The sequence below is a fragment of the Hypanus sabinus genome, unplaced genomic scaffold (assembly GCF_030144855.1).
Source record: "Hypanus sabinus isolate sHypSab1 unplaced genomic scaffold, sHypSab1.hap1 scaffold_501, whole genome shotgun sequence".
Lineage (NCBI taxonomy): Eukaryota > Metazoa > Chordata > Chondrichthyes > Myliobatiformes > Dasyatidae > Hypanus > Hypanus sabinus.
In genome coordinates, this window is record NW_026781368.1 from 274,973 (window position 1) to 347,061 (window position 72,089).

The 72,089-nt window shown below is 48.9% G+C and overlaps 1 protein-coding gene across 1 annotated transcript; it reads left to right on the plus strand.

The window, feature by feature from the left end:
- Positions 1 to 13,020: 13,020 nt before the first annotated feature.
- On the plus strand, positions 13,021 to 38,723 carry LOC132389208 (NACHT, LRR and PYD domains-containing protein 3-like). Its single transcript, XM_059961671.1, has 10 exons — positions 13,021 to 13,304; positions 15,061 to 15,157; positions 17,123 to 17,735; positions 18,312 to 18,478; positions 20,053 to 20,224; positions 20,326 to 20,391; positions 24,624 to 26,358; positions 37,341 to 37,427; positions 37,583 to 37,753; positions 38,049 to 38,723. The coding sequence occupies exons 1-10, from the start codon at positions 13,021 to 13,023 to the stop codon at positions 38,134 to 38,136; spliced, it is 3,480 nt and encodes a 1,159-aa protein (XP_059817654.1). The 3' UTR covers positions 38,137 to 38,723.
- Positions 38,724 to 72,089: the final 33,366 nt, after the last annotated feature.

The following is a 72,089-nucleotide window of genomic DNA, read 5'->3' on the forward strand; positions in this document are numbered from 1 at the left end:
TGCAAACTTAAAGCACACGTTTAGGGGGTATGCTATTGATGTGCATAGAGAATTGGTTGGCAGACAGGAGGCAAAGTGTGGGAGTAAACGGGACCTTTTCAGAATGGCAGGCAGTGACTAGTGGGGTACCGCAAGGCTCAGTGCTGGGACCCCAGTTGTTTACAATATATATCTTAATGATTTAGATGAGGGAATTAAATGCAGCATCTCCAAATTTGCGGATGACAAGAAGCTGGACGGCGGTCTTAGCTGTGAGGAGGAGGCTAAGAGGATGCAGGGTGACTTGAATTGGTTAGGTGAGTGGGCAAGTTCATGGCAGATGCAATTTAATGTTGGTAAATGTGAGGTTATCCACTTTGGTTGCAAGAACAGGAAAACAGATTATTATCTGAACGGTGGCTGATTAGGAAAATAGGAGGTGCAACGAGACCTGGGTGTCATTGTACACCAGTCATTGAAAGTGGGCATGCAGGTACAGCAGGCGGTGAAAAAGGCAAATGGCATGTTGGCATTCATAGCAAAAGGATTTGAGTACAGGATCAGGGTTGTTCAACTGCAGTTGTACAAGGCCTTGGTGAGACAGCACCTAGAGTATTGCGTGCAGTTTTGGTCCCCTAATCTGAGGAAAGACATTCTTACCATCGAGGGAGAACAGAGAAGATTCTGCAGATTGATTCCTGGGATGGCAGGACTTTCATATGAAGAAAGACTGGATCGAGTTGGCTTATACTCACAGGAATTTAGAAGATTGAGTGGGGATATTATTGAAACGTATAAAATTCTAAAGGGATTGGACAGGCTAGATGCAGGATGATAGTTTCCGATGTTGGGGAAGTCCAGAACGAGGTTTCAAAGTTTATGGATGAAGAGGAAGCCTTTTAGGACCGAGATGAGGAAAAACTTCATCACACAGAGAGTGGTGAATCTGTGGAATTCTCTGCCACAGGAAACAGTTGAGGCCGGTTCATTGACTATATTTAAGAGGAAGTTAGATGTGGCCCTTGTGGCTAAAGGGATCGGGGGTATGGAGAGAAAGCAGATACAGGGTTCTGAGTTGGATGTTCAGCCATGATCTTACTGAATGGCGGTGCTGCAGGCTCGAAGGACCGAACGGCCGACTCCTGCACATATTTTCTATGTTTCTAATTCACTGAACAAATCCACAGTGAGGTTACGGTTCCCTGTCTCGCGATTCCACCTGGGGAGTTTTGCGCACACTGTTCCCCGTCTCCATCCCCGAGCAGGTGTTTTACCATGCACGGTTCCCAATCTCCGTAGCCCACATGCGGACTATTACCAGACACAATTCCCAGTCTCTCTATCTCGTTAAGCGCCATTATCAATCACCATATCCCAATCCCGGAGCTTTACCGTGCATGATTCACAATCATCATATCCAACACCGGGCGTTTTGCTGTGCAGGGTTCCCGGTCTCCCTGTCAAACTCCATGCCAAGCCCATTGACCTGCTCTCCATCCCCTACCAACCATGTATTTATCCAGGTTTCTCAAACAGATGTTGTTAGGATCACAGACAAAGTCAGGAATCACAGGTTCACCACGGTACGACTGATGTTCCGAGCTGCGTACATTTCAGTGCCAGAAGCATTGAAGGAAAGGCAGATGTGCTCAGGGCATGGATCAACACGTGGAATGGTGACATTGTAGCCATTCGTGAGGCTTGGTTGCAGGAGCGGCAGGAATGGCTGCTCTGGGTTTCCATTGTTTTAAATGCGACAGTGCATGTGGAATTAAATGCGGGAGGGGTGACGGGAAAATGTCCAGGCAGTGCACAGTCAGGAAAGACTGAAGAACTCCTCTGGGCAGAACTGAGGAATAAGAAAGACACGACCACATTAATGGGGCGATATTACAGGCAACCCCACAGTCTGTGGGATTTATTGGAGCAGATTCGCTGAGAGATTGCAGTCTGTTGTAGAAACATACTTTGTGGTGTTAGGTGAATTTAACTTTTCGCATATGCACTGGAACGCCCATATTGTAAACGGACTTGATGTAATAGATGGACCCCATACAGATTAGAGAGGAGGAATTATTTGCTGTCTTAAAGCACATTAGGGACGATTAATCTCCAGGACCTGTCCAGGTCCTCCCCTGCATGGTCTGGAGGCAAGTGCAGAAATTGCAGTGCCCGAGCAGAGATCTTTAAATCATCCATTGCGACATGTGAGGGCGCGGAGGACTGGTTCCACTGCTTCAGAAAACCTCCAAATATAAGCCAGGAAATTCGAGGCCGGGAATCCTGATTAAGTAGTGGGAAAGTTGTTGAAAGCTATTTTAAGGGACCAGATCTGTGATTATTTGGGTAGACTTTGGCTGATTCGGGATGGTCAGCATGGCGTTGAGCCTGGTAGGTCGGGCCTCAGCGTTCTTATAAAAGACAAGACAGTGGATGTTACCTACGTGGGCTTTAGCAAAGGCATTTGCAAAGGTTCCACTTGGGAGCTTAGTCAAAAAGTTTCGGTTGCTGGACACTCAAAATAAGGCGGTAAATTGAACGAGACAGTGGTTTGGTGGGAGAAGCTGCAATGTGGTTGTAGATGGTCGCCTTTCTGACTGGGGGCCTGTGAACAACGGAGTGCTGCAGGGATCAGCTCCGGCTCGGCTGTTCTTTGTCATCAAAACCAACAATCTGGATGATAATGTGGTCAACTGGACCAGCAGATTTACAGATAACGCCAAGACTGGGGATGTAGTGATCAGCATCTATGGAACTGGGTCATGTCGATGCTTCAAGCAGACACCCATCAGTGAAATTGGAAACGGAGGGGGAAGGGGACAGATTATGGATTGATTTGAAGGTTCGGGTTGTTGTTCTGTGAAACTCAGTGCTCAGGGCCTGTGTGTGAGCTGCTGCCTGTTCACGCACATTCCTCAGAACAGGGAGCGGCTCCCCTCCAGAAATCAAATGCAACCGGGTCTGAAAAAAAAAACGCCCTCAGGCAGACGCAAAGAAAGTCACTTCAATATCGTACTTAACCCTTTCTGCTGCAGGGAAGAGCGAGATGATCTCTGACATGATTTACCCAGGGTCCCGAAGAACGCGCAACATTAGCAGTTACAGTTGTTGCCCTGGTTGCCGCGAGTTTCCAGCACCTTATATATATCTCAAAATCGAACCATCTGCAGTTGACTAGAAAATATTCTTCAGCGATTTTTTTTTAAGACCTTTCCCGGGAAAACCTCTGATTTGCCGGAAACCAATTCCACAAGTATTAACGGCGGGGTGTGAACCAACAAACATTGCTTGTGAAAAAGAGACACGCTGTTAACTGTGGGCGAGGGGGTTTCTTGTAAAAATAGTTGTCCGGATGGAACTGCAATAATCTCTACTGTTAGAGTTAATCAATTCCCCTGAATCGAGAGGCGCTGAGGAAATCTTTGACCAGATTTGTTACAGTTGAGTGTGAATATATATAGTCGGAGGTGTTTGGATTAATTTCAGCAGAAAGGCGGCTCCCCGCACCTCAACAGGTGAGTGACGTTGGAGCTGAAACTACCTACACCGGGCAGTCCTGTTTACACACAGGGGGCGGAAGCTCAGACCCTCCCAGAACCCGGGCTGGATCAAATTTTTAGCCTGGGACTGGCTGTGTTAAACAGAGAAACTCTGTCCCACTGGTTGCGATGAAAGAAAAAGGAGCGATCTACACGGTAATCCGACAGAAAGTTTAACGCAGCCTGTTTGTTTCCCTCTTTAGGGTTGCTACATTGACCCCACTCCCGCCTCCTCCCGCAGTCAGACCCGTCCTGACCCGGTGTGAGTTCGTGCGACCCGGACCGCGACAGTCCCGCTCTACCCCGGCTCACCCGGCCCCGTCCATCGGTTCACAGCCGAGCGGCCTCGGGAGCAGCAGCATCGACTGAACTCTCCGGACAGGGAGAACAAACTGGTTCCAGGCCCATTGACGTCACACCCGGATATCGGACTGTTTTCCCGGGACCACACTGATCACCAACCGGTTACGATATCAGAGGTAAGAGTTGTCTATGATTCTGCACAGCTATTCAGCGAGGCTCGGCTCTGTTCGGGATCGGGAGTGGATTTAGTGGGAGAAGGGAGTCCTGACGTGTTCGTGCTAACGAGTCCATTGTCCAGATGGATGAAGAGACGCGAGCTGGGTACGACTGAGTGCGAGCAGAAGGAATCTTTCACCCTGGTAGAAACATATAAAATATCCCCCGGGACGGCGACCCGTCACCGATCTCTCTCGAACAAGAGAAATCAGCAGATGCTGGAAATCCGAGCAACACACACACAATGCTGGAGGAATTCTGCAGGCCAGGCAGCATCTGTGGAGAGACAGTCCGGTCACCTTGGAGGCCCCAGGTCGTGTTCTTTACTTCGCGCCATTGGTTCCACCGCTCTTCCCTGGAGCAGAAAGGGTTAAATACAATATTAAACTGCCTTCACATCTGAACCACAGTGTCTTGTCGTACCGGTTGTATTGGATTTCAGCGGAACGGCCGCTCCCTGTTCTGAGGAACGTGCTCTGACGGGCAGCCGCGTACACACAGACCCTGAGCACCGAGTCTCACAGGACAACAAGCCCCACCTTCCAAATCAGTCAATCATCTGCCCTCTTACCCTTTCCACTCCAGTCCTGATTAAGGGTCTGTTTACACCTATCCAGAGATGCTGCCTGACCTGCTGAGTTCCTTCCAGCATTCTGTGTGTTGCCATGGTTACGAAAGTTCCGTGTGCGGCGGTGGGCGGCGCTATTTCTAAGAAACGGCCCACAGTACCCACATTGTTAGAATCTTCTTGGGCAATTAAGCAAAGAATAATTCAACTTCTGATATTCTTTTTCGTATTTATTTCCAACTAACTAGTTATCTGTGCTTTGGATCAGCGAACAAGGAGATATTTGTGTTTTTTTTTAGCTACTTCTGCTGCTGGTGCTCTTTGTGTTCCTACTGTTTTCTGTGACATTTTCCACAGGTCAGGTGAAGTTTAACATCAGCGCCCAACAGTTTCAAAGCAAGGGAGCGAGATGCAAACTGCAAGCACCGTCTCTGTTTCCGGAATTTCCTATTTCAGAACAATACATCTATTGTTCCTGTGTCGATTAAGGGTGTTTTGAACTCTTCTCCACAATGGCCAGTGGAAGCAAAGACGGTTTTGAAGTGATGCAGGGATCCATAAGGGGGAATACGTATTGAAATTTTAAATCAGTTCAGCCGTGATCTCATTATCTGCACAGCGTTTTCGAGGGGACGGGTGGTCCAATTATGGGTTTTGTTGCGTTGACTGGAAAAACTCTGACAATTCAATTAATGTGAGCTTACTAATATGTGAAGGGAGATATTATTTTATTTATATAGTTGAACTGAGCACAAGCGGTTTGCTTGATTTAATGATTTGCGTTCAGCTTTGTGTGTTAAACGTGTGCCCAGCTGTGTTAAGGTGTCGAACTTCTGACTCATTCAGTGAGCGAGCCAGCACAGTACGGGACCGAGGGACGCGCTCCCCGTTCCCCATCCCTGACTCTGCAGCCTCCACATCTGCCGCGCGCACCAGCTCACCGCCCCGCCCACTGCCCTCGCGCGCACCATCTCACCGCCCCGCCCACTGCCCTCGCGCGCACCGGCCCACCGCCCCGCCCACTGCCCTCGCGCGCTCCAGCTCACCGCCCCGCCCACTGCCCTCGCGCGCACCAGCTCACCGCCCCGCCCACTGCCCTCGCGCGCACCAGCTCACCGCCCCTCCCACTGCCCTCGCGCGCTCCAGCTCACCGCCCCTCCCACTGCCCTCGCGCGCTCCAGCTCACCGCCCCGCCCACTGCCCTCGCGCGCACCAGATCACCGCCCCGCCCACTGCCCTCGCGCGCACCAGCTCACCGCCCCTCCCACTGCCCTCGCGCGCTCCAGCTCACCGCCCCGCCCACTGCCCTCGCGCGCACCAGATCAGCGCCCCGCCCACTGCCCTCGCGCGCACCAGCTCACCGCCCCGCCCACTGCTCTCGCGCGCACCAACTCAACGCCCCGCCCACTGTCCTCGCGCGCACCAGCTCACCGCCCCGCCCACTGCCCTCGCGAGCACCAGCTCACCGCCCCGCCCACTGCCCTCGCGCGCACCAGCTCAGCGCCCCGCCCACTGCCCTCGCGCGCACCAGCTCACCGCCTCGCCCACAGCCCTCGCGCGCACCAGCTCAGCGCCCCGCCCACTGCCCTCGCGCGCACCAGCTCACCGCCTCGCCCACTGTCCTCGCGCGCACCAGCTCACCGCCCCGCCCACTGCCCTCGCGCGCACCAGCTCACCGCCCCGCCCACTGCCCTCGCGCGCACCAGCTCACCGCCTCGCCCACAGCCCTCGCGCGCACCATCTCACCGCCCCGGCCACTGTCCTCGCGCGCACCAGCTCACCGCCCCGCCCACTGCGCTCGCGCGCACCATCTCACCGCCCCGCCCACTGTCCTCGCGCGCACCAGCTCACCGCCCCGCCCACAGCCCTCGCGCGCACCATCTCACCGCCCCGCCCACTGTCCTCGCGCGCACTATCTCACCGCCCCGCCCACAGCCCTCGCGCGCACCAGCTCACCGCCCCGCCCACTGTCCTCGCGCGCACCAGCTCACCGCCCCGCCCCGCCCACTGTCCACTTACTAATATGTGAAGGGAGATATTATTTTATTTATATAGTTGAACTGAGCACAAGCGGTTTGCTTGATTTAATGATTTGCGTTCAGCTTTGTGTGTTAAACGTGTGCCCAGCTGTGTTAAGGTGTCGAACTTCTGACTCATTCAGTGAGCTGGCCAGCACAGTACGGGACCGAGGGACGCGCTCCCCGTTCCCCATCCCTGACTCTGCAGCCTCCACATCTGCCGCGCGCACCAGCTCACCGCCCCGCCCACTGTCCTCGCGCGCACCAGCTCACGGCCCCGCCCACTGCCTTCGCGCGCACCAGCTCACCGCCCCACCCACTGTCCTCGCGCGCACCAGCTCACGGCCCCGCCCACTGCCTTCGCGCGCACCAGCTCACCGCCCCGCCCACTGCCTTCGCGCGCACCAGCTCACCGCCCCGCCCACTGCCCTCGCGCGCACCAGCTCACCGCCCCGCCCACTGCCCTCGCGCGCACCGCACGTGGCCAACTCATTTGGGCTTTTCAAGCCTCCTCGTCAGCTGTCTGGCTCCACTTCTTCAAGTATTGGCTTGTCCGATCTTCTTGCTGTCGGATGCACTCTTAACTCTTCAGCATCCAGTTTCAATGTCGTCGATTATTTTGTAATCAGCCTCACTAACAGTCCAGCTCTCACAGCCATACATCGCAACTGGAAATACCATAGACCCGACTCTCCGATTCTTCGTAGACGATGTTATGTCTCTGCGCTTCAGAATTTTATCTAAATTTCCCATTGCTGCCCTGTCCAGAAACAAGAGCTATTTAATTTCGTGGCTGCAGTTACCATCTATAGAAAGCTTTGTTACTGTGTCCACTTCCTTTCCATTTATTACCATGAAGTTGATAGGGCTGGCCGGTGAACTTAATATTGAGGAACAAGTCAACTTTCCCACTTCCTTCTTCCATGCTCATCAGAAGCTTCCGCAGATCCTTCTCACTTTCAGCAATTGGAGTCGCATCATCCGCATGTCTGAGGCTGTTAATGTTTCATCCGGCAGTTTTACAATTCCTCCCTCGGAGTGTCAGGCACCCTGAGCCAATAGGCTGGTCCTGGACTGATCCCACTTTTTCCAATTACTGTTATTCAATTATTTATGGTTTTATATTGATATATTTCTGCACTATTCTCGGTTGGTGCGACTGCAATGAAACCCAATTTCCCTCTGGGTCAGTAAAGTATGTCTGTCTGTCTGTCTGTCTGTCTGTCTGTCTGTCTGTCTGTCTGTCTGTCTGTCTGTCTGTCTGTCTGTCTGTCTGTCTGCCTGTCTGTCTGTCTGTCTGTCTATCTGTCTGTCTGTCTGTCCTTCTGTCTGTCTCTCTGTCTGTCTGTCCTTCTGTCTGTCTCTCTGCCTGTCTGTCTGTCTGTCTGTCCTTCTGTCTGTCTCTCTGTCTGCCTGTCTGTCTGTCTGCCTGTCTGTCTGTCTGTCTGTCTATCTGTCTGTCTGTCTGTCCTTCTGTCTGTCTCTCTGTCTGCCTGTCTGTCTGTCTGCCTGTCTCTCTGCCTGTCTGTCTGTCTGTCTGTCCTTCTGTCTGTCTGTCTGTCTGTCTGTCTGGCTGTCTGTCTGTCTGTCTGTCCTTCTGTCTGTCTGTCTGTCCTTCTGTCTGGCTGTCTGTCTGTCTGTCTGGCTGTCTGTCTGTCTGGCTGGCTGTTGATTCCAACACTTCGAGTCCTCGATGCCAGCATTCCTCATGATGTGTTCAGGAATAAAACAAGCAGGGTGGCCGTATGCAGCCTTATCGCACTCGTATCCCAATCCTGAACCAGTTTGTTGTTCCGTGGTCAGTTCTAACTGTTGCTTCTCGATCTTCGTACAAGATTCTCATAAGGGAGATCAGATGTCCAGGTATCCCCTTTTCTTTAAGGATTTGCCACAGTTTATATGGTACACACTGTTGAAGGCTTAAAAATAGCCAATAAAACACAGATAAATACTTTTCTAGAATTCTCTGTTATCCAGTGTAAGTTATTGCAGGAGGCTTGCTTGCATGATCTTCAACAATACCTTGCTAGCATGTGAAATTAGTCAAATTGTTCGGTAATATGGCATTCCTTTACATTTCCCTTCTTGGGAATTGGGATATAAACTTTTTTTTCCAGTCTAAAGGCTATTTTCAGGTTTACCAGATTGCATGCAAATTGCATGCAGCACTTTCACAGCATAACTTTTATAAAGTTTTAAAAAATTAAACTGGACTCCTGTTTCATCCTGCAGCATTATTGTTGGCAAATTTTTCAATTCGACTTCACTTTCCAGAATATCTGGCTCCAGATCGACGAGAAAGTCACTGCAGGTGTATTTGCTATTGGGATATTTCCAGTATAATTCTTCTATGTACTCCTGCCATTTTTTTTTTTTGATGTATTTGCTTCGATATAGTCCTTCCTTTTTTGTGACTTTTCCTATACTCATTCTTGCACGAAATGTTCCTTTAACTTCCAAAATCTTCTTGAATAGATCGCATGTCATTTTTTCTCTAATGTTGGTTCCTTTAGCTACTTTACATCGCTCCTTTAAGGAGGTGTCCGCATGTTTCCCTGATATCTTCTTGAACTTCGTGTACAGTTGGAGGTATTTGTTTCAATCTCAATTGGCCTTCACTTCTCTTCACTGCTCAGCCTCCGCAGAAAGCCAATTTGCTTTCCTGGGCTCCTTTGTGTTTGCAATACTTTTTGTTGGCACCTCTTGTACAATGATCCTTACTTCTATCCATAGTTCTTCCGGCTTCCTCTCCACCAAGTTTAATCCATGAATCTGTTCTTCACCCCCACGTCATGTTCTTGAGGGATGCGATCAAAATCAAACTTATGGTACGTTGGTTTTCCTGGTGGTCCTCAGTTTCATTCTGAATATTGCAACAAGCGGCTCATGGTCTGAGATTGTCAGAGACCAGAGGGACAGATGAGTTCACTCACTGCGGCGACTCGGGGCTGTGAAGGGGTGTTTGTCACGCTGTCCTTCAGCAGTCAGGGTACTGAGTGCAGGAGTTGGGACATTATTCTCTTTGAGTTAACGCGAGCCGCGCTGCCCAGTAAGTCCCCCAATTTAACCCTAGTCTTGTCAAAGGACAATTTACAAGCTGCCCGCCTGCACGTCTTCAGACTGGGGTGAAAGCGGATCACCCGGAGGAAATCCATGTGATCACGGTGAGAAGCTGCAAACTCTCAAAAACTTTCAAAAGTTGAAAGCGGGTAGTTCCAACTGTAAAGAGTTGTGTTAACCACTATGGAGCCTTTGTATAAGTCGTTGCTGAGACTGTGTTTGCAGGACAAAGTATAGTCCTAACTACTATGTATGAAAAGGCTTGGTTAAAGTGGAAATAGTGCAGGGAAGGTTTGCGTGTGTGTTGTCAGGGCCGGAAGGCCTCAGTGCTGGGGAGAGGATGCCACTCTATTTCTTTACTCCCTGGAATGCAGGAAACTGAGCAGCGACCTTACAGAAGTGTTTGAATTTATGAAGGGCAGTGAAGCCTCGCATCTCCCGTCACTCAGAGCTCTCTCACCCATTCCCTTATTCATAATCCATCTTATCCTCAGCGGGCGGTAATTTCGCAATTACCCACAACTACAACAGCCCATTCCCCGTTCCGACACTGTTGAATGAATCACTGGCCAACTCTCCCAGTCCCGTCACTTCTGATCCCCGCAGCTCCCAGTGCCTTTGTTCCGACCTTTTGCCGTCCACCTCATCCAGGGTGGCGGCCATTTTGTGCTCGGTACAGTTGCCGCCCGACCATCCAACGTCGTCGAATACGTAGCACTCCAAACTCATTATCCGCTGACTCCACTCGCCTTTCATTCAATCCTCACCCTTCTCAACCATCCCTCCTCACCATCCTTACTTTCCCCTCGCTCTCCGCTCTCCAGGACGTCAATCTAAACTTCTGCCGGGAGATATTTTCCGACATGAACTGTAAAACCATCATCTACTAGGAGTGATGACCACCCCAGTCCCCAGGGTGTTTGCACTCCTCCGTGTGTCGGTCCCTCCAGGCCCATTTGTAATCTATTGATCACCCGCTCCCTCAGCAAACTTCGAGCCGAACGCAATAGGCGACTGTCAACAGGGAGTATCTCCACGAATGTGTCTGACGGGATGAGGATCAACAACCGTTCCTTGTGAATTGATGTCAACCGTGGGCCACAGGATTCTTGTGGCGACGGCTGCGCGAATGGGAAATTAATATATTTTTTAAATGTTACCAATGTCAAAAACTCTCCGGAATCGCGAAGCTCTCGGAAAATACATGACTGAGGCCCTTCAGAAATCCTGTGGGGGCAAATTGTCGAACGTGTTTGTTTGAGTTCAGCAGAAAGGCGACTCCCTGCACCGGGACAGGTGAGGGATGCTCCAGCTGAAACTCGTCCTGCGCTGGGAAGCCCCGTTCTCACACAGGGTGGAGCTCAGAACCTTCCAGAAGCCGAGACGGATCAAATCCTCGGATTCGCTGAATTAAACAAAGAACCTCCGCCCATTGGCTGTGATGGAACTGCAAGGAGCTGTCGGCCATGTACGCTTATTCCAGCTCAATCGGACCAGTGTATCAGTAATTTCCGAAGGACACTGTATAAACAAATAGTCTCGGAGGTAGCAGCTTAGACTGAAATCTCTGTACATGGTGAGCACACGGCTCACCCGGGACCGCACTGAACTCCGGCCGGTTTCAACATCTCAGTAAGTGTTGTCTCCGATTCTTCAGAACCAGGGAGCGTTCACAGCGGGGTTCGGACCGGGAGGGAAGTCAATGGCAGGAAGGAGCTATGAAATGTTCAAGTGAACGAATTAATTATTGATCAAACGGATTAGGAGAAGCGACGTCTTTAACCAATCAAAACATTTTCCTGCTGGTTTCTACTGGGTCAGTACTGTAGAACGTTTCACACCGACAGTGATATCCGAAATGTCCCACGGGGCAGGGTTCCTTCTCTCTCTCTCTCTCTCTCTCTCTCTCTCTCTCTCTCTCTCTCTCTCTCTCTCTCTCTCTCTCTCTCTCTCTCTCTCTCTCTCTCTCTCTCTCTCTCTCTCTCTCTCTCTCTCTCTCTCTCTCTCTCTCGTGGGAATAGGGTTTGAGGGGCGGGATGAGCGGTTACAGAAAGACACAGGCGGCAGGCGGTATTACGGAGCGAAAGCCATGATTTTATTGTACGGGGCAGAACGCTGGATGGGCTGAGTGGCCGATTTCTGCGTGGTATATTTACAGTAAAGATCTGACTCCAGATAATAGATGTCGAGCTCCAGAGTTACTGTAGCATTATTTACTGTAGTACAGGGTAGAAGAGAGCGCGTTGGGCCGTAGAAGGGGTAGGGCCACCGGGGGCGATCCTCAACGGTGCAGGAAGTGCTGGCCGGCTTGAGGTCCGAGAAACCCAAGGGGTCCCAGGGGAGTAGGGACCCTCCTGTTTGAGGGGATGGACAGGGAGAGTAGTCCACCGGGGGACGACCAGCGCAGTAGGCTGGTAGTGGCGGGCGTCCCGGGAGAGGAGGGCGGCTGGTAGCGTGTGCTATAACTATGGGAAGAGGGTTTTTTCCGGCGGGAATGTGAACAGTCAGGGGTGTGCTGCATCTGTGGGGAAGGGGGACACTTTTGGAGGGATTGTGAGAGGCGAGGCGTCCTGAGGTGGGCAAGCCCCCGGGGCGACTTAGTACGGAGAGGAGTCGGGCTGGTGGGGCCCCGTTCTAGCGTTTGCCTACCGATAGAGGGAGTTTACGCAAAAACCATCCTCGACGCAGAGTCTCAGGTTACCTTATTGTACCGGTCGTTCTACAACAAATATCTAAAGCACTTGCCAGTAGCCCCATTTGAGGCACTGGAGATTTGTGGTGTAAGACAGGGTGATAATCCGCATTCCTGACAGTAAGATTGGAGTTCTCGGAGGGCGATGTGGGAGTTTCTGAAACCATTGAGACGCCGGTGTTGGTTTGTCCGGACCCGGTGGCAACAGGTGTCGCTCTGCCCTTCTACTGGGGACTAACTTCCCCCTTTGTGAACGTCTCCTGGGAGTCAGTAAGGAGAAGGCGCTGGAGAACTTTCTGGAGACCCTCTCCGTACATCCAGTGTTCCGAGCAGTGTTCCAAGAAGAGGGTGACCTCCTAGGGCTGCATACTGTGTGCAAACGAGGCGAAGCCTAAAGTGATATGGTCAGGGGCGGTGGCACTAGTGATGGAGACCCCCAGATTCCCCGGAGTACCGGCAGGAAAAGCCCTGTTAGTAGACGCCCAGGAAGATCTCGAGGGGGAGACACGATTTCCGGCAGAGGTGCTGGTGAGGCCCGAAGTGCAGAGGCCTGAGGCGGATGGCCGTGAATGTCAGGAACACTACAGCAGGAGAAATCACCTTTAAGAGGGGATCCCGCTGGCGCAGTTGTTCCCGGTGACGGTAATGTCTAGCGCCCCTGCGAGGCCCACTAGGGGGGAAGGATTGGAAAGCAGAGGATTGTTGACCGCTGATGCCTTTAACTTCGGGGATTCTCCTGTGTGGCCGGAGCAGAAACGCAGGCTGCTGGAGAAGATGCTGAAGCTGGAGGATGCTTTCTCTCGTGGCGAGTTTGATGGGGGCTGCTCCAAGAGCACTCGCCATATCACCCAAGTGTCTGAGGACACCCCGTTCAGAGAGAGGTCGCGGCGACTGGGCCCAGCAGATGTGCAAGTTGAGCAGCAGCACTTGTGCAAGTTGAAGGAAACTGGAATCATCACTGAGTCCCGAAGCCCCTATGCGTCCCCAATAGTTGTGGCCCGGAAGAAGATGAGAAGGGTACACATGTGTGCGGACTATCGGACTTTGAACAGGCGAACTATCGCTGACCAGTATATCAAATATGGAGTATTAATCGTCCAGTAATAAAATCCAAAATTTGGCAATGCCAATCCACCTTCATTTTTTAACTTCTGTAAATGTTTTTTACCTAACCTAGCATTTTTATTCTGCCAGATATATATGAAGACATTTTTCAATGGACATTGTCCAAAAAAGATTTCGGAATAAAAATTGGTACCGCTTGAAATATATATAGGTGAAACATAGGTGAAATAATCACCTTAATAGCATTAATCCGACTTATCAATGATAAAGACAATGGTGAACATTTAGTAAACAAATATTTAATGCGATCAAATAAGGGTAAAAAATTAAACTTGAATAAATCTTTTTTTTGTAATTTTAATCCCTAAGTATATAAAATAAACAGTAACCAATTTAAGAGGCAAATTTCTGTAAATTGAAACCTGCCTATTTAGGCGGAACAATTCACTCTTATTAAGATTCAGTTTATACCCGGAAAAATTACTAAACTGAGCCAACAATGATATAACTGCAGTAATTGATTTCTCAGGATCAGAAATATATAATAACAAGTCGTCTGCATATTCTGATAACTTACGAATATCCATCCCGCAAGTAATGCCAAAAATGTCAGGTGATTCTCCAATAGCAATTTCCAAAGGTTCCAGCGCAATATCAAATAATAATGGACTAAGAGGACAATCTTACCTGGTACCCCGAATTAAGCAAAAAAGTGAGGTGCCGGAGACAATTTTCCACAATATCGACCAGTCACACACACAATATCTACAGAGTACAACAAAGACTGGTCATGAGTCGCTATGAGTGCATGGAAAGTTGTGTTCAACAAAACATTTTTAAGATTTTTGAAGATGATTGTCAATGAGGGTGTGGGAGTGGGTCTTGGACATTAGCAAGCTGCCTCATGACAGATTGGTCTGGAAGATAACGTCCCATGTGGTACAGAGAGAGAGCTAGTTGGATTCAAAAGTTGCCTTGAAGCTAGCAAGCAAAGAGTGGTGGATGAAGGTTTCTCCTCAGAGTGGAGGCGGGTAACGATTGGTGTACCGCGAGGCTACAGTTTGGGACATTTGATATTCGTTATTTGTTATCAATGATTAGAATGCAAGTGCACAAGGCTTGACCAGAAGTTTCGCCGACGACAGAAAATTAGCAGATGGTACTCACCGTGAATATTATCGTCGCTTATAGGGGATCTAAATGGGCAGAAAATGGTAAAGAGATTCCAAAACCAACCCGAGCAGCAACGGTTTCATGCTGAGGCTGGTGATTATGTGAAGGGAGCTGCCAGATGAAATGGATGAGGCAGACATAATTGTATAATTCCAGAAGCAGTTGGAATGTAAAGATGAAAGGAAGAGGTCCAAAACCATCTCAGTGTACACTGTGGTCAGCATTGTCTCCATGGGCTGAAAGGTCAGTATCTGTGCTCTGTTGCTCTGTGCCTCTATCGGAAGAATGTTCTAGATATCACTGGACAGACATACAGACATGGTTTGGATGTTGATGTTTGGCCTCTAAGCGAAGTGCGGCTCTGATACAGAGAATGGCTTTACTGTCACATTTGCAAAGTAGTCCAACTCTCTCTGACTCACTGTCTGCTTGTTGTGTGTAATTCAGGGCATCACCAGAAGGCGGTGCTGTCCTGCACCGGGATCAGAGTGCAGACAAGACGACGACAATCAACAACCGTCAGTCAGAATCAGAATGGCTACAGGTATGTCCACCTGGATCTTTATAACTAAACTTCTGCCCTGTTGGTGCACAATAGTTCAGATGAAAAAGCTTACACAGGCGCTAACGGGGCAGAGATAAAGTTTCATCCAGCAGTCTCATTGATCCCACTGGTAAAGTGCCTTTGTGTAATCGATCTGTCCCACAGTTCCAGCGCAGGGACCTGACACCAGTAATGGTCGAATGACTCCGCTCACCAGGCAAAGCTTCACCTGAGTGAAAGGAGCCGGAGACCCTGAATCAGCAGGTTGAGAGTGAAACACCAACAGGAATGTGACAGCGGTGTTGTTTGTTACGTAGAAGTCTACGTTCAGGGTTTGTTCCACATCAGGGCCTGTTTAGAGGTGAAAAACATCTTCAACTTACATTTATAAAATTCAGAGGCAGGTGATAAGAGCATTTCTGGGATTTCAGATATTGTGCGATTATACAACATTCCATGTTTTGTCAGGGCAGCACTCAACTCCCCCCTCGCTGCGCAAAGTAGATGAGGGGAAGTTTCCGAAATCTGTTTTCTGTAGCCGCGCTGAGAACATTGCCAGCCTTGGAAATGGCTGAAGATCAGGAGACACTTCATTTGTGTACTGCATCGGTCTGTCACTGTCTAGTATGGAGGGGCTACTGCACAGGACGGAGAGAAGCTGGCGGAAGTTGTAAGTCTTCAGGGAGCGGTGTCTCAGAAAGGCAGCATCCATTATTAAGCACGTCCAGCACCCAGGACATGCCCTTTTCTCACTATTACCATCATGATGGAGGTACAGAAGCCTGAATGCACACACTCAGCGATTCAGGAATAGATTCGTCCTCTCTGCCATCCCATTCCTTAACGGACATTGAATCTTCGGACACCACCTCTCTTTTTTTAAAATCTATTTAATACACGTAATTGGTTTACTTTATTATTATTATTATTATTATTATTATTATTATTATTATTATTATTATTATTATTATTATTATTATTATTATTATTATTATTATTATTATTATTATTATTGTTGTTGTTGTTGTTGTTGTTGTTGTTGTTGTTGTTGTTGTTGTTATTATTATTATTATTATTATTATTATTATTATTATTATTATTATTATTATTATTATTATCATCATCATCATTTTTATTCATTATTATTTTTCCCCGCTAGAATACCTATTGCATTGAAATAATGCTGCTGCTAAGTTAACAAATTTCATGTCACATGCCGGTGATAATAAACCTGATTCAGATTCTGCTTTACGTGTGCAAGGTTACCCTTCAAGCTCCCGTGTTCCGGGGCAAACTGTCCCAGCCGAACCATATAACACAAAAATCAAACAACCCCATCCTGTATCGTACTTGTCAATATCCTCGACACTTCTTCAAGCTGATTCACGTCCATCCTGCAGGTTAGCATCTGTAAAGCTCTCTCAGCGAGCCTTAAGGTTTAGCTGCTAGAAATGTACACAAGACTCTCCCTTTGGCAATGACTTGTATAGTTGCGACATGACAACCATTATCCAGGAGACGGGATGGGACCCAGGGGACCAGGCATCATGGGCTTCAAGGTTATGGTCCACCTGTAACCGAGGGGACTGGACGTTGTCCATCTCAAGGCAGAGGTCAATTTTTGACCCAGGGGACAAGACAGTGTGTGACAAAGCAACCGGAGAACGTGGGATCTGGAGGATCGGACCACGAGTAATCCAGTGGCTTGTCTGTGAATGAGACAGGTGACTGGACAGTTTGTGATCCAGGGAGATTTATGTTTGTAGAAGATAGTCCCAGTGATAATTTCCGGTATCACCTAATGCCTTTCCATTTATAACCGCTGCTTATCAGTTTGTTCAACTAATGCGTAGTCGGTGATAAGTATTACTGCGTCTATCCAGTTATTTTTCTGGGAGTCGATGTATCCACTCACTGGCTTATCGGGATGATGATCTAGCATGAAGTGTGGTTCACATTAACCAGCACAATCCCACTCCAAATCCGGTCAGCAGGAGTCCCGGCTCCATTGCAGACACCCATTGCGAATCCTTGTTCGAGCATAAATCACTCCAAACCTGCAATTCATCACTTACTGCAGGTGGGAAATTAAATCTGGTACAGAAAGCACTCAAGAAGTTTTTACCAGGCAACTCATCGAGAAAAGATGATCGGGACACGGGAAGCAAGGTTCCAAAGCAGGGTCAGATTGAGAGCAATGTCCCAATGGAATGGGCCGCAGAGGAGGAGGAGCAAATTCAGCCCAGAGACAGTGACGTCAGAGACACTGAGAAGGACCCTGGAACCGGCACAAGTGAGGCGACTGCCTGTCAACCCAGAGACAGTGACGTCAGAGACACTGAGCAGGGCCCTGGAACCGGCACAAGTGAGGCGACTGCCTGTCAGCCCAGAGACAGTGACGTCAGAGACACTGAGCAGGACCCTGGAACCGGAACCAGTGAGGCGACTGCCTGTCAGCCCAGAGACAGTGACGTCAGAGACACTGAGCAGGACCCTGGAACCGGCACAAGTGAGGCGACTGCCTGTCAGCTCGGAAACTCATTAAACACGGAATTGTCAAGTGCCCAACAGGGAATGGGTGAGTGAAACATGAGGGTGATGTGTTCGCAGAATGAGGTGGGAGGTGGGCAAATGTGATTCCTTGTTGGAGGGTTGGTCAGAGGGGGGAAAAGTGTGGGCGTGGTGCATGCGGCGTAGCTTGGCACCGGTTACCGCACTACAGGAAATGTCCTACCTGTTCTGAGGATTTCCAGGATGTGTATCAGAGGAAATACAACTATCCGGATAAGAGAGTATTTCCAGGATATGAGTTATGGGAAATGTATTCGCCAGGATAGAGAGAGTATCTCTGGGAAGCGACTATCATTGACAGTCTTAACATTTATTGCCCATTTTAAAGTGAAATCGGTGAGTGGGTGGGACGGTGGGAGAGATAGGTTTCTGGTGAATGGGTTCCTTCTGGGAACGTCTGGCACAGCGCATTGATGGGTCGGTTTTTTAAGGCGAGTGTTGGAGATTAGGGCAAAATACGTGCTTCCAGCTGAAAGTAGGTAAACACTAAGGTTCAAGACATGACTGGTTTGTTGAGTTGGGTGAAGCAGTGGAGACAAGTGATATTTGAGTTTGTGACTACATTCTCATTTTATATTCGCAGAGCCAGAGTTTACAATCTCCGACCTCCTGGCAGAGGGGGGCGAGTATCGATTGTACCAACTGACCAAGTTCTACAAGGACAGACTCAAACATGCAATTGAAGAAAAAGTTGAAAGACTCGGTTGGATGTTGACAAAGGAGGGACATTTCAGTCGAGAAGAAAATGAGGTGAGTGTGTTTAGTGTATTGTCACTGAACTGCTGGTATCAGAAGAAATAGTGATCGATATTAATCTCCTGCACGTTCTAGGAGTTCTACATGGCAATGGAGACTTTGATCTCTGACTTGTCCTCAGTGGATCTGATTCTGCTGTTCAGGTGGGGAGCACTGGGAACTGCAGGTTCAGCGTCACCTTTTCCTCTCACACCTGCTGTATTTATCAGTTTACCGGACCTCAGTAAGACGTTTGACAAGGTTCCGCACGGATGGTTAGTTAGGAAGGTTCAATCGTTAGGTATTAATATTGAAGTAGTAAAATGGATTCAACAGTGGCTGGCTGGGAGATGCCAGAGAGTAGTGGTGGATAACTGTTTGTCAGGTTGGAGGCCGGTGACTAGTGGTGTGCCTCAGGGATCTGTACTGGGTTCAATGTTGTTTGTCATATACATTAATGATCTGGATGATGGGGTGGTACATTGGATTACTAAGTATGCAGAGGATACTAAGATAGGTGGGGTTGTGGATAATGAAGAAGGTTTTCAAATCTTACAGAAAGTATTAGAACAGTTAGAAGAGTGGGCAGAAAGATGGCAGATGGAGTTTAATGCTGATAAGTGTGAGGTGCTACATTTTGGTAGGACTAATCAAAATAGGACATGCATGGTAAACGGTAGGGCATTGAGGAATGCAGTATAACAGATTGATCTAGGAATAATGATGCATAGTTCCCTGAAGGTGTAATCTCATGTGGATAGGGTGGTGGAGAAAGCTTTTGGTATGCTGGCCTTTATAAATCAGAGCATTCAGTATAGAAGTTGGGGAGTAAAGTTAAAATTGTACAAGGCATTGGTAAGACTACATTTGGAGTATTGTGTACAGTTCTGGTCACCGAATTATAGGAAATATATCAACAAAATAGAGAGAGTACAGAGGAGATTTACTAGAATGTTACCTGGGTCTCGGCACCTAAGTAACAGAGAAAGGTTGAACAAGTTAGGTATTTATTCTTTGGAGCGTTGACGTTTGAGGGGGGGATCTTGATAGAGGCATTTAAAATTATAAGGGGATAGATAGAGTTGACGTGGATAGGACTTTTTCCATTGAAAGTAGGGGAGATTCAAGCAAGGGGACATGAGTTGACATGATGGGGGCAAAGGTTTAGGGGTAACAAGAGGGGGAACACCTTTACTCAGAGAGTGGTAGCGGTGTGGAATGAGCTTACAGTGGAATTGTCTAAGGCAGATGCAATATTGTCATTTTAAAAAATGGATACGTATATGGACAGGAAGGGAATGGAGGGTTCTGGACTGAGTGCAGGTAGGTGGGTCGAGGTGAGAGTGTAAGTGTACGGCACGGACTGTGTTACTGTGCTGTAATAGTCATATCGTTGTATGATATAAGTGCAAGCGCTGCATATCTGGACTGTTGAACAGGCATTCAGTCTAAAATTATTTTTGCATCTTATCAGGAACGTCGGTCAAATTCACCTCAGCTCATTAATCCAGGATGAATATTAATCTGTGAGATTCGCCATGTCTGTCCAACTACTCCACAATAAATTAATTAATTGTTTGCTTTTATAGAAAGTCACTGAACTGACAGAGAAGGGAAACCGGACAGAGAGTTCCAGACTCTTCCTCAGTTTGGTGATGGACAAAGGCTCCCGGGCCCGGAGGGCGATGTGGGAATCCTTTGTGATGTGGAGGACTGAGTTACCGAAGTTGGACAGGATACTGAGGGAGATACAGGAGCTCGGTATGTTAAAACCACACACTGAACACAAAGGCACATTGAACTAAATAGTTATAATTATTTTAGTTCTGTTTTCATGAATTATTTTTTTTTGATTTAAACAGGTCCTGACCCAGAGGAATACATGAACATTGCACAAGGGTTGTCTGAGTTACCCACTGAACTGACAGGTGAGTGATGAAATGCTCCGTTCAAACCACATCTCAAATGTTAGACTGTGACTTGGCAGAATCTGGGAACGAAAATCCACCATCAATCATTCGCCGATCTCTGGTTTCAGGTTACAATTCAGATCATCTCTCGATGCAGCCTGAACATTCAAAAGTGTATTTTTCCAGCTGTTCCAGCTGGTAATGTATTAATCCACCCCTTGTGTCTCTGAACCCTTCGCTCCGGGTCCTAACGCTCTGGGAATCCCCACTCACCCCAGACAGGCTCCTGACACACTGTAAGACCCAGTCCAGGTGACCTTTCAGATTCCGAAGCACCTTCTCCTTCGTAATAGCAGCTACACTCAGTCCAAGTTTCTCAAACCTCTACTTGCCTCACATGCCACCGAATCCAAGCAACACCCTGGTGAACCTGTTCTGCACCCTCTCCAATCATCCCCAGTGCTGGACAATCAGAAGTGAACACAATACTCTAGATGCACCTTAAAACCATCAGACTTAGGCAGATAATTAAGACATTCAGCTCAGTGAATTTGCTCCACAATTCCTCTCAACCCCATTATCCTGCCTTCTGTAAATGTTGACGCTCCTCCGAATCAGGAACATAGACCTGCATTTTAGTATACCCATTGACTTGTCTTCCTCTGCCAACTATGACAATAATTTCACAGATTCACCATCCGCCAGCGAAAGCAATTTTTCGCAATATGGTTCCCCGCCAGCCAGGACAATTCACCACAGTTCTCAGGCATGTTAACCTTGTGTATGAGCCTCCCATGTGGGAACCTTGTCAAAGATTCTACCATTATCCAGGTAGACAACAACCATCTGTAACTTCATCCATCACATTTGTCACCTCCTGGAGGAACTCAATTAAGTTAGCCAGACACAAGCCCCACCCAAAGTCTTGCTGATGAACCCTCAGACATTCTCCCTTTCATACTCCCATGCGGCAGAAAATGTAAAAAGCTGAAGGTATGTCCCACCAGCCTCAAGGACAGCTTTAAGTCTGCATTTATGACTATTGAATGGTCACCTACTATGTTATTACTGGCTCCTAATAGTAAGAAAATTTGATATATAAAATTGTAACATTATGTATCTCATAAACAATAACCACTTATTTAGATAACCACAATACTTACAGAAAAGCAGAAAGAATACCTTTAGCGTATGAACTAATTTCAGGAACAACTGATAATCAATTATGTAATTCTATATCAAACACTGAGGAAAGCAGACATCTTTCAATGTTATACTGTATCAAAAAACATTTGATTCTCTCCCTTGGTTGGTTAACAGAAGTTCCAAGTATATATACGATTCATCCAAGCCCTGTGAAATTTCTACAACATCTAATAAAGCACTGGCGGACAATAATCACCTAATAACAACCACAAAGTAACAGCCACCGTTATCAAAATAAATGTAGGGATTTCCCATTGTGAATCTGTCAGCCCACTTTGGTTTTGTCCGGCTTTAAAACCGCTCATAATTTACTGAAACGGAGAAATCTCAGTGATCAAATCAGAAAAAAAAAACAAATTATACCTTGACACAGCTATACATTGATGATTTGAAATTATTTGCTCTTGCATCAGTGAAGCTAAAACACATAATTCAAATAATGGAACTAATTTCCAAAGGTTTAAACATGAACTTGAGACTAGAAAAGTACAGAACATGAAACATAAAGAAAGGTGCACGAAAGCCGGCAGAATATCAAACAGAGCATCAGGATACAAGACAGCCGATCGATGAATATGAAACATATACGTATGATATGAATAAGCATAAGGTACAGCGACAATGGTGGATGATTTGAAGCAGGAGGGCACTCTACACTTTGAGGGGGAGAGATTAAAATATCTGTAAACACACCTGCCAGATGTGCCACGCAAATACTGATTAATCCCCCTGGGATGCCGTCCGGTCCTGCAACCTTGTGATTGTCCACTCGCAGGAAACACCCGCGTACTTGAGACCCAGAGATGACCAATGTGCAGATCGCTTTGGCGGCTCTCCTCGGGGGCTCAGTGTTGGCGATATCGAACCGGGCGTGAAAAGATTTAGTTCCTCTGGGCGAGAGGCAGCGGTGTTGGCAGCATCACTGCACTTAGCTCTAAAATCAGTGACGGTGTGTAGACCTTGCCATAAGCTGTGTGAGTTGTTGGCGGAGAGTTGTCCCCGAATTCTGTCTCTGTATTGTCGATTCACTGTCTGGATGACTTTGCACAGATCGGAGCTGCGTTTTGTTGAACTCCAGCTGATCACCGGCAACATCAGCTGTCGGTCAGGAGGCAAGTGTTGTTCACACGGAACGGCTGATCCAGATTTGCTGGTCCGGGCAATCCTGACTGGATTCTGGTGGAAAATATTCCCCCTTGGTGACAATAACACACATCTGGGGGATGTATTACACAGATGTGATAACAACAGCCGGGAACTCCTGCAGGAACCTGAAAGGTTTACACAGCAGCACCAGGTACTCCAGATCTGGGGTACAAAAGGATTTGAGGGCATCCGGGTTTCCACCAAGCATTCCACTAAGATTTGTTCTCTTCCCGTGTGTGTTTGTGTGTGGTGCTGAATGATGGCACGATCATTGGTGACTGTTGGGATCTGCAGTCTTGGGAACAGTAGGAAAACGGGCAGCTGGGATGCAGGCGTTTGGCTCAGCCACTAATCTGGGTGGAAGCGTTTCTTCCGACAGGAGAAGGGGTAAAGGCGGGTTGCTGGTTCCTTACAACCAGTCGCTTTGGGCAGACGGGTCTCGTCGGCCGAGATTGGCAGCTCACCCAGCAACAGGAAAGCTCTGATCTCAAACATCCACTGCTCTGTAACTGTACCCCTCATGGGGAAGAGTTTGGGAGTAAACCCAGTGGATCTAGAGCCCCTGAGGCAGTCTGAAATAGTGTTCAACGCAGACTGGCATCTCCTGAAACACCTCTGGTGCCAAGCTGTGTCAGTCTCTGCCGTTCCTTTGTGTACATCAGATGCAGGGAGAGAGGGAGCTTGCGACATCGGCAGAAGCTTCCTCTCCATATCGGAGTGTCCCGGCTTGCAGGGACAGGACATCCTCGGTCGACTCTGACAGACGGAGGCCTCATTAGACAGAGCCCCACACCCCCACAGCAAGACTGATGAGTAGCAGTTGTCAAGACTTCACCACCCTCTCCCACAGACACGACGTACACCACTGAGACAGACGGAGGCCTCATTAGACAGAGCCCCACACCCCCACAGCAAGACTGATGAGTAGCAGTTGTCAAGACCTCACCACCCTCTCCCACAGACACGACGTACACCACTGAGACAGACGGCCTCATTAGACAGAGCCCCACACCCCCACAGCAAGACTGATGAGTAGCAGTTGTCAAGACCTCACCACCCTCTCCCACAGACACGACGTACACCACTGAGACAGACGGAGGCCTCATTAGACAGAGCCCCACACCCCCACAGCAAGACTGATGAGTAGCAGTTGTCAAGACCTCACCACCCTCTCCCACAGACACGACGTACACCACTGAGACAGACGGCCTCATTAGACAGAGCCCCACACCCCCACAGCAAGACTGATGAGTAGCAGTTGTCAAGACTTCACCACCCTCTCCCACAGACACGACGTACATCACTGAGACAGACGCTTGTGGTTTCTTCCATTAACAGAGATTCCATCTTTTCACCAATTCTCCATCACTGTGACTGCAAACTAGCCAGTTTCTTTCTTGCCATTCCGAAGGGTTATCGACCCGCAAGTTCACTGCGATTGTCCCCCAGGCGCTGCCCGGCTTGAGTATTTCCGGCATATTCTGCTCTTGTTTTGATGCAAGAGCAATGGACACCCGTGCACCCCAGTGTGTAGCTTTGCCAAAATGCACGTTGTCCTGCTCTCCATATTTCCACACCAGATCAACATTAACATCAATGCTTTAAATATAGTGAAACTTTGTAACGGGAGTGCAGTCAGGATTGCAATAGGATATCAGGGGAATGTTCACCTTCATCAGTAATTAGTGTCAGAATATGAGGATTGGACATTTTTTCTGGGAGAATCATCGCTGTTAGTTCCTGTGTCTGTGAACAGAATTTTACTTTCTGTCCTAATATCCATGGAAGCATTGAATTAATTCATGTAATCTCAAACACTGAATATTGGAATGTAGTTATAAAGTTCTTTGTCAGTTGAGCTAGTTAACATTTTAACCATGTTATCTGTACCCATGAAGATGTTCAACAGAAACACAAGGAGACTCTGCGGGCACAAACTGAAACACTGAGAGTGAACACGATCCTGATGAGGGAGAAGGTGAAGGTTTTCCAGCTGATTGATCGATACGCTGAGCTCACGGTCATTTCTACCTTTCGTAATCGGAGACTGGTGGAACATGAGCTGCTGGCAAGAGGCAGAGACCACGAGAAGTGGAGACAGAAACATCTCCGCAGGGAGCTGGAAAAAATCCGGACTGATCAGTTGTTCCAGAGCAGCTTTTCCCGGAGTAAATCCAAATCTGGGAGTTCGGCAGCAGTGGCCGGAGTCCCAGGGATCGGGAAAACCACAATGGTACAAAAGATTGTTTATGACTGGGCCACGGGAAAAATTTACCAACAGTTCCAGTTCGTCTTCAGTTTCAAGTTCCGAGATTTAAACACAATCAATTGTACAATAAACCTCTCGAACCTGGTGCTGTTTTTCTATCCTTACCTCGGGAATGTCCTGAAATCACTGTGGAAGATACCAGAGGGAATGTTATTTATATTTGATGGCTTGGATGAATTCAACGACACAATTGATTTTGCTGACAGCCGGAAAAACATAGACCCTCAGGACTCATGCACAGATCCTGAATTCCGGTGCAAGGTGTCTGACATTGTGTACAGTTTAATCCAGGGCAAGCTGCTCCCAGGGTGTTCAGTGCTGGTGACCACCCGCCCCACTGTGTTACATTTACTGGAAACGGCGAAGATCGATGTCTGGGCTGAAATCCTGGGATTTGTTGGTGAGGAACGGAAGGAATATTTCATCAGGCATTTTGAAGACCAGACGGTGGCAGCAGCTGTTTTCAAACACGTGCAGGAGAACGAGATCCTGTACACCATGAGCTACAACCCCTCCTATTGCTGGATCCTCGCTCTGGCACTGGGCCCCTTCTTCGCACAAAGAGTCAGGGACCCGCAGAGAGTTCCCAAGACCATCACGCAATTATACTCCTACTATATTTACAACATCCTGAAAAACCACGGCCGTGAGATTGAGAACCCCCGTGATGTGTTACTCAGTGTGGGTCAGATGGCCTACAGAGGAGTGTCCGAGAAGAAGATTGTGTTTGCATACGGAGATTTGATCAAGTTCAATCTGCAGCCTTCCCAGTTCCTGTCCGGGTTCCTGATGGAGCTTTTGGAGAGAGATGATTCTGCCCAGAGCGTGGTGTACACATTCCCACACCTCACCATCCAAGAGTTTGTAGCTGCAGTCGCACAATTCCTGACTGTACATCCCGAGGATATCCTGAAATTCCTCACTGAAGCCCACAAGACAAAAGATGGGCGATTTGAGGTATTTCTCCGTTTTGTTGCTGGTCTCTCCAACCCAATGACAGCTCGGGGCCTGGAGGAGTTTCTGGGTCCATTTCCTCATCAAACAACCTGCCGGGTGATTGACTGGGTGAAGGAGGAGGTTAAACGCCAGAGTGGAAACACGAGTGACATTGGTAGAAGGAGACTCCTGAACACATTGCACTACCTGTTTGAGTCTCAGAATCGTGGACTGGCTCAGGCCACACTGGGATGTGTGGAAACACTTTCATTCAGTGGAATGACACTGACCCCGGTTGACTGCGCCGTCCTGTCTCATGCCATCGGACACTGTGATACTATAAAACACCTCGACCTGGAGTTCTGCAACATTCAGTGTGAAGGAATCCAGCGGCTGGGACCCGGGCTACACAAGTGCCAGGAGTTGAGGTAACTTGATTTATCTCTCACTCAGAACTGTGAAACTGTTCCATTGAGCTGTTTCAAAGTAAACGGATATGGGTAAAACTGCAGTAAATCAGATTGAGATGTATTGTGACAAATGCCACCCACTTCATCGTATGCAATCACTCTTTCCCATCCTGTTGGATTTCTCTTAGCCATTACACTTCCTCTCGTCAGATTTCTCTTCCACACCCACGTTCTTACTGTGGGATCTCTCTTCACCATCCCCCCTACCCCTGTGGGATCTCTTTTCCCTACCCAATTCCACCAGCAGGATCCCTTTTCCTCATCCCCTCCCTCCTGTGGGATCTCACATCCCCATCCCCCTTCCTTCATTGATACCTCTCTTCCCATTCCCCCTTCCTCCTGTGGGATCTCTCTTCCCATTCTCCTTCCTGCTGAGGGACCTCTCTATCCCATTCATCTTCCTCCTGAGGGGTCTCTTTTCGCGATCTCCTTCCTCCTGTGGGATATATCTTCCCCATCTGCATCCTCATGTAATTTATTTTCCAAATCCCCTTCCTCCCTTTCGATCTCTCCTTCTGATTCAACTTCCTACTCAGGGATAGCTCTTCTATATCCACTTCCTCCTCTGGGATCTCTCTTCCCCATCCCTCTTCCTACTGTGGGGTATATGCTTTCCCATCATCTTCCTCCTGTGGGATCTCTCTTCCCCATCTCTTTCATCCTGTGGGATCTCTTCCCCAACCGCCTTCCTCCTGTGGGATTACTCGTTCCCATTCCCCTACCTCCCGTACGATATCTCTTTCCTAACCCCATTCCTCCTTTTTAATCTCTCTTCCCCATACCCCCAACTGCTGTCAAATCTCTTTTCCCCATCCCACATCTTCCTGCGAGATCTGATTTCCTCATCCCCACCTTCCTGTGGGATGTTTCTTCTCCATCCCCCTTCCTGCTGTGGGATCTGTCTTCCTACTCCCCTTCCTCCTGTGGAATCTCTTTTCCCCATCCGTTTTCCTCTTGTGGGATCTCTCTTCCCCATCCGACTTCCTCCTGTGGAATCTCTTTTCCCATTCCGTTTTCATCTTGTGGGAACTCTCTTCCCCATCCGACTTCCTCCTGTGGAATCTCTCTTCACAATCCCCCTTCCTCCATTGGGATCTCTTTTCCCCATAACCCTTCATCCAGTGGGATCTCTCTTCCGCATCTCCAGTTATCCTGTGGGATATCACTTCCGCATCCCCAATCCTCCTGTTGGATCCCTCTTCCCAGCCCGAATCCTCCTGTGCGATCTCTCATCCTCATCCCCCTTCCTCCTGCAGGATCACTCATTCCTATCCCGTTTCGACCTGTGGCAACACTCTTCCCGATCCCCCCATAGCCGTGGTATTGCTTATCCCCATCCCATTTCTTACTGCGGGACCACTTTTCCACATCCCGCTTCCTCCTCCTGTGGGTTCTCTCTTCACCATCCACCTTCCTCCTGTGGGATCGCTCTTTCCATTCTACTTCCTGCTGAGGGATCTCTACCCCATTCAACTTCCACCTGAGGGATCTCTTTTCGCGATCTCCTTCCTCCTGTGGGATCTCTCTTCCCCATCCACGTCCTCCTGTGGTATCTCTCTTCCCCTTTCTCCTTCCTCCTGTGGGATATCACTTCACAATTCCTTTCTTCCTGTGGGACCTCTCCTTCCATTTCCTCTTCCTCCCGTAGGATCTTTCTTTCCTCTCCTCATTCCTCCTGTAGGAGCTCTCTTCCCCATACGCCCAACTGCTGTTCTCTTGTCCCCATCTCAGTTCTTCCTGCGAGATTACATTTCCTCATCTCCTCTTTCCTGTGGGATGTATCTTCCCCATCCTCCTGCCTCCTGTGGGATCTCTCTTTCCCATCCGCCTTCATCCTGTGGGATCTCTCTTGCCAATCCACCTTCCTCCTTTGGGATCTCTTTTCCCCTTCCCCCTTCCTCCTGTGGGATCTCTTTTCCCCATCCCCTACCTCCTGTGGGAACACTCTTCCCCAGCCCCCTACCTTCTGTGGGATCTCTCTTCCCATTCTCCTGCCTCCTGTGGGATATCTCTTTCCCATCCGCCTTACTCCTGTGGGATCTCTCTTGCCAATCCACCTTCCTCCTTTGGGATCTCTTTTCCCCATCCCCGTCCTCCTGTGGGATCCCTCTTCCCCAGCACCAATCCTCCTGTGGGATCTCTCTTCCCAATCCCCCTTCCTCCTTTGGGATCTCTTTCCTCATTCCCCCTTCCTCCTTTGGGATATATTTTCCCCATCCCCTACCTCCTGTGGGATCACTCTTCCCCATCCACCATCCTCCTGTCATCCGCAAGTCTCTCTTCACAATCCCCCTTCCTCCATTGGACTCTCTTTTCCCCATCCCCTTTCCTCCTGTGGGATCTCTCTTCCGCCGCACCCTTCCTCCTGAGGGATCTCCCTTCCCCAACACCCTTCCTCCTGTGGGATCTCTCTTCTCGAGCCCCCTTCCTCCTGAGGAATCTCTCTTCCCCAGCCCACTTTCTCCATTGGAATATCTTTTCCCCAACCACCTTCCTGCTGTGGGATATCTCTTCCCCATCTCTTTCGTCCTGTGGGATCTCTTCCCCAACCGCATTCCTCCTGTGGGAGTACTCATTCCCATCCCCCTTCCTCCCGTACGATATCTCTTTCCTAACCCCATTGCTCCTTTTTAATCTCTCTTCCCCATACCCCCAACTGCTGTGGGATCGCTTTTCCCCATCCCACATCTTCCTGCGACATCTGATTTCCTCATCCCCACCTTCCTGTGGTATGTTTCTTCCCCATCCCCCTTCCTGCTGTGGGATCTGTCTTCCTACTCCCCTTCCTCCTGTGGAATCTCTTTTCCCCATCCGTTTTCCTCTTGTGGGAACTCTCTTCCCCATCCGACTTCCTACTGTGGAATCTCTCTTCACAATCCCCCTTCCTCCATTGGGATCTCTTTTCCCCATAACCCTTCATCCAGTGGGATCTCTCTTCCGCATCTCCAGTTCTCCTGTGGGATATCTCTTCCGCATCCCCAATCCCCTGTTGGATCCCTCTTCCCCAGCCCGAATCCTCCTGTGCGATCTCTCATCCCCATCCCCCTTCCTCCTGCAGGATCTCCCATTCCTATCCCGTTTCGACCTGTGGCAACACTCTTCCCAATCCCCCCATAACTGTGGTATTGCTTATCCCCATCCCATTTCTTACTGCGGGACCACATTTCCACATCCCGCTTCCTCCTCCTGTGGGATCTCTCTTCACCATCAACCTTCCTCCTGTGGGATCTCTCTTCCCATTCTACTTCCTGCTGACGGATCTCTCTACCCCATTGACCTTCCTCCTGAGGGATCTCTTTTCGCGATCTCCTTTCTCCTGTGGGATCTCTCTTCCCATTCTACTTCCTGCTGAGGGATCTCTCTACCCCATTCACCTTCCTCCTGAGTGACCTCTTTTCGCGATCTCATTCCTCCTGTGGGATATCTCTTCACCATTCCTTTCTTCCTGTGGGACATCGCCTTCCATTTCCCCTTCCTCCCGTAGGATCTCTCTTTCCTCTCCTCATTCCTCCTGTAGGAGCTCTCTTCCCCATACGCCCAACTGCTGTTCTCTTGTCCCCATCTCAGTTCTTCCTGCGAGATTACATTTCCTCATCTCCTCTTTCCTGTGGGATGTATCTTCCCCATCCTCCTTCCTTCTGTGGGATCTCTCTTCCCCAGCCGCCTTCCTCCTGTGGGAACTCTCTCCCACAGCCCCCTACCTTCTGTGGAATCTCTCTTCCCATTCTCCTGCCTCCTGTGGGATATCTCTTTCCCATCCACCTTCCTCCTTTGGGATCTCTTTTCCCCATCCCCGTCCTCCTGTGGGATCTCTCTTCCGCATCCCCAATCCTCCTGTGGGATCCCTCTTCCACAGCCCCAATCCTCCTGTGGGATCTCTCTTCCCAATCCCCCTTCCACCTTTGGGATCTCTTTCCCCATCCCCCTTCCTCCTTTGGGATCTCTTTTCCCCATCCCCGTCCTCCTGTGGGATCTCTCTTCCGCATCCCCAATCTTCCTGTGGGATCCCTCTTCCCCAGTCCCAATCCTCCTGTGGGATCTCTCTTCCCAATACCCCTTCCTCCTTTGGGATCTCTTTCCTCATTCCCCCTTCCTCCTTTGGGATATATTTTCCCCATCCCCTACCTCCTGTGGGATCACTCTTCCCCATCCACCATCCTCCTGTCATCCCCCAATCTCTCTTCACAATCCCCCTTCCTCCGTTGGGCTCTCTTTTCCTCATCACCTTTCCTCCCGTGGGATCTCTATTCCCCATCCCCCATCCTCCTGAGGGATCTCCATTCCCCAACACCCTTCCTCATGTGGGATCTCTTATCTCGAGCCCCCTTCCCCCTGCCGGATCTCTCTTCCCCAGCCCCCTTTCTCCATTGGGATCACTTTTCTCCATCCACATTCCTTCTGTGGGATCTCCCTTCCCCATCCCCAATTCTCCTGTGGGATCTCTCTTCCGCATCTCCAATTCTGCTGTGGGATCTCACTTCCGCATCCGAAATCCTCCTGTTGGATCTTTCTTCCCCAGCCCGAATCCTCCTGTGCGATCTCTCTTCCCCAGCACACTTCCTCCTGAGGGATCTCCCTTCCCCAACACCCGTCCTCCTGTGGGATCTCTCTTCTCGAGCCCCCTTCATCCTGTGGGATCTCTCTTCCCCAGCCCCCTTCCTCCTGACGGATCTCTCTTCCCCATCCCCCTTCCTCCTGTGGGATCTCTCTTCCGTATCCCCAATTCTCCTGTGGGATCTCTCTTCCGCATCACCAATTCTCCTGTGGGAACTTTCTTCCGCATCCCCAATCCTCCTGTTGGATCCCTCTTCCCCAACCCAAATCCTCCTGTGGGATCTCACTTCCCCAGCCCCCTTCCTCATGTGGGATCTTTCTTCGCCATCCCCAATTCTCCTGTGGGATCTCTCTTCCCCAGCCCCCTTCCACTTGTGGGATCTCTCTTCCCCATCCCCCTTCCTTCTGTGGGATCTCTCTTTCCCAGCCCCCATCCTTCTGTGGGATCTCTCTTCCCATTCTCCTGCCTCCTGTGGGATCTCTCTTTCCCATCCGCCTTCCGCCTGTGGGATCTCTCTTCCCATTCTCCTTCCTACTGTGGGATCTCTCTTCCCCTTTCTCCTTCCTCCTGTGGGATATCTCTTCACCATTCCTTTCTTCCTGTGGGATCTCTCTTCCCCATCCACCTCCCTCCTTTGGGACCTCTCCTTCCTATTCCCCTTCTTCCCGTAGTATCTCTCTTCCCTCTCCCCATTCCTCCTGTAGGATCTCTCTTCCCCATACGCCCAACTGCTGTGGGATCTCTTGTCCCCATACCAGTTCTTCCTGCGAGATTACATTTCCTCATCTCCACTTTCCTGTGGGATGTTTCTTCCCCATCCTCCTTCCTCCTGTGGGATCTCTCTTCTCGTGCCCCCTTATTCATGTGGGAACTCTTTTCCACACCCTACTTCCTCCTGCAGGATCACTTTTTCCTATACCGCTTCCACCTGTGGGATCTCCCTTCCCCATCCCCCTCCCTGTTGTGGGATCTGTCTTCCCCATTCACCTCCCTCCTGAGGGATCACATTTCACGATCTCCTTCCTACTGTAGGATATCTCTTCCCCATTCCTTTTGTTCCTGTGGGATCTCTCTTCCCAATCTGCTTCCACGTGTAGAATTATTATCCCAATCTCCCTCCTCCCTTTCGATCTCTCTTCCTGATACAGCTTCCTACACTGGGATCTCTCTTCTATATCCACTACTTCCTCTGGGATTTCTCTTCCCCATCCCTCTTTCTCCTGTGGGATATTGCTTTCCCATCCTCTTCTTCCTGTGGTATCTTTCTTCCCCACCCTCCTGAGGGATCTCTCTTCCCCAGCCCCCTTCCTCATGTGGGAACTCTTTTCCACATCCCACTTCCTCCGGCAGGATCTCTCTTTCCTATTCCGCTACCACCTGTGGGAACTCTCTTCCCAAACCGCCATAACTGTGATCTGGATTAGCCCATCCCATTCGCTGCGGCGGGATCACTTTCACACATCCCGCGTCCTCCTGTGGGATCTATCTTCCCCATCCCCCTCCCAGATGTGGGGATCTGTATTCCCCATTCAACTTCCTCCTGAGGGATCTCTTTTTGCGATCTCCTTCCTCCTGTAGGATATCTCTTCCCATTCCTTACTTCCTGTGGGATCAGTCTTCCCCACCTGCTTCGACGTGCAGATTTGTTTCCCAATCGCGTTCCTCCCTTTCGATCTCTCTTCCTGATACAGCTTCCTACTGCGGGATCTCTCCGTAATATCCACTTCCTATTTTGGGACTTCTCTTCCCCAACCCTCTTCCTCCTGTGGGATCTATCTTATTCATCCTCCTGCGGGATCTCTCTTCACAATCCCACTTCCTCCTGCGGAATCTCACTTCCCCATCCCCCTTCCTCCTTTGGGATTATTTTTCCCCATCCCCTTTCCTAATGTGGTATCTTTCTTCCGCATCCCCAATCCACCTGCGAGATCTCACTTCCCCAGCCCCCTTCCTCCAGTGGGATCTCTCCTCCCCAGCCCCCTTCCTCATGTGGGATCTTTCTTCGCCATCCCCAATTCTCCTGTGGGATCTCTCTTCCCCAGCCCCCTTCCACTTGTGGGATCTCTCTTCCCCATCCCCCTTCCTTCTGTGGGATCTCTCTTCCCCAGCCCCCATCCTTCTGTGGGATCTCTCTTCCCATTCTCCTGCCTCCTGTGGGATCTCTCTTTCCCATCCGCCTTCCGCCTGTGGGATCACTCTTCCCATTCTCTTTCCTACTGTGGGATCTCTCTTCCCCATCCACTTCCTCCTGTGGTATCTCTCTTCCCCTTTCTCCTTCCTCCTGTGGAATATCTCTTCACCATTCCTTTCTTCCTGTGGGATCTCTCTTCCCCATCCACCTCCCTCCTTTGGGACCTCTCCTTCATATTCCCCTTCTTCCCGTAGGATCTCTCTTTCCTCTCCCCATTCCTCCTGTAGGATCTCTCTTCCCCATACGCCCAACTGCTGTGGGATCTCTTGACCCCATCCCAGTTCTTCCTGCGAGATTACATTTCCTCATCTCCTCTTTCCTGTGGGATGTTTCTTCCCCATTCTCCTGCCTCCTGTGGGATCTCTCTTTCCCATCCCCCTTCCTCCTGTGGGATCTCTTTTCCCCATCCCCTACCTCCTGTGGGATTACTCTTCCCCATCCGCCTTCCTTCTGTGGAATCTCTCTTCACAATCCCCCTTCCTCCATTGGGATCACTTTTCCCCATCCCCCTTCCTCCTGTGGGATCTCTCTTCCGCATCTCCAATTCTCATGTGGGATCTCTCTTCCGCATCCCCAATCCTCCTGTTGGATACCTCTTCCCCAGACCGAATCCCCAGTGGAATCTCTCTTCCCCAGCACCCTTCCTCTTGAGGGATCTCCCTTCCCCAACACCCTTCCTCCTGTGGGATCTCTCTTCCCTATCCCCCTTCCTCCTGTGGGATCTCTCTTCCGCATCTCCAATTCTCATGTGGGATCTCTCTTCCGCATCCCCAATCCTCCTGTTGGATACCTCTTCCCCAGACCGAATCCTCCAGTGGAATCTCTCTTCCCCAGCACCCTTCCTCTTGAGGGATCTCCCTTCCCCAACACTCTTCCTCCTGTGGAATCTCTGTTCTCGTGCCCCCTTATTCATGTGGGAACTCTTTTCCACACCCTACTTCCTCCTGCAGGATCACTTTTTCCTATCCCGCTTCCACATGTGGGATCTCTCTTCCCGATCCCCCTTCTTCCTGTGGGATCTCCCTTCCCCATCCCCCTCCCTGTTGTGGGATCTGTCTTCCCCATTCACCTTCCTCCTGAGGGAGCACATTTCGCGATCTCCTTCCTACTGTAGGATATCTCTTCCCCATTCCTTTTGTTCCTGTGGGATCTCTCTTCCCAATCTGCTTCCACGTGTAGAATTATTATCCCAATCTCCCTCCTCCCTTTCGATCTCTCTTCCTGATACAGCTTCCTACACTGGGATCTCTCTTCTATATCCACTACTTCCTCTGGGATTTCTCTTCCCCATCCCTCTTCCTCCTGTGGGATATTGCTTTCCCATCCTCTTCTTCCTGTGGTATCTTTCTTCCCCATCCTCCTGAGGGATCTCACTTCCCCATCCCCAATCCTTCTGTTGAATCCCTCTTTCCCATCCCACTTCCTCCTGTGGGATCTCTCATCCGCATCCCCAATCCTCCTGTGAGATCTCTCTTCCCCAGCCCGAATCCTCCTGTGGGATCTCTCTTCCCCAGCCCCCTTCCTCATGTGGGAACTCTTTTCTACATCCCACTTCCTCCGGCAGGATCTCTCTTTCCTATTCCGCTTCCACCTGTGGGAACTCTCTTCCCAAACTCCCATAACTGTGATCTGGCTTAGCCCATCCCATTCGCTGCGGCGGGATCACTTTCCCACATCCCGCGTCCTCCTGTGGGATCTACCTTCCCCATCCCCCTCCCTGCTGTGGGGATCTGTATTCCCCATTCAACGTCCTCCTGAGGGGACTCTTTTTGCGATCTCCTTCCTCCTGTAGGATATCTCTTCCCCATTCCTTTCTTCCTGTGGGATCAGTCTTCCCCACCTGCTTCGACGTGTAGATGTGTTTCCCAATCTCGTTCCTCCCCTCCGATCCCTCTTCCTGATCCAGCTTCCTACTGCGGGATTAATCTTCTATATCCATTTCCTCCTCTGGGATATCTCTTCGCCATCCTCTTCCTCCTCTGGGATATCTCTTCCCAATCCCCCTTCATTCTGTGGGATCTCTTCCACATCCACCTCCCTCCAGTGGGATATCTCCTTCCTATTCCCCTTCCTCCGGTAGGATCTCTCTTTCCTCTCCCCATTCCTCCTGTAGGAGCTCTCTTCCCCATACGCCCAACTGCTGCGGGATATCTTGTCTCCATCACAGTTCTTCCTGCGATATTACATTTCCTCATCTACTCTTTCCTGTGGGATGTTTCCTCCCCATCCTCCTGCCTCCTGTGGGATCCCTCTACCACAGCCCCCTTCCGTCTGTGGGATCTCTCTTCCCATTCTCCTGCCTACTGTGGGATATCAATTTCCCATCCGCCTTCCTCCTGTGGGATCTCTCCTGCCAATCCGCCTTCCTCCTTTGGGATCTCTTTTCCCCATCCCCCTTCCTCCTGTGGTATCTCTCTTCCGCATCCCCAATCCTCTTGTGGGATCCCTCTTCCCCAGCGCCAATCCTCCTGTGGGATCTCTCTTCCCAATCCCCCTTCCTCCATTAGGTTCTCTTTTCCCCATCCCACTTCCTCCTGTGGGATCTCTCATCCGCATCCCCAATTCTCCTGTGGGTTCTCTCTTCCCCATTCCCAATCCTCCTGTGGGATCTCTCTTCCGCATCCCCAATCATCCTGTTGGATCTCTCTTCCCCAGCCCAATCCTCCTGTGGGATCTCTCTTCCCCAGCCCCCTTCCTCCTGAGGGATCTCCCTTCCCCAACAGCCTTCCTCCTGTGGGATCTCTCTTCCCCAGCCCGCTTCCTCATGTGGGAACTCTTTTGCACACCCCTCTTTCTCCCGCAGGATCACTCTTTCCTATTTCGCTTCCACCTGAGGGAACTCTCTTACCAATCCCCCCATAACTGTGGTCTGGCTTAGTCTATCCCACTCGCTACTGCGGGATCACTGTCCCACATCCCGCGTACTCCTGTTGGATCTATCTTCCCCATCCCCCTCTCTGCTGTGGGATCTGTCTTCCCCATTCATCTTCCTCCTGCGGGATCTCTCTTCCGCATCCCCGATCATCTTGTGGGATCTCTCTTCCCCATTCACATTCCTCCTGAGGGATCTCTTTTCGTGATCTCCTTCCTCCTGTGGGATATCTCTTCACCATTGCTCTCTTCCTGTGGGAACTCTCTTCCCCATCTGCTTCCCCATGAAGATTTATTTTCCCAATCTCCTTCCTCCCTTCCGATCCCTCTTCCTGATCGAGCTTCCTACTGCCGGATTAATATTCTATATCCACTTCCTCCTCTGGGATCTCTCTTCCCCATCCTCTTCCTTCTGCGGGATATCTCTTCCCAATCCCCATTCATCCTTTGGGTTCTCTCTTTCCCATTGCCCTTCCTCCCGTAGGATCTCTCTTTCCTATCCCCATTCATCCTTTTTGATCTCTCTTCCCTATACTCCCAACTGCTCTGGGATCTATTTCCCCCATCCACCTTCTTCCTGAAAGATCTCATTTCCTCACCCCCTCCTTCAGGTGGGATGATTCTTCCCCATCCCCCTTATACCTGTGGGATCTCTCTTCCCCATTCCCCATCCTCCTGTGGGATATCTCTTCCCTATCCCCCTTCCTCCTGTGGGATCTCTCTTGCCCATCCCCCTTCCTTCTGTGGGATATCTCTTCCCCATCCCCTTTCCCCCTGTGGGATTTCTCTTCCCTATCCCCCTTCCTCCTGTGGGATCTCTCTTCCCCAGCCCCCTTCCTCCTAAGGGATCTCCCTTCCCCAACAGCCTTCCTCCTGTGGGATCTCTCTTCCCCAGCCTGCTTCCTCATGTGGGAACTCTTTTCCCCCATCCCTTTCCTCTAGTGTGTTTCCATCCGTTCCCTCTGGTGGGGGTCTCTTCCTCCATCTCCCATCGACATTTCCCAATTCACAAATCTTCCTCACACGGGGGCTATATCACGTCCATCCCTGCCGCTTCTGACACTCTCTGGTCAGTAACACTTTTCTAGCCAATGGGGAATGATACAGAATATGTGGAGTTCCCAGAGTCACAGCAACAGACTAAATGACTGACATTGCGGGAATACCCTGGAGCTGGGCAGTGGGGGAAATTGACAGTGATGGGAACTCCGATCAGTGATTTACGGAATAGTTTAATGTTTCCTGAAATATCCGCGTGAGAGAATTACCCTCAGACCCACGGTTTGTATCACTTTGTTCACCAATTTGTCTGTTTGTGTTTAGACTTGGGTGGCATGACCTGGGAGATTCTGGAGTGAAACTGGTGTGTGCGGCTCTGAGGAACCCGGAGTGTAAAATACAGAGACTGTGGTAAGTACCAGACTGTGGGAGATTGTGTTTACAGTCACTCGGTGTCTGACACTGAACATTAATGTGATCAGTAATTGTGTTACTGATAAACACTGGGGATCTGTACCGTCTCCTGTCTCTCTGAGTCCTTCACCCTAACTCTCTCTCATCTCCAGGCTGGGGGAAGTCGGTCTCACAGATTCTGGGGCCGAAGATCTCGTCTCCGCTCTCAGTACAAAACCATCCCTGACGGAGCTGGACCTGAGTAATAATGAACTGGGAGATTCAGGAGTGAAACTGGTGTCTGCGGCTCTGAGGAACCAGGAGTGTAAAATACAGAGACTGTGGTAGGTACCAGACTGTCGGAGATTGTTTTTACAGTCACTTGGCTGAACCTGACATTCAACACTCTGACAGACCGATCTGTCTCCACTCTCCGCCGCCTCACACTGACCCTCCCGAGTCTGGAGCGGATCCGGTGAGTGTTTGTGTTGATGTTCAATGTGAATAAATATCAGCGGATCCGCGGGTTTTCTGGTGATATTCGTCTGTGAGTGTTGTTGAAACATTAACCCCGGTCCCCTGTTACTGACACTGTTGTGTGATCTGTTTATTCCATCTTCATTCTCCCTTCTGTTTCAGGCTGTACGGGAATCGGTTCAGTGAGACCGGGAAGAAGGAACTGAGATCTCTACGGGGATTCAGAGCCGGACTGGAAGTGTTTACATGAACATCTGAATGTGTCAACATGCCCGCCCGCCGGATGGAGCCGATTTCCCCCTCCCCTTTAACTCCCCCTCCCCTTTAACTCCCGCCCTTACCTTTAATGGCCAGGCGCGGGGGCTGATTGCCAACGGTTTTAACGGAACTGGCTCCGGTCTCGAGCTCGGTGATATCGGAAGCGCTCCCGCAGTGACGTATTTCCACCCGTTGTCCGGCGGCGCAGCTTCCGCCGGATGTGCGGGTTCGAGACTCTCTCGCCTGACACCCCGGGGATTTACCCGGACAGGAGGAGCCCGGGGGGTCGGGGATCATTCTGGGACACCGGTGTCCCGGGAGAGAAACATTTTGCTCCGTTTGCTGGGGACGGTGCATTCGGCCGTCTGGCCGATACAATGATGTTAAAGTGACAAATCCCTCAGCAATGGCCTTGGATCCGCAGCGATCCCGGTCACGGCCCTGGAGTGTGATTGGATGCAGAGTGACGGCGAGGAACAGGACTGATTAATCTACCGGTCACCCGTTGTCACCGGTCGGTTAATTCTGTGTGACTTAGAGTGAGTCGGGAACAGTGTGGCGACCCATTTTCTGCGCAGGCGCGCCAGCTCACAAATAGCCAGTATCTCTGACGTCATTTCCGCCGGAGAGGGCGGGTCCTCGGGATTAAATGCCAGCGCCGCAAAGTTTGAATAAACTAGTCTGGAACAGATTTATCGACTGCGTGTCGTTGTCTCTAACTCTGTGGGTAGAACGTCGCTACAACAGCTTATTTATTCCCGCAAATCAGCAGCTCACATACTGTTTAATTTGCATTTATCATGATGAAATCAATAAACCGCTGTAACTTCCTGCTTTCGTGTCGGACTTGAGTTTGGTTCAGGATTCTGCTGCCCCCCGCACCCTGTGCACTGCAACAGTGGGTCGGAGCTCCTCACACTAACACAGTAGCGTCTCAGCTCCAGGCTGAGGGATGTCGGACTGGCAGAGTCTCGGTGCACAGGAACTCGTCTCAAATTAACCCCCTTCCTGGCTAACCGTCCCCCCTCCTGTACCCCGCAGAGAGTTATTATTGTCTGGAGTTTCAGAAATGAGTCACCGAGGTCCCGGATGGAGGATGGAATACCGGCGTGAAACACAGAGTGAATCTCCCTCCACACCGTCCCATCACACACTCCCGGGGTCAGTCACAGAGTGAATCTCCCTCCACACCGTTCCATCACACACTCCCGGTGTCAGACACAGACTGAATCTCCCTCCACACCGTCCCATCACACACTCCCGGAGTCAGACACAGAGTGAATCTCCCTCCACACAGTCCCATCACACACTCCCGGAGTCAGACACAGAGTGAATCTCCCTCCACACCGTCCCATCACACACTCCCGGGGTCAGTCACAGAGTGAATCTCCCTCCACACCGTTCCATCACACACTCCCGGTGTCAGACACAGACTGAATCTCCCTCCACACCGTCCCATCACACACTCCCGGAGTCAGACACAGAGTGAATCTCCCTCCACACAGTCCCATCACACACTCCCGGAGTCAGACACAGAGTGAATCTCCCTCCACACCGTCCCATCACACACTCCCGGGGTCAGAGTGATTCTCCCTCCACACTTTCCCAGCACACATTCCTGTGATCAAACACTAGCTGATTTCATCTGTGTCCAATCTTTTCACGTTCCCCGTGGTGATACATGGAGACGGGCTCAATGTAACCCTCCGGCCTGGCCAACTTGAGAAATCTCGTTTAAGTTGATGTGTTGCCCGGTTAAAAATCAATCCCACGAAACGACGAGCGGTATACCATTTGCAACTAAACGATTGAGCTTTTTCATTCTTCATTTGACTCCATGGTCAGTACAGGAAACAAAGAGGAAAAGGACCCATTTTAAAGAAACAGTCTAATGCGCTCCTTGGAGCTCACTGTTTACCCGTCCGTCCGTTCTCCATCGATTTCCCCCGGGCGTGGTCGACTCCCGACCCCATTCCCAGTCCGCTCAGGCCTGCAGTCTACGATATCCCCGTTCTGGCATCTTCTCTCTCCATCTTCTGCCGAACAAATACACGCGAGTCCCTCGCTCTCGGGCTCACAGGAAAGAAAACCCCTCCCAACCATGGGACGCCGCACATTCTAAAGCCCCCATTTTCTCTCGTCGTAACACAAACACACTGCTGCTACAGAGAAACCGTTACATTAGCAGTGAAAATTTCCCAGCGCGCTTCAAGCACATTAATGAAAGGGATTAAATTTCACAGGATTTTGTTTTCACAACAGTCGCCCACCGATTCGTTATTTACTGGGCTGGAAAATGCGGAGACGGGTGAGTTTGGAAGTGTTACATTTCTGTGGTGTGGGAGTGAGACGACGCCGTAGGGAAAGAGTTGGGGAGTGGGGTAAGTTTGGAGACTGACAAAGGGCCGTGGGGGGAGAGCGGGACAGTGGGATTAACTTGTTGGCTGATGCAGTGTTGTCGGGATTGATTTGGGAATTGACCCGCGGTATCATGGGATTAGTTCAGAGGCTGACAAGGGGCTGTGGGGAGAGCGCGGTATCATGGGATTAGTTTAGAGTATGACGAGGGACTGTGGGGAGAGCGCGGTATGATGAGATTAGTTCAGAGGCTGACGAGGGACTGTGGGGAGAGCGCGGTATCATGAGATTAGTTCAGAGGCTGACTAGGGGCTGTGGGGACAGCGAGGTATCCTGAGATTAGTTCACAGGCGACATCCGGATGTGGGGACAGCGCGGTGTCGTGAGATTAGTTCAGAGTCTGACTAGGGGCTGTGGGGAGAGCGCGGTATCATGAGATTAGTTCAGAGGCCGACTCGTGGCTGTGGGGAGATCGCGGTATCATGCGATTAGATCAGAGGCTGACAAGGGGCTGTGGGGAGAGCGCAGTCAGGTTCGTTATCGCTTCATCTGTGAGAAGTCTGCACCTTTGTGTCCGGATATTTCTGAAAAGCTCCGGAGTCTCTGTCAAGAACCAATGGGACCGACTTGAAAATAATGATAAAACCCTCTTTCTCCTCCATTTCTCTTAACCACTCACACTCCCCCTTCTTCCACGTCGCTTCTCCTCGCAGTTACCCTATCTCCTCTTTCCTTCTGCCGCAATCTTACTTACCATCTTGCCCTCTCTTTACCCTCGTACCTGTAAAGTATTGCTCTCATCCCTCTCTTACTCCCGCCTCCTCAGCTTCTTCCCCATTTTCCTCACCCCGCTTTCTTGCCTTCCACTAAGTGAATTCCCACTTCTGTTCCCGGTCTCTCCCTCGATTCTCTACTCCGTCTCTGCCCTCTCTTCCCTTCCCACTGTGTCCCTTTTATCTAACCCAACCCGCTCCCGGCTTCTGTCTTTAGCTACTCTCACCTAAATCATGCGCGTTAATATTCTCGATATCCCAGTCTTGTGTAAATAGAGTGCACGCATTCGCCTGATCTGTGTCCCTCGTGGTTTTCTACACCTCTGCAGGTTCACCGATAAATGTCTCAGATTTCCCAACCTCGCTCCATAACTCAGTCCCTCCCTCCCGGCAGCATCTTCCGTAATCTCCCTCTGCAATCTTTCCAGATCGTTGAGATTTTTCTTACAGCAAGGCAAGCAGAACTGAACTCCATATTCCAAGGACGGCCTGACCGACGTCATCTGCAACTGTAACGTGACCTCCGACCCCCGTACTCAGTGTCCTGACTGATGAAGGCCAGCGTGTCAAATGTCCTGTCCACCTGTATCGCATCTTTTCTACCGGATTCACGGGCTGTTTTATTATTTGTGACTTAGACCACCTGAGATTTGATCTTTTCAAGGGTCAGCAGGGAGCAAATATGTAAAATTACTGTTAAATGGAAAACGCTAATAAATGCAGCAAAAATGTGGAGGTGGTGCTCATGTGTTCAAGAATATGGTGGCGGAGGGGAAGAAGGTGTTCCAGGTTCATTGACTTTTCAGTCTCCTGTTTGTTGTCAACCCTCCTTCCGAGACGACCATTCACATAACCGTCAGCCACGACTTGCTCTGCAGCCCTCCCCGTTTCCGCCACCGCCGCCTTCTTCTACACACCCTGTCTCCATCACCCCTCCGTCCCGTACTCTCCGTGCCATCTCAGTTATCTCCTCCTTCACCAACTCCTTTCCCCGTCTCCATTCCCTGCAGGTCTTTCACAGTTCCATTAACCCTCTCCCTCCTCTACACCTCATCCTCTCTCACTGTTTATATGGGATTCTGGGGTGGGAGAGGTGACGTCTGGTGTTACACCACCCAGCCCCCTACCACCGGATATCGACCTCTCGGTTCTGAGCCTCTGCACTGTTCTGTGTGATCGTTTGTTTCGACAACACTTCAACTCAGTGACTTATATCTCACCACCACGTCCATTCTCCCAACAAAACCACCCCCACTTCCAATTCGTTACTGGGAGACCGTTTCGCTGAAAACCTACGCTCTCTCCGCCAGTGAAAGCAAGATCTCCCAGTGTCCACACATTTAATTCCACGTCCCAAGCCCATTCTAATTTATCTATCCATGGCCTCTACTGACCAGCTGAAGCCACACTCAAGTAGGAGGAACAACACCTTATAGTCCGGCCGGGTAGACTCCAACTTGATGGCATGAACATTGACTTCTCTAACTTTCGGTAATGCCCTTCCTCCCCTTCTAACCCTATCCCTGACATATTTAGTTGGTTGTATGTTTCTCTCTCTCTCTCCATCTCCCTCTGGTGCTCCCCTCCCCCTTTCTTTCTCTCGAGGCCTCCCGTCCCATGACACTTTCCCTTCTCCAGCTCTGCATCACTTTTGCCAATCATCTTTCCCGCTCTCAGCTCCAACCCCCCCCCCCCACCCCACCATCTGGTCTTCATCCTATCTTTTCGCATGTTCTCCTCCCCATCCTACTTTCAAATCTCTTACTATCTTTCCTTTCATTTAGTTCTGACGAAAGGTCGCAGTCCTTAACGTCAATAGTGCTTCTTCCTAGAGATGCTGCCTTGCCTGCTGCGTTCCACCATCATTTTGCGTTTGTTGTTTGAATTTTCAGATTTCCTCGTGTTTGCCACTTCCAGTTCTCTCCTGTTCTCTGTACACCCCTTGAACAGAAACACACTCACATTCTCCGAGCCGGCGCACAATTCAAGACTTCAGGAACGGCGGAGTTCTGGGAATTGGTGACAGGGAACGAGCTTCCGAACATGGGAATTTCTGAAGGGACCCGGGGGAGTAAGCTTCAGATTGTAACTGAATCAGTGTGTTTGGGATAGGACTGCCCGGAGAATGCGTCACCCAGTGTCTAACATCAGGAGTGTGTGATGCGAATGTGTGGAGAGAGTTTCACTTTGTGCCTGAACCCGGGAGTGCGTGATGGGATGGTGTGGTGAGATTTTCACTCAGTTCTTGAATGTGTGAGTGCGTGCGTGCGTGCGTGTCAACAGTACAGCTCTGGAATAGTCCACCTCAGCTCAGTGTGTGTGTGTGTGTGTGTGTGTGTGTGTGTGTGTGTGTGTGTGTGTGTGTGTGTGTGTGTGTGTGTGTGTGTGCGCGCGCGTGTGTGTGTGTGTGTATGTGTGTGTGTGTGTGTGTGTGTGTGTGTGTGTGAGTGTGTGTGTGTGTGTGTGTGTGTGTGTGTGTGTGTGTGAGTGTGTGTGTGATGAGCCAGATAAGCCGAAAAGAGTGGCGGGAAATTGGATTTGAGTGGAAGTCAAAGGGTTTACCTCTTTGCATCTTGGTGACTGAAGGGCAAAAAAAAACTGTTGTTTGATTTGTTTTCAGCTTAATTATTGTTTCCTACTTTATAATCGCACAGTCATGACAGTAACAATGCCTGGTAGGAGAATAGAATGCTCCTCTTGCAAGATGAAAGAAAGCCATCCAGCTGCACCTTCTATCACTCGGCGTTACAGGGAGAGAACCGAAAATGGAGGAACTCGGGAACATTCGGAAAGCTGAGGGGTGATAGGGAGGACATATAAAGAAGTATTAACACTCAAGGTGTAGGATGCAGGAAACCAGGTGATAAACAACAAGGTTAAAGCAATTAAAGCCCAAAGGCGATGCAGAGTAACAGGTAGACCACTTTGGATACTACTGGATGGGAGGTGAGAGGTGCAAATGACTAAGCAAGAGAAAGTCTCACCGGTTAGTTCTCTGGCACAGAATATGGTTCTGAGGCTCAGAAAGGAGGGGGTGAAATGTCTTGAGCTGTATCGATAGTGTTGTCTTTGTTAGGGGAAGGGAAGTGAAGGTTATGTGGACGAGAAAAAGATTCCTTGATGGTATGCGGTCCATATACTCACCAGTTTATAGGTAGGAAAAGGGTTCCGGTTCACCAAACTTATGTATGTGCAGGTGTAGCCAAAATTAGAAAAAAATCTTTTCAAAATGTGGCTAAAAAGTTAGGTTTGGAACGAGATCTTCAGACACTGGGCTCTCTTCCTCGGAAGGTGCGACCCCTACAGACGGGACGAATTCATTTTATTTCATTTCAATTCAATTCAATTTAATTTTAATTGCAATTACATCACATATGACCGCCAGGGCCAAGCTGCTAAACACAAAACCAACTGTCACACGAGGCACAAAGCACACATAATATGTAGAAAATAGAACGTTTGCAAGCATATGTGGAATACGAGTGAATTACTTTCATGCTTTATGTACACGCACACACAAGCACGCGCGCGCGAATTTATTTATACATAAGCAACTTGTGGTCCTGGGCATTATAAAAGACACCAAAATCTACGAGCTGCAACAGCTGAGCTTGTCTTCTGCCGAGCGAACACTTGGGGACAGCACAGAGTCCTGCCTGGCGGCCGCGCTGCACCTTCCTTCATGGTACAGCTTCTTCATTTTCTCCGCCATCTGGAAACTCTCTCAGTTTACACCTGAACTGGAGGTGAACTAATGTACCACTGGGAAGGTTCGCAATTAAAAAAAACGGGTCGTTGTGCTGTTTAAGCTAGAGTTGCAGGGGGATGATAACCAGAATGATTAATCAGATTGTAGAGTCAATGTTGGGACAGATGTTGTTAAGACTTCAAATAATGTCAGCAAGTAAAATGTTGAGCCCGTTGGGTCTCATGTTCTCAGCTGCGTCCATTTAAAAGCAATAAGTATTCTACGAAAGGCAGATGAACTGAGGCCAGGGGCCAAAAATTGGAAGTACCATAGTTTGGCCAATAGTAAGACTTGGTTGTAGGAGGGCAGGTTTGCTTGCTCAACCTTCCAGTGCACCGCTGTTTTAGTCGTGCAAAAGCACATATAATTTAGGCTGAGTCGAGGCTTTAAAGGTGAAAGTGAGGAACAAGAAAGGTGTGAATTCGATCATGGGACTACATCGTCGACCAGCGAACAGTCCTGGACAGTTAGACGAGCAGATATGTGGGGAGCTTGTAGTCTCTTGTAAGAGACATCAGGTTGTGACATTATGTGATTTTTACATTCTTGGTATTGACCTTGAGCCTCATACTGTGAAAGGACCGCTGGGATAGATTTCTTAATCAGTTAAGAAAGGTTCGTTAAGCAGTAGGTAACAAGTCCCAGTGAGAGAATGCAATACTTGATCTCATCCTGTCGAATCGGACAAGCCAGGGGACAGAAGTTTGTGTCGGTGATCACTTTGCCTCTAGTGATGGTAAAAACTTTATATACAGTGTAATTATGGAAAACGATAGGTGTAACCTCGAGCTAAGTTTCTTTTTGAGGTTTATAACAATACGAGACGCAAATAGACTAGATAGCTTGTATCCTGTACTAACAGGGTGGAAATGTCTCATACCAGAGGACCTGTATGAAGGTGAGAGGAGGAAAGTTCAGAGTTTCGCATGGTTTTATTGTCACAGACATTAGCGGGTGATTGGAAAGTGCTGGCAGCGCTAGTGGTGGAGGGATCCTGGAGGCGTTTAAGTGCCTCTTTTAAAGGCACGCGGGTGTGCAGGGAATGGAGGGAGACGGATGTTGTGTCGGCAGAAGGAATTCACTTTAATTGGTATATCACAACTCTTGGACCGAAGTGGCTGCCTGTTATGTGATGTACGTTCTCTGCTCTGTAGAAAGAGCAGAGTGATTTGAGCTCATCGTGTGGGAAGAGCAGAGGGTTGGGTAGAACACGGAACTTGACGATTTATCGATAAACAGAGCGAACAACCAATTCACAGACGGCATAGGGTGTGAAAAAGACGCACAGTGACACCATCTTCAAAAGGGCACTGAAGAACCCCTTACGGTGTTTCTGTGTCACCGACACAAACCTGGTCGTGATAGGAACACACCCCTCATCTTGACACCCACACACTGACAGATCCTGCACTGCAACTCGGAAACTTCCTGGCTGTGTGCATAACACCCACCCTCCACAAAACCTCTCCCGGCATCCGTCAAACACTCCCTCTCCAACACTACTCCTCGTCTTCGTCACACATTCCCTCAACTACACCACTCCCGTCTCCGTCACCCGTCCCTCCCTTACAAGCTACCACGTTTTCGTGACAAAGTCCCTACCCTGCACACATTCCGGTCTGATTCAGTCTGTGTCTGAACCCAAGATGTTGGATGGGACATTGTGCAGAGATTTTCGCTCAGTGTTTGAAGATCTGTGTGTATGTATGCGTGTGATGAGCCAGAGTAGAGGGATAGAGTTGCGGGCAATTGGATTTGAGTGGAAGTTAGAGGTTTTATCTCTTTGAATCTTTAAAGAGGAGGGTCTTAGGCGAGTAAAGGTAAACAAAAAAAAACTGCTGGATGAATTTTATTAAGATTAATTATTGTTTCTCGCTTTATAATCACACAATCAGAGCAGTATCAATCTCTGGCAGGATTACTCCAGAGCCCCTCACAACTTCACCTGTAAGAAGCTGAGGGCGTGATAGTGAGGACATATAGAAAATTATTAACAGGTGAAGGATGCAGGAAACTGGGTGACAGAGAGGAAGGTGAAAGGGGTTAAATAGCCCGCAGAGACACCTTGTGGCCAACCCGTTCAATAACAGGTAGACATCTTTGGATACTTCCGGATGGGAGGAGAGAGGTGCAAATGGCCAATCAGGGGAAAGCCTCACTGGTCATGTCTTTGGAACTGACTATGTCTCTTTGGCGCAGAAAGGGTTGTCTTTACTAGGGAACGGTAAAGATGTAATGTGGACGAGAACGAGATTCCTCGATGCTATGTGGTCGTTATCTTGGCCAATGTCTCGTTAGGAAAAGGGAGACAGTTCTCCAATCTCATGTATGTGCAGGTGAGGACATGACTGGAAAGAACATTCAGTTTATAATTTGGCAAAAGAAGTGGGGATGGAACGAGGTGTTCAGATATGTGTATCACTGGGCTCTCTTCCTCGGAAGGTGCGACCTCTACCAGCGAGACGGTTTCATCTTATTTCAATTCAATTAAATTTAAGTTTAATTGCAATTCCATCAACCATGGGTGCCCGTGAATACAGCCAGGACCAAGCTGCAAAACACAATGCGAACTGTCACATAATGTGCATGGAAGAGAAAGATAGAAAGCACCTGCAGGATTTCAGTAAAATACTCTCACTCATTATGTACACAAGCACACATGCACGCGTGCGCGCATATATGTCATAGACACTTTAAAAGCCACTGAAATCTACAAACTACAACAGCTGACCTTGTCATCTGCCGAACCGACACCAGGGGCAGCACAGAGTTCTGGCTGGAGGCCGCACCCCACCGCCCCACGTCGTGGGGCGCACCCCTCCGCCATCCAGCAACTCTCACTGTTTCCACCTGAACCGAGGTGAAACTAATCTCCCAGCGGGAAGGTTTGCCTTTAAAAAAGGGGTCGTTGTGGTCTTTAATCTAGAGTTGCAGGGGGATGATAACCAGAATGATTGAACAGATAGTCGAGTAATTGTTGGAACAGTTGTTGTTAAGACCTCAAACAAAGTAAGGAAGCAAAATGTTGAGCCCCCTGGGACTCATGTTCTGAGCAGTGTCCGTTTAAAAGCAATAAATATTGTACGAGAGGCAGATGAGGGGGTAGGGGCCAGCGACTGCAAGTATGACAGTTTAGCCATTAGTAAGATTTGTTTACAGGAGGGGCAGGTATGTTAGCTCAACCTTCCAGTTTACCGCTGTCTGAGTCGTGATAGTGCACGTAGAATTTAGGCAGAGGCGAGTCTTTCAAGATGGAACTGAGGAATAAGCAAGGTATGAAATCGTTCAGGCGGCTACATTGTTATGTTTCACAGGGGACAGGTAATGTTCCAGCTTTTTAGAACACCGGTCAGGTATTTGGGGTTACGTGACATTTGACCTGCGCACCAAGCAGTCTCTCATATTATCATTCTCCTTCCAGTTCCTCTGTCTCATCTCCCTATTACTCTCCTTCCCCCTCCTTCGCCTCCTCACACTCCGTCCCCTTTTTACCCCCCCCGATGCAAACGCCCTCACACCCCGTTCTCTCCCACCACAACTTTCCTCGTTTTTTCTCACCGATTCCTTTTCCTTTTCTCCCCCTGTTTAGTGAGGTAGCATCCATTGTTTTTTTGTGCAGAGATTTCCACAAGTTCTCCACACTCTGAGAATAACACTGCGTCCTCATCTCCATCCGAAATCTCCCACCCCGCATCCTGAGGCTATGCCCCACGGTGTCGTCTGACCTACAGTGAGAACAACTTCCCTGCCTCTATCTTATCTATCCCTTTCATAATTTTATATATTTCTACTAGATCTCCTCTTATCCTTCTGATTTCCAGAGAGTACTTTCCCAGGCGACACAATCGCTCCTTACAGTCTAACTCCCTCATCTCTGGAATCAACTTCGTGAAACTACTCAGCTCCGCCTCCAAAGGCAGTACATCCTTTCTGAAGCAGACCAGAACTGCACACAGTATCCAGATGTGGCCTCACCAGTTACACTGTCCGGTTGCAGCTTAACCTTCCTGGTCATAATTTCCATTCCTCTGGCAATGAAGGACACCATTTCATTTGCCTGCTGCACCTGGAAACCAACATTTTGTGATGCATGCACATGCAGTCCGAGGTCCCGCTGCACAGCAGCATGCTGCAGTTTTTTTAAACTAGTTAAACAAAAATCTACTGGTTAGGGGTGTTCTGGATAGTGTGGAGGGCTGTTAAAGTTCACAGCTTGACATTGATAGAATGCCAAACTGGGCTAAGAATTGGCAGATGGAGTTCTACCCAGATAGGTGTGAGGTGGCTCATTTTGGTCGGTCAAATATGGTGGCAAAATATAGCAGAAATGGTAAGACTATTGGCAGTGTGGAGGATCAGAGGGATCTTTGGTCCGAGTCCACAAGTAGCTCAAAACTGCTGCGCAGTTTGATTCTGTTGTATCGAAGGTATACAGTGAATTGGCCTTCATCAACTGCGGGATTGTGTTTCAGAGCCGATTTGCAATGGTCCAGCTATGTAAAGCCTTTGTCAGGTGTAGGGGATGACGTGACATTTCACGCGGGTTACGTAGCCGTCTCTCATATTCCAACTTCCAATTCCTCTATGTCATCACTCCCCCGCCCCCATTACCCGCCTTCCCCCCTTCTTCGGCCCATCGCGATCCATCCGTTTTTCACCCACCCCGCATTTACCCTCCCTCACTTCCCGTTCTCTCTCACCACACCTTTCCTCCCTCCGTCTCCCCGATTTTTTTTTTCCTTTCGTCTCCCTGTTTAGTGAGGTAGCGTCCATTGTTTCATTATGCAGAGATCTCCACAAGGTCCCCAGTCTCTGAGAATAACACTCCGTCCCCATCTTCGTCCGAAATCTCCAACCCCGCATCCTGAGGGCATACACCTCGTTCTCGTCTGAACTACAGTGAAATTATCTTTCCTGCCTCTATCTTATCTATCCCTTTCATAATTTTATATGTTTCTATAAGATCTCCTCTCATCTTTCTGAATTCCAACGAGGACAGTCGCGGGCGACACAATCGCTCCTGACAGTCTAACTCCCTCATCTCTGGAATCAACCTCGTGAACCTCCTCTGCACCGCCTCCAAAGGCAATTTTTCCTTCCTCAAGCAGTCCAGAACAGTACACAGTTCTCCAGATGTAGCCTCACCGGTACCCTGTACAGTTTCAGCGTAACCTCCCTGGTTTAGTTTCCATCCGTCTGGCAATGAAGAACACCATTCCATTTGCCTGCTGCAACTACAAACCTAAATTTGCTGATGCATGCACATGCTGCAGTTCTTTTAATTATGTTGTTCCCTTCCGCAGTTGCTGACCTTGCATTTTTTAGTTATTCGTTGGTCTCGCGAGACCATGGATTTTCGCCTTGGAAGGCTTCCAGGGAGCAATCAACTTCCTAACACTTTGCTTCATCCATCCACCTCCAAATTTCACCTGTCGTCTGGCGTTTCTCTTTCCCCTCAGGTATAGTAGACAGTGTTTTAAGCAAAGAGAGGAGGAATGGGCTAAGAATTCTATACTTGAATGCGTGTAGTGTCAGAAATAAGACAGATGAGCTTGAAGCTCAGATGAAAATGGGGAACTACGATATTGTTGGGATAACGGAGACATGGCTGCAAGGGGATCAGGCCTGGGAATTGAGTGTACCAGGGTATACGTGCTATCGTAGAGACAAAAATATGGGAAGAGGGGGTGGGGTGGCCCTGTTGGTGAGGAATGAGATTCAGTCCTTAGCAAGAGGTGACTTGGGAACATGGGAAGTAGAGTCTGTGTGGATTGAGCTGAGGAACAGTAAGGGTAAAAAGTCCCTAATGGGTGTTGTGTACAGGCCCCCAAACAGTAGCGTGGATATTGGGTACAAGTTGATTAGGGAGTTAACATTGGCATGTGCTAAAGGTAATGCAGTCGTTATGGGAGATTTCAACATTCAGGTGAACTGGGAGAATCAGGTAGGTGCTGGACCCCAGGATAAGGAGTTTGTGGAGTGTCTAAGGGATGTTCTTTTGGAACAGCTTGTGCTTGAGCCAACCAGGAACGAGGCTATTTTGGACTTGGTGATGTGTAATGAACAGGAATTGATAAGTGATCTTGAAGTAAAGGAGCCATTAGGAAGTAGTGATCATAACATGATAAGTTTTCATCTACAATTAGAGAGGGATAAGGGCAGATTAGAGGTGTCAGTGTTGCAATTAAATAAAGGAGACTACGGAGCCATGAGGGAAGAGCTGGCCAAAGTTAAATGGGTGGATGACCTGGCAGGAAAGACAGTGGATCTGCAGTGGCAGATATTATTGGGCATAATACAAAAGATGCAAAAGCAGTTCATTCCAATGAGAAGGAAGGATTCAAAGAAGGGGAAGGGGCCACAGTGGTTGACAAAGGAAGTCAGAGATTGTATAGCATTAAAGAAAAAGAAGTATGACAGGGCTAAAATGAGTGGGAATACAGATGATTGGGAACGTTTTAAGGAACAGCAGATCTTAACTTACAAAGCAATACGGAGAGAAAAAATCAGGTATGAGCTCAGTGTAGCCAGGAATATAAAAGGGGATAGCAAAAGCTTTTTTAGCTATGTGAAGAGAAAGAAGATAGTTAAGAACAATGTTGGCCCCTTGAAGAATGAACTGGGAGAAATTGTTATGGGAAACAGGGAAATGGCAACAGAATCTAATGCGTACTTTAGATCTGTCTTCACCAGGGAGGACACAAGCAATCTCGCAGATGTATGGATGAGCCAGGGTCATAAGATATCAGAGGAATTAAGACAGATTGGCATTAGGAAAGAAACTGTGATGAGTAGACTGGTAGGACTGAAGGCTAATAAATCCCCGGGTCAAGATGGTCTGCATCCGAGGGTTCTAAAAGAGGTGGCTCAGGAAATTGCGGATGCATTGGTAATCATTTTCCAATGTTCCTTAGATTCAGGATCAGTTCCCGAAGATTGGAGAGTGGCTAATGCTTTCCCACTTTTCAAGAAGGGAGGGAAGGAATAAACGGAGAACTATCGCCCTGTTAGCCTAACGTCAGTCGTGGGGAAGATGCTTGAGTCCATTATTAAGGACGAAATAGTGGCACATCTAGATGGCAGAAATAGGATTAGGCCGAGCCAGCATGGATTTACCAAGGGCAAATCATGCTTGACTAATCTGTTGGAGTTTTTTGAGGGTGTAACTAGGATGTTAGACGAGGGTAAGCCAATGGATGTTGTGTACCTAGATTTTCAGAAGGCATTCGATAAGTTGCCACATAGGAGATTGGTGAGTAAAATCAGAGCTCATGGCATTGGGGGCAGGGTTTCAACATGGATAGAACACTAGTTGGCAAATGGTAGCAGTGAATGGGTGTTTCTTGGACAGGCTGAAGGTGACTAGTGGGGTACCACAGGGTTCTGTATTGGGACCACAGCTCTTTACGATTTATGTCAATGATTTAGATGAGGGCATTGAAAACTATATCAGCAAGTTTGCTGACGATACTAAACTGGGTGGCAGTGCGACATGCGAAGAGGACGTTAGGAGAATGCAGGGTGACTTGGATAGGCGGAGTCAGTGGGCAGATACTTGGCAGATGTCATTCAATGTGAATCAATGTGAAGTTATCCACTTTGGAAGCAGGAACAAGAGGACAAAGTATTTTCTGAACGGTGTAGAGTTAGGTAAGGGAGAAATGCAAAGAGAGCTAGGAGTCCTAGTTCATCAGTCAATGAAGGTGAATGAGCAAGTGCAACAGGCAGTGAGGAGGGCAAATGGAATGTTGGCCTTTGTTACAAGGGGAATTGAATAAAAGAGCCAGGGCCCTGGTGAGACCACATCTGGAATATTGTGTACAGTTTTGGTCTCCAGGTTTAAGGAAGGACATTCTGGCAATTGAGGAAGTGCAGCGTAGATTCACTAGGTTGATTCCTGGGATGACAGGGCTGTCTTATGCAGAGAGATTGGAGAAATTGCGCTTGTACACGCTGGAATTCAGGAGATTGAGAGGGGATCTGATTGAAACGTTTAAGATAATTAAAGGATTTGATAGGATTGAGGCAGGAAATATGTTAAAGATGTTGGGAGAGTCCAGTACCAGAGGGCATGGATTGAGAATAAGAGGTCAGTTATTTAATAAGAGGTCAGTTGAGGAGGAGCTTCTTCTCCCAGAGAGTTGTGGAGGTGTGGAATGCACTGCCTCGGAAGACGGTGGAGGCCAATTCTCTGGATGCTTTCAAGAAGGAGCTGGATAGATATCTGATGGATAGGGGAATCAAGGGATATGGGGACAAGGCAGGGACTGGGTATTGATAGTGAATGATGAGGCATGATCTCAGAATGGCGGTGCAGACTCGAGGGGGCGAATGGTCTACTTCTGCACCTATTGTATACTGTATATATTGTATATTGTATAGATCACCTTTCAAATCTACTCCTCTGCTTTGTTTCCCCTCCAGACCTGCTGAAGGGCTTCGGCCCGAAACGTTGACTGTATTATTTTCCATAGATGTTGCCTGGCCTGAGAAGTTTCTCCAGAAGTTGGTCTAATCAACCACCCCTCGTTTTGTCATGTATTTAGTAATATGGGGAAGTAACGTACAGCATACAAGACTATATATACCATTGATCCAGCTAATCGCATTCAGCCGACTCAAGGAGTTGAATAAATCTGCAGTTGAATTCTATGCACAGGGGATGAAGTTAAAATGTGGTTGTCTTAGGAACGCATTCCTGCGAATGACAGGGGCACGCTGTTACATTATCACACTGTCAGTGTTAAGGCTCCAGAGACAATAACATTATCATCATGGTCAACGGTGGTCAAATTCATGTGCACTCTCAGACTCAGCAGCAGTATGCACGTCTCTCGAAAATGCGTGTGAGTCAGAAAATCTGCGCACTTCCCCAAGTAAGGACGCACATTCGGCGACCCAGACGAAGAATCATTTCAAACACAAAATGTCTGCCTTGACATTAACTGCTCCACGCATCCCAAAGGTCGTGAGCACATCACCAAATTCGCCGACACACACAGATCAACCAAAACCCTTATGAACTCCCAGATGCTCCCACAGAAACGTGGCGACTCCATATTCGCCGAAAGACCCCCAAATATGCTATCCCCAAATACGAGCGCATCCCCAAAACAAGAACAAACTACAGAAGCCGTGTGAATCCATGTGCACCCCGAGACCCTGTGCAATCCATTTTAGCTGACACGCAATACCCAATACCCAGTGCAGATCGCACCCTAAACCCGCTGACACCCCCACATGCCCATGAGATTTTTCCGAGCAAGATACATTCGAAACAGTTGAGAAAATGACATCGTCGACGAAAACAATCCGCACTCAACACATTCGTGTGCAAATGTTGATCCGCCAACACACCCAAATCTATGTGTATACCCAAATACGTGTGCACGGCCATATTTGAGACTAAATTTCGAGTGATGTCTAAGTTTCTTCCTTAAATCTCACTGGAGGTTCTTTTTTTCGCCTTCTCTTAAATTGCACTAATTTCTAAAAGCGCAGCGCGGTACGTTTAAAAGTAAGTTTAAAATATGTTACAGTATTGATTAAAAATTATACCAATAGTCTGTAAAGTTGCCCAGCGCTCCGGATTATCGGAATTTACTTTAGCAGAGGCTTTGCTTCAATAAATCAAAACAGCCCGCCGTGAATCCACAAAACATGTGCATATCACCAAATCAGTGCGCCCTCCAAACACACTGACACATCACATATATAATAGACAATTCATGTCCAACAGTTCAGAAAATGGCTGTTCCAATATTTAAAATTCGCACCACTCGAAAATATGATTGCAACTGTTGATTGGTAAACAAACAGCCCCTGGAATATACGAACATCACAACATCTAATTACGTCCCCGTAATTGACTACAGACCCCTAAATTGGAGCGTATCCTCAAATCCTTGTGCATATTTGCCGCCAAACCCTAAATCTACGCATACCGAAATTCAGTGCTCACCCCATTTTTTTGTGGATTCAATTTTAAATCCGTGCGCATTCCCAAATCCAAGTTCACACCATAGCAGTGTGCACCCCTTATTCTCCGAAAATGCCCAATTCAGTGCGCACCCCAAAACCGCTGACATTCTGACATGCAGTTTAGAATCCTTTCAAGAATTAATTCCTGGACATTAAAATCTGCACACAACCCAAATTCATTTGCAACTTCAGATCCGCCAACACGCCCAAATCTTTATCTCACCTCAAATCCGTGTTTACATGTACACAGTCCCAAATCCATGTACACCTCAAATATGGGCACCATCAACTAGGAGCGCACCCTAAAATTCATGCGAATATTATACCCGCGGAGAAACCCACTTGCACATTAGATTATCCCAGAGGAAGTATCATTTAAAATAATTCACGTCAAATTTCAAATTAAATTCATTATTCATGTGATCGAAATGAAACAACTTTGAGATTCGGCACACTTTCACACCGCAGGCACCGCAAATACGTGAGAAATCCGTGCGCATCTTCAAATGCAAATGCATCCCCACAACTTCAAAACCGTGGACGCACACGCGTTAGATTATCTCAAAAGAAAAAAAAAGACAAATGAATGTGGAGGTTTCAGCTTGTTTGGGCTGCGCATGGTAATGCGCACCAATTTGACGATGCACATGGATCTGGTGATGCGCACCAATTTGACGATCCACATGGATCTGGTGATGCGCACCAATTTGACGATGCACAAGAATTTGGTGATGCGCACCAATTTGACGATGCACACGGATTTTGTAATGCGCACCAATTTGACGATGCACATGGATCTGGTGATGCGCTCCAATTTGACGATCCACATGGATCTGGTGATGCGCACCAATTTGACGATGCACATGGATTTGGTGATGAGCACCAATCTGACGATGCACAGGGATCTGGTGATGCGCACCAATTTGACGATGCACACGGATTTGGTGATGAGCACCAATTTGAAGATGCACATGGATTTGGTGATGAGCACCAATTTGACGATGCACACGGATTTGGTGATGAGCACCAATTTGAAGATGCACATGGATTTGGTGATGAGCACCAATTTGACGATGTACATGGATCTGGTGATGAGCACCAATTTGACAATGCACATGGATTTGGTGATGAGCACCAATTTGACGATGTGCATGGATCTGGTGATGAGCACCAATTTGACGATGCACATGGATTTGGTGATGAGCACCAATTTGACGATGCACATGGATCTGGTGATGCGCACCAATTTGACGATGCACATGGATCTGGTGATGAGAACCAATTTGACGATGCACATGGATTTGGTGATGCGCACCAATTTGACGATGCACATGGATTTCGTGATGTGCACCAATTTGACGATGCACATGGATTTGGTGATGTGCACCAATTTGACGATGCACATGGATCTGGTGATGTGCACCAATTTGACGATGCACATGGATTTGGTGATGAGCACCAATTTAATGATGCACATGGATTTGATGATGAGCACCAATTTGACGATGCACATGGATCTGGTGATGCGCACCAATTTGACGACGCACATGGATTTGGTGATGTGCACCAATTTGACGATGCACATGGATTTGGTGATGAGCACCAATTTGACGATGCACATGGATCTGGTGATGCGCACCAATTTGACGATGCACATGGATCTGGTGATGCGCACCAATTTGACGATGCACATGGATTTGGTGATGCGCACCAATTTGACGATGCACATTGGTTTGGTGATGCGCACCAATTTGACGATGCACATGGATTTGGTGATGAGCACCAATTTGACGATGAACATGGATTTGATGATGAGCACCAATTTGACGATGCACATGGATCTGGTGATGCGCACCAATTTGACGATGCACATGGATTTGGTGATGTGCACCAATTTGACGATGCACATGGATTTGGTGATGAGCACCAATTTGACGATGCACATGGATTTGGTGATGAGCACCAATTTGACGATGCACATGGATCTGGTGATGCGCACCAATTTGACGATGCACATGGATCTGGTGATGAGAACCAATTTGACGATGCACATGGATTTGGTGATGCGCACCAATTTGACGATGCACATGAACATGGTGATGTTCGCTGATTTGGGTTGCCTTTTTCAGTCGTTGGACACAGATAGATTTGCTGAGTGGACGGATCAAAATTTGCGTGCGGATTATTAATATCGAGGCTGCCATTTTTTTCCATTGTATTTTATTGATTGTTTCTCCGGGAAAATCTGATGTACAAGTGGCGGAGTCCGCGGGTTTAGGGTGTGCACTGAACTTACGATTGCGCAATTTTATTTCTTGTCGACCGGGTTGCACACGGTCTTGTGGTTCATGTGGATGTGGGGTTGTGCCTGGATTTCGGAGTGTTCTCTAATAAAGGGTTGCAAACTGAATTAGGGGAGTGCTCCGATATCGGGGTGCGCACCTTTTTAGGGAGAGCAAATTTAGGGTAGGGTCTTCACGTTTTTGTGAGTGCATATCGATTTGGTGACGTGGTGGTTTTTACCAGACAGACATTTTCTGTTAACAATGATTGGGTCTTCTAATATGCCTGAGGATGTGCGCAGATGTGGGGGTGCAGGATTTTAGTGTAGTCTTGAATATGGGGCTGCACACGGAAGACTTTGGCGCACAGATGGCTTGCTAAACACGAGACGGTCATTTTCTGTATTGATTGATAATCCCTTATGGCTCTCGGGTGTCAGAGAGTTTGGGGTGCGCACCGAATTTGTGTTTCCGCAGATTTAGGGCTGCTTCGACATATATGGGCGGCAACCGATTTGCGATGCGAACGGATTTAGTGAAATCACCGGATTTGGGGATACACATCAGCAGGTTTGGTGATGTACACGGTCTTCGATGCTCCCGGATTTGGTGTCCTGACAAATCTCACGGTTGCTTAATTGATAAACTTTACTTTATTAACTTTATTAATAAATACACTTCCACTTTTCTACTCTGCTCTTGCTATGATTTTTAAGTTGGAAGTTGCTACTTTCTGAACTATTTGAAATTATTTCTCCTCTCGGATAACCTAATCAGGTTCGGAGTGCGCACCCATTTTGGTGTGCATACGGATTTGGGAATACACGTGGATTTTGGTTGTCGGAGTAATTGGGTATAATGCCAAAATTGAAATTGCTTATTTTACAGATAGTCGGATAAATAATGCACTTTAACGTTGTTCTTGCTATTTTTTTTTAAAGTGGATTGAGCTATCTTCTGAAATGTTTGAAATGTTTCTCTTTCTAGGATAAACAATTGTACATATAGGCGCGGACTCGGATTTGGGGGTTCTCAGAGATTTTGACATGTGCGCGGCGAGTTTGGGTACACACGGATTTGGGTATGTCGGTGTATTGTGGGGGCTTGACGAATTACAATGTTGTTTCACTTATATATACTTTAATAATAGAATTCGGAAGTTTGTTTTAGATTTTTGAATGCGAGGCTATTTTGTGAACTGTTTGACCGGACTCGTGATTTCGGATAATCCAGCGTACATGTGGGTTTGTCGTCTGAATTGGGGTGCATGTGGATTTAGGTCGAGCTCTTACTCGGTCATGCGCACAGATTTGTGGTTGAATACGGACTTGGGAATGTGCGCAGATTTAGGCGTCTGTTGTTTAATATGGCGGTGAACAGTTTACACCCAGATCTGTGTGTGTCAAACTATCTGGAATTGCAGATGCATTTTGAGATTCGTGCGGATTTTAAGGTCGAAGCAGTCATTTTCTAATCGATTTGAAATGATTCCCTCTGAGATAATCTATTATGCATGTTGGAGAATCAGCGTGTATGGAGAGAGCACTGATTTTTGGGATTACGCAGATTTAGGGCGGTGTCGACAAATATGCCCTCGCACACCAGTCTGGGGATGTGAACAGATTTAGTGATGTGTCCAACAATATGGAGGTGCAAACTTATTTGTAACGCTCATTGATGAGCGAGGAGCGTGCAGGCCAGTATGTGAGTGTTTACTGGTTTTGGCAAATATATCCTCACACACTACTCTGAGGATGCGAACAGTTTCAGTGATTTGGATTGTTAGATATCGGAAGGTTGTTTCATTCAGAGATAATTTCAGAACCAATGCTCCCTGAAATTTTCACCAGTATTCTTGTAACTTTATGCTGGAGGCAGCCATCTTGTGAACTGCCCGAAATTTTTCTTGCCCTGTGATACTGCATGGTGCGTGTAGGGGTGTCAGCGGATTTGCGATGCCCATTAAATTGAACATTAACACAGAGTTAAGGCAAAATAGTCAAACATGTAATGCCTTTGATGGCTGGATCTCAGAAGAATGAGGGGGACGGATGTTGTTTTTGGAAATGATTGAATGTTTAAAGGCATCGATAAAGTAGATGTGGAGAGAAGGTTCCCTGTGGTGGGACAGTCAATACCAGCGGACCTACATCGGAATGGCGGTCCGTCCTTTCAGAACGGAGATTGGGAGCATTAGGTACACGTAAATGTGTGTGATAAAACCATCAGCAGCAATAGAACGGACCTGGAGTCTGCTTTTGCAGTTAACTAACATTATTCAATTAGAAACCACATAATATAACATCTTAAACCAGGTAAATCGAAAATTAGCAGAGTTATGCTGATAGAGGCGAATAAAATAAAGTTCCCAAACTCATTCAAGTTCGGCAGGCAAGAGTTACAGTCTGCCGATGGTCTGGAAGAAAGTTCAGTTCAATCCACAGAACTGAGGTGAGAGAGACGTATTTGTAATCTGAATAAACAGGGGTCGTTGGTCTTGCCGTTCTCCTTTGAATTCTTCAAGTTAGTCAAATGTGACTCCCCTAAAGGTACCGACTTCAGTGGAAAATCTACTAACCCAGGCCAGGGTTAAACACACCGGTAGTTTGCACAGCGTCACCCTTGCACTCACTGTGACGGCCTCTGATCAATCTCACTTGATCGATCCACAAACCACCCTCGCGTGCACTAGAAGAATTCATCCAGTGACTCCTTCGTCACCGGCCTCTGTGAGTCTCTTCTGTTTGTCTGCCAGAAAGACAGTCGACATCACTCATGCTGAACATCAGCTGTCCATCATGTAACTCCTCCTCTCTCTCCATAGCAACTCGGTCAGCAGTAGAAGACTACGTCTCTCTCTCTCTCTCTCTCTCTCTCTCTCTCTCTCTCTCTCTCTCTCTCTCTCTCTCTCTCTCTCTCTCTCTCCTTAAAGGCATAGTCCATAGCGAAAGAAACTTAAGATCCCATCAAAGGAGGAATTTATTTCCTCACAGTATGGTAAGTCTGTGGAATGGGTAGCACAGGCGGCTGTGGAGTTTGAATTTAGATATATTGAAGTCAGAGGTTGACAGATTCTTGATTACTCAGGACATGAAGGAATATGGTGAAAAGGCAGGAGATTGTGGCTGAAGGGGACCTGGATCAGACATGATGACATGGCGCAGCAGACTCGATGGCCTAATTCTGCTCCGATATCTCATGGTCTGATTTGAGGCTGTGTTGCCGAGTGTCAGCATCTCAGTGGATCTGACCTGGTGGGACCAACCGAGAGTGAGGGAGAGGGAAAGACTGACAGAAACGGAGGAGAGGTATAGTAGGATAAGTAGGAACAAGTGAAAGGGGTAGTGGTGCACAGTAGGGGGGAGTCACGGAGTCCAGGTATGTTTTATCGGATGGATGGGGTAATATAAATCTGTCCTGATGTCGGAGAGGGAGGAGATGACGAAGTCATAGAAGGTTGTAGTTGAGCAAGTACAGGAGTTGGAAAGTCACGTTGCAGTTGAAAAAGACGTTCGAGAGGGGCACCAGGTTCGGTTCTGCTCGCCCCTTCTCTTCTGTGACCTCTGACCCGAAGGCCGATGTGAGAATCATCACTCAGATGACTGAACACTCGCCGGTCCCCGGGTTCCGAATCTCTACCTGGTGGGCCACTGGAAACCTTTGCCACCACCAGGCTGGACTGTTCAAGGACTCGGTGGTGAGGAACGCTCATAAAAGGTTCGCATTCATTTCCCGGGCAAGGATTTAATTTTAAGGCTCTGCTGAGGCCTCATTTGGTGTGTGCTTCCCTGTCACTTTCACTTTAAGACTCGGACTGACAGTTTCTGCCTCTCACAATCCTTCCTGGAATGTTTGTAATTCAAGCGCTCATGCTGAGCACTCAGTGCTCAACCGTAGGAAATCCATTTCCAGCGCTGTTGGTTGTGATCCGACACCTCCCAGTATTCTCATGAAACAGCGCCTGGCCTCCAACTTCGCAGCTACATCTTCGCCAGAAAACAGCCTGGCCGAATCCACACTTGCCAGATCACTCCTGCCGACAAAACAGTCAGCCTTCATTCAATTTGAACTAAACCCGAGGTCATAAATACCCCTTTCCATAATCACCTTGAATCTAATGGCAATATCATCCCTTTAAGACTCGGGCTGGTTCGAGATGCAAAGTGCTCGCCTGCACAAACTTTTGACCCCTGCCTTGTTCCATTCCGCAGGAGGAGATCCAGTATTGCACACTCTAGTTGGAAATATCTACCTACTGATGAAGGAAACTTTCTTGAAACCATTTGAGAAACTACTCCACTGGACCTTTCACGGAATGGGGCTCACAGTTAATACCTGTTAAAATATCACAAACTTATGATTCTCTACAGATCTGCTCCTCTGAATCCCCGACACTATTAGGTGATTGATAATATGGCCCCATGATCGAGTTCGTACCTTTCTTATTGCTCAGTTCAGTTCAAAAATCCTCAGCTAGACGTGTTCCCCGGTCTGTCCTGACCGAACGCCGCCGTGACATTTTCCCTGACTGCAAAGCCGCCCCTCATGTTTGCATTGTTTGCTCATTAGCTCGACTAAAACAGCCGATCCTGCCTGTCCTGCAACTAAGTCTCACTATTGGCTACAATGCCATACTTCCAGACTTTGACCCTCCGCCCTGAGCTCATCTGCCTTTCGTACAACACTTCCTGCATTGAAACGTAGGCAGCTCAGAACGTGAGTCCAAACAGGCTCAACATTTTGCTTCCTGACTTCGTCTGAGGCCTTAACGACATCTGTTCCAACAAGCTTTCTTCTATCTGTGATGGCATTACGGTTTGCATCCCCCTGTATCTCTAGTTTAATGCCCGTCCCACCCATGTTTTATGGCAAAAATTCCCGCTGACATATCAATTCAACTCAAGTTGTTGTGTAAACTGTGAGAGCCGTTCGCTGGCAGAGGAAGGGAAGGAGCTGAGCACGGCGGGGCGGTGTGGCGTGACCTCCGGGCAGGAGTCTGTGCTGCCCCCCAGTGTTCGCTCGGCAGAAGACAAGCTCTGTTGTGGTCGACGGCAGATATCAGTTTTATTCAGTTAACCGAAGGCCTCAAACTGCTTTGGTATTTTTCTGTTTTATTCATATTTTTATGCCTTCTGCCGTGTTTAAATGCTGATACCGTGTTTTGCACCACAGGAGTAACGCTGTCACCTTTGGCTGTATTCATGGATGTTCATGTGTCTTCCTGACCATTGAGGCATACCTCGACTTGGTCATTTTAACCCGTCTATCCCGCCCAGAGGCATATAATCTGGTGTGACTGTTATTGTGCAATTTGGCCACAGGGAGACGCTGTACTTTGTCTGGATGTTTAACCCCTTTGAATCACCGGACCTTCACCCTGTTTCCTGCGAACTGAACATTCGGTCTATTTTCCTCCCAATATTACCCGATGGAGAGTCATCGTATAATGACAAGGTGATGAGAGGCATTAATCGTGTGGATAGTCAGAGACTTTTTTTCCCGGGGCTGAAATGGTTGCCACGAGAGGACACAGGTTTAACGTGCTGGGGAGTAGGTACAGAGGAGATGTCAGGGGTAAGTGTTTTACTCAGAGAGTGGTGAGTGCGTGGAATGGGCTGCCGGCAACGGTGGTGGAGGCGGATACGATAGGGTCTTTCAAGGGCCTTTTGGATAGGTACATGGAGCTTAGAAAAATAGAGGGCTATTGGTAAGCCTAGTAATATTTTTTAAGGTTGGGACGTGTTCGGCATAACATTGTGGGCCGAAGGGCCTGCATTGTGCTGTAGGTCTTCCATGTTCCTATGTTTCTATCTTTATTTTATCTTGCTAATGAATCCGCCTTGCTGATTGGTTGTTGTTCATACAAACGCGAGGCACTGGTTTATAATGCACACATTTCCTAGCTCCCGAAATCTGTTTGGAGGCTGTCCCAAGGGGGAAATATATATGAGTCTCTGACACCGTCAGTCAGACCCTGAGCGAGACTTCTCCATATCATCGCATCATACACACCCGGAGTCAGACGCTGAGTGAAGCTGCCGCACCAGCATGACATCACACAAGTTCCGGGTCAGACAAGAAGTGAAGTTCCCTCCGCGCTATCCCAAATTTTCGGAAAAGGAGTGAAGCTCCATCTCACAGTCATATAGCGTCAGAGAGACTGAATCTCCTCCCACACTGACCAATCACACAGTCCTGGGGTCAGACGCAGAGTGCGTCTCCCTCCACGCCGTCCCATCACACACTCCCGGGGTCAGACACTGAGTGAAGATCCCTGCACACCGTCCCATCACACACTCCCGGGATCAGACACAGTGTGAAGATCCCTGCACACCGTCCCATCACACACTTTCAGGAGCAGGAACAGAGATTAGTTCAACTGCCTCTCCAAGCCCAAAACCCGCACAATCGCATCACACGCTACCCATGTCAATCGTTGAGCTCATCCCCCTCCGTCCTCCACTCTCCTCTCTCAGCAATTCCCAGCGCTCCGTCATCCCAGTCGTCTGGAATTCTGTCCCGGATACTGCGAGTGCGCGTGACAGGATGTGGATTATTCAGCGCGCACGTGCTCCCAGTTTTAATCACCGACTCCAAATCCCGGGCTGGGGTCCGTCCCTCTGCAACATGATGGTAGACTCCCTCATCCGGAAACCACAGTCGGTAGCAACGTAACCGAGAGACAGGTTGTGTTGAGGAAGCGGGGGGGGGGGGGGGGGGGGCTGCAGAAGCGCTCAGACAGATTAGGAGAATGGGAATAGACGTGGCAGATTGAATACAGTGCCGGGAATCGTATGGTCATGCAAATGAAAAAAAATAACAAAATCGTAGAATATTTTCTGAAGTGAGGGATATTTTTTTAACCCAGGCAACCGGTTCATATTCTATACCTTCACAGAATGGTCCGGGTCAATTTTGAGCCGGCCCAAGAATCCGCTCATAACAAGTGTCTATACAAAAGTTTGAACAGCAGGACTATTTAGTATGTATAAATAGCATATCTGACGTTAATAAGTGTATGATGAACCCTTATTTAATGTTTCTAACATCTAAAATCCATTTCAAAATATACGGGTCAAATTCGACCGGGAGCAGTCTCAATGTACAAACATTTGTAGCACCGGTACAGAAGTATAAAACTTCAGGGTGTTTTTACTGTTGTCAAATGTCAGAACGGGTCAAACATGACCGGCACAGTGTGTCAGGGTTAAAAACAATCTGCGGTGCAGAGGGATTTGGGAGACTTCGTGCAGCTTTCCCAGAAGTTTAACCTGCAGCTTGAGCCGGCGGTGAGGAAGCAAATGCGATGACAGCATTCATTCCGAGAGGACAGGGGAGTAAAAGCATTGACGTCATTCTCAGGTTCAATACGTCACTGTTGAGGTCACATTTGGAGTTTTGTGAGCAGGTTTCCATCGCTTATCTCACAGGGGATGTGAGACATTGGAGAGGGTTCACGGGAATGATAACGGGATTGGACGTGGTATTAGAGGAGAAGTATTTGACAGCTCCGGGAGACAGAACACCCACTCACAGCGATTCAGGAACAACTTCTTCCCCTGCGCCCTCACATCTTTCAACGCATTAGCAAGAACTGCGGTGTTTATTAACATTTGCAGTTTACATTAATTGTACATCTTTGCTCCGTACTGATGCTTCAGAAGAACAAATTCCAGGGGTTATTAGCTTCAGATAATAATTGAAATAACGATTCCGGTGGAAAACATCCGATAGGGTGGAAAGGACACTTGGCACGCTGGTCTTCACCAGTCACACCGACTACAAGAGTCGGGAGGTCACGTTGCCGTGAGACAAGACGTCGGTGAGGCCACCCTGCTTTAGGAAAAATGTCAGTGAACTGGATATATTGTACAGGGAGTCCTACCGTGATATTGTCGGAACTCGGAGGACTGAGTTATGGTGGGAGGGAGGAAAGGTTGGGACTTCATTCCCTGGTGCGTAGGTATAACCTTACAGAGACCCAAGAGGGGCACAGACAGAGGGAATGCGCACAAACATTCACCCAGGGTTGGGTTATCGAGAACCAGACGCCACAGGATTGAGGTGAGAGTGAGTGGAAAGGAGAAAGAGAGAGATCAGGGATACGGTGGGTTTAGAGAGCACGGGGAGGGGAGAGAGAATGCCTGGGGGAGAGAAGTGGAGAGAGGCGGGCAGGCGCAGAGAAAGTCCGGGCGCAGATAGTTCGAGGAAATAAGGGGAGGGGTAGAGAGCAAGGGAGAGGGAGTGGGGAAGTGCGGTCCCGGGGGAATGACGGCAAGAGGGGTTTGTTGGAGTCCGGGAGGGGTGGAATATGTTGCCGACAAGAGGATTAGATGGAGTAGGAGGAAGGGGCAGAGTGGGTGGGAAGGTAATTTGAAAGGATTTAGGAGTGAGAGAGAAGGAGGAGGAATGGGGCAGTCACCTGAATCATGTCGCCTTCACTGGCTGTTGACAGAGACCATGGATTTCTTCAGGAATATCCGCGAACAAAGGTGCCGGCCTCTCGCAGATGAAACGCTGATCACGATCACAAGGACTATCTCTCACGCAGGACTCGCAGTCTCTGCAGACGGACTGCCCCGGGGACTGATTGTACAGGAGGGCCAGGCCCACAGTCCTATCGAAGAAGGTTAAACAATTTCAACAGAGACAAAACAGCTCCAGCAGAGAACCCGAGCCGAGACCGTCCCCAAGTTAATCCTATGAAATCGCTCTCTCCTAACAGCCTGTGTCAGTCCCCAAACTCATCCCACTCCACCACTCTCTCCCCACGGTGCCGTGTTAGGACCCAGACAGAAACAACTGGCCCAATGTCTCCCCACAGCCCTGTGTCTCCCAAACTAATCCCACCGAACCGCATTCTCACCACAGTCCTCTGTCAGTCCCCATACGAATCGAACAGGCTCACCCTCTCTACTCTGATCTGTTTCAGTCCCGAACAAACCCCACTGTTCCTCCTTCTCACCACAGAGTTATGGCTGTCCAGAAATGAATCCCACTGTTCCACACTCTTCCCGCAGCCGGTCCCAGATTAATACCTTTGCCCCACACTGTACCCAGCGCTTCGTGTCTCTCTCCCAATACATCCCACTGAACCGCGCTCTTCCAATAGCTTCTGCACCGCCCCCTGACGTATACCAATGGCATCCTCTCCCCCACATCCTTTTCTCAGTTCGCAAACTAATCCCATTAACCCACTGTGTGCCCATCGCCCTGCGTTGTCTCCAAACTCATCCAGTTGTCCCACTCTCGCCCTCAGATCTATGTCATTCACGAAAATAATCCCACTGTTGCTCCCTCTCCTCACAGACCGGCGACTATCGTCAAAGTAATCGCACTACACCGCGCTGTCCTCACCCACATGCGTCAGTACCAATAATAATCACGGTGCACTGAACTCTCCCCAATGTCCCCTGGCAGTTTTCGAAATATACACTGCCCGGTCCTTTGCTGACGGACACGTGTCGGCCCCAAAGTGTTCCTATTTAACCACACTCTCCCGACAACCTCGAACAGACTAATCGGACACTAATCCCATTTCCTCCCGTCAGGACTATGTCAATGCTCAACTCTCACCCCACATATCAGTACAAATCTCACCCGTCTTCGCATTTTCCAATCCAGTATGCACGGGTTAGGTACAAAAGTTTATGGGATACGAAGCTCTGCGAAATTAAATTTATTTTATTAATGCCAAGAATTGAAAACAATTTACGTAGCTTCTCTCTGTTGATTACGACAGGAATCCGTGAGTGTTTGATGGGATGGTGCGGAGCAAGCTTCACTTTGTGTCTGATCCCGAGAGTGTGTGATGGGACAGTGTTAAGGGGCATTCACTTTGTGTCTGACCTCGTGAATGTGGGATGGGACGGCATGGAGGGAGATTCACTCTGTGTCTGACCCCAGGAGAGTGTGATGGGACGGTGCGGAGGGAGATTCACTCTGTGTCTGACCCCAGGAGTGTGTGATGGGACGGTGCGGAGGGAGATTCACTCTGTGTCTGACCCCAGGAGTGTGTGATGGGACGGCATGGAGGGAGATTCACTCTATGTCTGACCCCAGGAGAGTGTGCTGGGAGAGTGCGGGGGGAGATTCACTCTGTATTGACCCCGTGAGAGTGTGATGATTCCTGTGTTACTGTGGGATCTTCCCGTGCTGTGACACATACCGCTTCATCTGTTGAATTGATTTCCAGCAGCCTCGAATCACGCTTTGAACATTCTCGCATCGCTTTACGGAAAGTTGTTTCAAACGTGGATACGTAATAACGCCGATATTTATTTTTGATCCAGTCCTTGGAAAAAATTTGCTCTGAAAATTATTAACAATAGACAATGAGACACAGAGAATCTCCCTTCACACTTTCCCGTCACGTACACCCGGGGTGAAACACAGAGTAGATTTCACGCCACGCGGTCCCATCACGCACACCCGTCGCACATTAACAAGGATCAGGCCCAGTGAAGTTCCCTCCAAAACATCCATATCGCAGACCCGGAGTCAAGACACAGAGTGATGCTCTCCTCTCTCTCTCGCACACATACTCATGGGTTCAGACTGCCCGCTGCTAACTGTTAAATAATACGTTCCTGAGGACAGACACAGAGTGAAGCTCCCTCTACACCAGCTCCCTCCACACCGTCCTAACACATATACCCGGAGTGAAACACAGAGTTAATCTACTGTGACAGTGTCCCATCTCACACTCCAGTGATCAGACACAGTGTAGCTCCTTCAGCACCGTCTGAGGACTTACTCCCGGAGGAAGACATGGAGTGAAGCTCGTTCTCACTCTCCCATCATACATGCGCAGAGTCAAAAACAGTGTGCACCGTCCGCACCATCTCATCACACTCTCCCGAGATCAGATGCAGTGTGAATCTCCCTCCACACCGTCCCATCACACACTCCCGGGTCAGTTACAGAGTGAATCTCCCTCCACACCGTCCCAACACATACTCCCGGGTCTGTTACAGAGTGAATATTCTTCCACACTGTCCCAGCACACACTCCCGGGATCAGATACAGAGTGAATCTCCCTCAGCACTGTCGCAACACACACACCCGGGATCAGATACAGAGCGAAGCTCCCTGCACACCGTCCCATCACACACTCCAGAGATCATACACGCAATGAAAATATATTGGCACCATCCCATCACAGGCAGCCGCAGTCAGTTATAGAGTGAAGGTCCCTGCTGGCCATTGAACAACTCAATTCCTGACAGGTCAAACACAAACTTGGGTTCCACACACAATGACCCGTCGCACACTCTAGTGGACCGACGATGAATGAAGCTCTTGTCTCCCTGTCCCATCATAATCTCCCGGTGTCAGACAGACTGATGATCCCTCCACACAACCCATTAAAGCCTCCCGAAATGAGATAGAAACTGAAACCCTCTCTGCACCATCACGCCGCTAACTCCTGTGCTCAGACACAGTACGATGCTGCTTCTACCCGGTGACGTCACACGACACAGGGATCAGGAAACGACAGCAGCTCCCTCCGCACCGTCCTGTCACACACCACTGGTTTCAGACACGGATCGGAACACCATCCTGGCACGCGTCACTGTTCCCGGTGTCAGGCACACACATGAAACCCTCCCCCCACCCCTTTCCCGTCACAGCTTCTGATCACACGCACACAGTGTCAGACACAGATCCCCATTGTACACACCGGGGGAGAGACCCGTATTTCAGTTCGCTGCACACCGTCCGATCCCAAACTAACACGGCCAGACTTAAGATGATTCTCTGTCCACACGGACCGATCACACAAACCAGGCATCAGAAATGGAGGGAAGCTCCCGTCCACATTGTCCCATCACACACTCACGGGGTCAGACATAGAGTGAATCTCCAGTCCACATTGTCCCATCACACACTCACGGGGTCAGACATAGAGTGAAACTCCCTCCACATCGCCCTTCCCTCCCCACACACTCCCTGGGTCAGAGTGGAATTTCGATCCCTCCACAAAATACAATCACATACAGCCTTGGTCAGACAGAGTGTGAATTTCTCTCTGCACCGTCCCATCACTCATTCCCGAATCAGACACAGAATGAAGCTGTCTCTCCACGATCCCGTCACACACTCCCGGATTCAGAGTGAAGCTCTCTCTCCACAGTGCCATAACATACTACCGGTCTCAGACATGTGGTGAATCTCTCTCTGGGCACTGTCCCATCACACAATGCCGTTGCCAGACACAGAGTGAAGCTGGATCAATACTGTCCCATCAGACATTCCCGAAGTGAGGCATAAAGTGAATCTGGATCCATACTGTCCCATCAGACATTCCCGGAGTGAGACACAGAGTGAAGCTGTAATGTTACGTGTCACAATCCCTTGGTCAGACACTGATTGAATCCACCTCCGCAGCGTCCCAACACACACTCCTGGATTCAGTGATAGAGTGAAACTTCCTCCACGCAGTCCCATCACACACTCACCGGGTCAAACACAGAGTGAATCACCTTTCATACCATCTCATCACACACTCCCGCTGTCAAGCACAGAGCGACGCTGCCTCTCTCCATGCCTGCCCTGTGATGAGGAGCGGGTGAAAGAGGGGATGATGCCTCACCTCTTCTGCTGGTCAACAATTCACAGATTTGAGTCTTGGTTTCGTTGACAGATCTGTACTTCGTTTCCATCTCAGTGAACTGGTGTCGGAGATCGCTGTGCATTCGTTTAAGTTCGGACAAATCAGAGTTGATTGCAGAAAGCTTGGATTCAACGGTTGAGTTTAACTCATGGCAGTTTCGGCCGGAGGTGACATTAGACTGACGATTCTGTGATACTGATTGAGATGGTGAAGGTTGTTTAGCGTTTACATTGACACGTGAGTCAGCGTCACGCTACCGAACGGGTCACAGAGAATGTGGTGTCAGTCTCACGGTGAAGGGTGTCACAATGAAGGATGTTCCGGTGGCACAGTGAGAGTCGTCGGCGTCTCCTTCTCACTCTGGGTCTCTCTGAGGGGTTATCAATGCCCTGGCGAAGGCTTCTTTGTTGTTAATATGGGGTCTGTGTCAGTATGGTGGTGATAATCGATTCCCTGTCTCAGCGCGGGTCATGTCCGAGTTGCTGTGAGGGACGTGTCGGTGTCTCTGTGATAGGAGTTTCAGTGCCCCGGAGAGAGGTGTAACGGGACACAATGAAGTGTATCTGGACGTTACGGCGAGGGAAACGACACAGTGAGGGAAATGTCAGAGTGAGGGATCTCGTAGTGTCACAGTGGGTGGAGAATCTGTGTAATGTGTGGGTGCTGGTCTCATTGAGGGGAGTGTGTCTGTGTCACCGTGACAGGCATGTTATGACCACGGCGTGTGTCCGATTGTCACGCTGAGGTGTGTGTCGGTGTGATGGAGAGGGCAATATCGGTGTCATTCTGAATTTAGGTGTCAGTATCATGGTGACGAACTTGCCTGTAAAAGGGTGAGATGAGGGTAATTGCCTCAGTGAGCGGTGCATCGGTGTTATGTTGAGGGGCGATACTGTCTCGATATACGGTACCTCAGTGTCAGGGCGAAGAGCGTGTCTGTGTCACTGTGAGGTGTTTTTCGGTGTCGCCTTGGGGAGTTTATCAGTAACACGGTCGGGGTATCTCGATATTATAGTGAGGGGTACGTTGTGGTCAGTGTGAGCGCCGTGTCTGTGTCACTGCGATGTCAGTGTCCATGTCGCGATTAAGAGTGTATTTGTGTCTCTTTGAAGGTCTACGTACGACGGTGACAGTATTTTTGATGTTATGGTGAACGACGTGTCGGTGGCACTGTGGTGTTTTATAATGACAATTCATTCCACTCTCTTTATTTCTGGTTTGACTCAACCCGAAACCCGTTCCACTCACCATGGATCGAGAGTCCGACCACTATCACGATGAGGGCGAATATAACTAGGCAGAGGAGGCAGATCAGACGGTACGGTCTATTTCCAATGTTCTGGTTCGGCTCCTGTTCATGCGCAGCTGGAGAGAGATAATATGTCTATAAGGCCATAGGATATGGGAGCATCAGGCCAAGATGCAGGCCATTCGGCCCAACGAGTCTGCTCTGACATTCAATCCTGGGCTGATCCAATTCTTCCAGTCATCCCCGCTCCTCTGCCTTCTCCCCACACCCTTTGATGCCCTGGCTAATCAAGAACCTATCTATTTCTGTCTTAAATGCACCCAATGATTTGACCGCCACAGTCACTCGTGGCAACAACTTCCACAGATTTACCACCGTCTGACTAAAGTAGTTTATTTCTATCTCCTTTCTAAATGGACATCCTTCCTGAATTTCTGTCCTCTTGCCCTAGACTCCCCTACCAAGCTTGTAGACTTTGGTGGCGTGTTCAACAGTGGAGACAGTTATCTCTTATTGTGGGATCTCATTTAGCAAGGGAAGAGGTCCAAGCAGTAGAAAATGCAATTTATTCCGCATAACTGTGGCCTATCACATTTCAGGAAGGGAAACCAGGGTATAACTTTCACAGTTTTCGGGAGGAACCCTGGGGTGTGTTGTGGAGCAGTGGGACCAAGCTCCCCAAGGATATTGTTCCCGGAAAGTGAGGTCAAAGTTAGGCAGGACGGCGAAGAAGGCGTCTGACGCGCCGGCCATCATCAGTCAGGACACCGAGTACAGGGTTATGGGGGTCACGTTGCAGTTGTACAAGACGTCCCTGAGGCCGCATTTGGAGTACGGTGTTCAGTTCTGCTCGCCCCTCTTGCAGGAAAGTTGCCACTGAGCTGGAAGGAGTGCACCGGGAGATTCTCGAGGATGTTGCCAGGATTCGAGGGACTCCG

What these genes read in the sequence shown, in the direction of transcription:
- LOC132389208 (XM_059961671.1), top strand. Translation starts at nt 13,021, where the DNA reads ATGTCTAGCGCCCCTGCGAGGCCCACTAGGGGGGAAGGATTGGAAAGC. An exon ending in TCAGTCGAGAAGAAAATGAG is followed by an intron (nt 18,479 to 20,052) that starts GTGAGTGTGTTT and finishes TTGCTTTTATAG; the next exon opens with AAAGTCACTGAACTGACAGA. An exon ending in TGTAAAATACAGAGACTGTG is followed by an intron (nt 37,754 to 38,048) that starts GTAGGTACCAGA and finishes CTTCTGTTTCAG; the next exon opens with GCTGTACGGGAATCGGTTCA.